Source organism: Zerene cesonia, chromosome Z (assembly GCF_012273895.1).
Source record: "Zerene cesonia ecotype Mississippi chromosome Z, Zerene_cesonia_1.1, whole genome shotgun sequence".
NCBI lineage: Eukaryota > Metazoa > Arthropoda > Insecta > Lepidoptera > Pieridae > Zerene > Zerene cesonia.
Genome location: NC_052122.1, coordinates 7,097,622 through 7,169,710, shown reverse-complemented (window position 1 = coordinate 7,169,710; position 72,089 = coordinate 7,097,622). Strand labels below are relative to the sequence as shown.

Below are 72,089 nucleotides of genomic sequence, written 5' to 3'. Positions count from 1 at the left end.
AAAAAGTATAAAAAATAGTATACATTTTTCATGAAACCTTCGCTAATAATATAATGCTACATAGCAAGACTGTTTTGATATATTTTGCCGTTTGATAATTGATATCTCTTCCGATCCTTTGCCAAGTGTTTTAGCAATGAGTGAATGATAATAAAACAGCTCGTAAATTACAATTAAGTCATAGTAAGAAACCTTTGTATATTTTGGAATTTCGTTTTAAGTGTTATGTATGTAATATTAGAACCCTCACGTGAAGCCGTATTTAATCGGAAATAACATTTGATACATATTGTATAATTACGAAGGGTTGATGTTCTCACTTATCGAGTCTTGTGCGGTTATTTTCGCAAAAGTTGCTTTAAATATTTTAGTTAGTCGAGAGAATTTATAGTACCTAATTTAATATAATATTTGGGTATAAATTTCCACAATGATCCACAATGAGGCGACAATCACCTAACCATCTATAAAGTTGTAGACTGTATAACAATTCTTTTAAATCGATAATTTACATATAACAGACTCATTCATTTATACTTTAGTGTTAATACAATCGATGGTTTCGTGAGCTAACTTGTTGAAATACGATTTATCATATTTAAAAATAAACTAATCATTTTGACGGATAATACGCGAAAACCAATATATTTTCGAGAATCCGAATTGTGGTTCAGACGATCAGTAATTGTAATGTGACAGATTGGCTGCGATCCAGTTGTTATATAGTTTTATAAACGACACATAAATTACACAATCTCGTACTGTATTTCACGTAGATTGGCTATCATACACGCAAAAGTAAACAGCTGAAAGTTATTGAATAGGTGACACCTAATTATATCGGAAATATGTATGAGTCCATAAATGACTGAAGAAGTAAAAAAGTAAAAATTATTCATTGTAAAGATCTATATATAATTGTAAAGTTAGCCTACTGAAATAATTTTACAGTCAAAGAGAATTGCAGAATTGTGTCTAGAAATATGGGGCCACAGAGCTGTGTGTTATATTCTAACCTTTTGATTATATGACACGAAGAATGTTCTGTATGAACGTACGAATTTTAACAAAATTAACGTGATATGTATGTATTCGTCGTATCTTAACTCCTGGACAGATTACGTACGTCTTTAAAACATCATACACTAAATAATTAGTTTGCAAATAGTAATTTGCGCATTAGATTATTGTATAAATGTTGCTCGTAAATACATTAAAAGATAAATTGATGGTTCTGAATAGTTTCAAGACTTTCGACGCGTAGGTTCCTTCAAATGACGTCAAATGTATTTATATCGACCTTTCTGTTCGAGTTTTGATCACCAACCCTTGACCGGCTTTAAACTGTAATCTTAAAAGAATGTCTTTCAATTATTTATTCATTAAATTGAACACGCAATTTAACCGACGTTCCCAAAAACGACGGCAGGGTCTTTATTGATATTATATTTAAAATATTTTGAATGTCGTTCGATTATTTCATAATATCTTGCGCACATGTTGCACAAACGTTAGTACACCTCAAATTGGAATTTAAATGTACATTTATTACTTATTTACTAGCTGATAGCTGTGGCTTCGCCCATGTTGGAACGGTATATAAAAATTTAGCGTATGATACACAGCATCATTATCATGATTTTATCCTTTTGAACCACAATGTCGTTTTATAGTGGTAAAATAATAATTATTTTTAAATTCAGTTCGGTAGATGTTATATGTATATTTTTGTGTATTTAAATCAAAGCAAACCTTATGATTTGCGTTTATATTAATATACCGCACTAGTTGTGCAACTCATTGCGAAACAATTTCTGATGGTTTAGAAAGTATCACACGAAATTCCAGCTTACTTCACTAGAGCGCTCCAAAATCAGTATTTGGGTCAGCGGACTTCTGAAATGAACACGCGTAAACTTGAAAATAGATTTTATTTATAGCGAGAAACAAAAGACAAAATTCAAGCCTGCATAAATTAGCGAACCCGTTGTAATTAAGCAATAAAATAATCATAGCATTAATATGATGTCTTCAATAATTATTTTAGAGATTATATTTATTGAGCGTAAAAGTAATCAATATCACTGAACGAAGCGTATACGGTAGATATTATATCTACAGTATGTTTGACTGACGTTTTATTTATGTTCGGTATAATTTACGACAATCGGTTTAAGAGGCGATGAAATTATTTTTAGCGCGTGTGTACCTGTACAAGCGGGGCGGGCAGCGCATTAATGACGGGGCGATAAGGCCTTCGAAATAGTTTCTAATTTTAGGTAAACATCACCAAATGACGAGATGCAGTCGATATGAATATTGTTATGACCAGTAAATCGGTTTTTTCGTCCTTGAGGGCTTTCTGGTCGCGCTCGCCACACGCGACCACGAAACGGTTTTGTTATATTTACAGGTGATGATTTCCTCGCGTGTTCGTTTAGATGTTGCCGTCTCATCGGATCGCTTCAGTACGTCACGCGTCTCGCTCGCTCGTACCTATCTGTGAACCACTGTTTGGTGTGTCTGTCGACAATATTTTCTCTCTGTCATTATTAGTCTTGGGAAGCAGTCAGTATGTTTTCACAACGCGTAGAGCTCGCCCGCCACATTGCTAATATTTGAACGCGCCTTAGAGTGACACATGCATAAAAATGAGTCGAAAACAGGATAGATATTCCTCGCGACCTCGGAGTCTCACCTCTCACTATGGTTCTTCTCCGAGTATGTTAGGATCCATGATTGGCGGACAATACAATTCATATTCAAATAGTTATTCGAATTCATATAGTCCAAGCACATACAGAAACTACAATCCTTACACTGTGGGCTTAGGCCGGCCGTCAAATTTGGGGATATACGGTGGAACGAGTTCCGGTTACGGTGGTGTATATTTAAGTAGTGCTACGTTGGGATCATTAAATTTAATGACACCGATATTGAAAAAGTTAGATAAAAAAATATTAGCGAGTCAAAAGAACTTCAAACCGAAGCCAGTGCCCCCGATGAAAGTGCCCGAAGTGGCCGCGGAGCCTCCCGTCCAGGCGGAGGCGCCCGTGAGGCCGGAGAGGAAGTCGCGCTCGACCAGCAGAAGTAGCGGGCTCGATAAGGAGCGATCGAGATCGCTGACATCCCTCGACACTGTTAACGCGCTTAACGCACGCTCCCTCAGTCTCAACTCTCTGGCTTCCGATGGGTATTGTGTACGTTTTCCAATCGATTCATAAAATATCTATTTGCTATACAACCAGAATCGTCGCTGTATATCTCGGTAAAAAATCAGTAATAAATCAGTAATAAAATAATCTGATCACTTTTTGAAAAATGTAATGCGTTATGTACAAGCGTGTGTTGTGTATTCACAATTCCTATTGGAAGTAATAATAATGTATCAAAACAAATACATGATGCTGCAATTTGTATGCATCGGAATTATCTATATATTTACCACTAGGGCTAAAAATGTTAAGAAGATTAAAAAATAATGTTTTCTGTAATAGAACATGTTTGTAGTATGTTATTAAGATAATTTTTATATTATAACAACTTTAAGTCGATTTTGATACAAATCTCTATAAGTAATTAAAATGAATATTTTTGTGGTAGTTATAGGCCAATGAACTTGTCCAAGATTTTTTCTATCTATACATAAAAATTAACAACTTTCGTTCACATGATATCGTAACAAACAAACCGAGTTACTTTAGAAAGTATATAATATGTGTCTGGATAACATTTTTCTTTCATCTAACATTTTTTTATGACGCTTTATTTATTTTTATGCATGAGTGATATTTCACACTAAGTTAATATTGGAATTTTCATCACTTTTTCTCTTGATTCGTTTCCTAGCGCTCATAATTGTAAACTATATTTATGAACTTTCAAATTTTACGTGCGATGTTAATATTCATTTACGTCATAGACCTTGATGTTGGCTATAAACTTTCAGTCAATGTCGTTCTTTAGTTACAATCTTTCTGCGGTTTTTATACGATGCAGAATACGATTTCCATGGGCAGACATCCTGTTTCTATTTAAATATTAACATGACATCATAGTTAACTTAGCGTCGGTCAAGATTATGAACAATCGTTTCTGTATATTGTCAAACAATAGAATAATGTGCTTCGATGAGACATCACTATGCATTTTGATATTGTTACATGTATTAACATAAAGATTGCGGTGCAAATATGTGATTTATAAGCTTTCATTGGTGCAATGCTGGTTACCGGTTGACAATGCAATATGTAAAGTATCCGTGTAAACTGTTATATTGTGCATCGTATAGCTATTTTATATTACATGCTCGATTACAAATCATTTACGATGTTGCGAACACAAGAATAGATATTACAATAGACTATAAACCATGGATATGTTTCCAACTAGCACTTGGCTTCAATTGCAATCAATTAAATTAACTGATTAATGATTCTGTTTTGTTACAAATCTTATTATCTTATAGTTGAACATAATGTTACGACATATAACGATTAAATCTTATATTAATTAAGTTTAGCACAAATAACAACGTTAGCAGAAAAGCAGTTTGTGATTCCCCGTCGCCAGATTGAAAATATTTACGGATATACGATTTATTATTTAAGCTAATATGGCATATTAAAATGTCGTATAATATTTCAGTCCGGCACGGAGAGGACGGACGAGGGAGAGGAGAAGGACTACAAGGCGCTGTACGAAGCATCACAAAACGAGGTCCGCAAGCTGCGCGCGTTGCTCTCGACCTCCGAGCAGCAGTTGCACGAGGCTCGCACCACTATCACTAGACTCACACAAGTGGTATGACACTCGGCGTCATTGTGTAGACACCAAATTGCCCCTATATGTCCCGGTTTTTTATGCCATTGGCACGGTTTAGCGTGATGTCGGAGTAGGTGTCTCAAAGTCTATATCTGTCTAGAGTTTAACGAACTCATTATGACGGTTTTGCGTAAATGTTTCAGCGTACCGTTTTCTGTTAGAAAACCAATAACCATTTCTAGAAACTTGCTTTGAACTGATTTAAATAATGAATACACCCACTTAGACAACCAAGCTAATCGGACATTATCACTAGCATCATTCTTGATCATGAAATTCTCATCCATTGTGAAAGATGCAAAGCGATTTCTGTACATATTTCTCATACATTTCAAATTCACCAGAAGCATGCAAAGCGAAATTAGTTTCTCATTTTTATCATGTAGCTCATACAATGGTGTATTTTTACTTGTTCACCACCCGGATAGTTCAAGAAACTATAATCCCGTAGAGCACATTAAACTACAATTTACTTGTAGTAACCGACTTGCCCGTGACATTATGCGTCATTAGAAATTTGCGTGCCCCCATTTAAAATGTTTGACTAATCCCCGCCCACCGGTTAACACTAATTATGTCCACAGATGCTCGCTGACAGATTGGCTCGTGTTTTGGCTATCTGTACTCGTTCATCACAGAATGTTCACTAGTCATACGTGTTTTGAAGCTAATGGTCGCTGAAGGACACTCGTGCACACACGTTTCACTGTTGTGATGCGTTATACTTATTAATTGCTAGCGATTTAATGTTACGAGCGAGCGACTGTATACGTGCGAGCTTTGTGTACACCCTGCGCTGTTAAGCTACATAGAATGCATTTGTTTTACAGAATCAAAATTCACTATCTGAGATAGAGAAGCGCGAGAAGCGAGCCATGGAAAGAAAACTGTCCGAAATGGAAGAGGAGCTGAAGGTAATTAGTCTTTTAAAACGACCAACGACCTCGCACAACACACACACATACAAATTTATATTTACAAAGAACAATTGCATCTCAAATAACCGTACGATGAGCTTTTACTTTGTTACGCCATGGCGGACATCAAGATGGCGCCAATGTTGCCGCCAAAATGAGAACGACTTGTAATGTTCGTGTTCGTTTTGTAGCAATTGCAAAAGTTAAAAGCCGAGAACGAAAGGCTGAGGGCTGAGAACCGTGCGCTAACGCGGGTCGTCAGCAAATTGACCAACTCTGCCGCCAAATAGGTAACTGTGTTGGAATGGGCGTTTGCTCAGTGGCGACATCGTGCGGCGTTGTCGGCTAATACGTAACATTTGTTTCTCTCGCTCACTCTCTCTCTCTCTCCCACTCTCTCACTCGGTGAGCTCGCGGCACCAGCGCGGAGTTAGAGTGTGAGAGATGGAAACAGTGCGTTGTGACTGCGCCACTTTTCGTGTACCTGCCGCGTTCCTCACCAACCATTTAAAGTCTCGTATGTACTAGGAGAATTCTGTTATGGGAGGATAATTATGATATATGTGATATGTTAAGTAGTTTCATACTTAATCTTAATTATCTTGTCTTAAATTAGTTTTTTCAATGTTATTAATGTTCACATGAATTTTGGCTGTGCATATAGAAAGCGATAGTTATTGTGTTTTTTATGCGATAGTTCCCTTTTACAAATCTCTTCGTTGGCAATACAAATCATTTTTATATGATTAATATAGCATATGACTTTTATAATGTTTAATGACTATTTTATTATATTTTCCAACAAAGACTTTATTAAACCGTAATTATATATAATTGATTAAACACACCACCTGAGTATATTTATTTGTTAAATTCGGCCGAATTACATCCCATACGGTTCTACCCTAGGATTTACGAGTCTTTATTAATTAACTGTGTGCTATGCAAGCATGCTTGTATGTTCCTAACATTCGACGATCCAAAAAACTGTCACGGTTAGAAAATATTTCAAATTTAGCATCATTTATATGAAAAAAGCGGAATTAAACCTTTGTAAGAGACGTTCGTAGAGTTTTATATAAATACACGTATCTAGAGTTTCTTCAAAAAAAAAATGCATGGATCTTGTATAGCTTCTTCTATTTTTATCAATAACAAAACATTCAAAGAAAGCTTTTGTATTTTAAGATAGTCCTTAAACGAATGATGTGTTATAATTATGTTTATATAACAAACACTTATACAGATATTTTCTACACATATACAAAAGAGCAATAAACAAAAAATATGCTTTCACGTGTATCCAATTGGATGGTGTTCCCGAAATAACTTTCTATATTTAACAATCACATCATTAAATATTTAAAATCATTACTTAGTACCATTTTGTAAATTCTGTGGAAATCATTCGACTTCATATAAAGTAGTCGAATAATTAAATCAGCCTATAATTACTAGATAAATACCTTACATTCTATTTCATTTATGGTATAGGTATGATTTTATAAGTTTATAATTATTCATTTATTTTATCCAATATCGATTCAGAATGACTGCATCTTAATTAAATTTTAATTTTATCTGCAATGCGCGGGATCATTCTGTACTAAGAGATTGATGCGATTGTAATTAAAATTATATTGAGTAGAATTTATCCAACAGAATACATGATTATCAGCAATAATAATTGATTAAACTATATAATGACCCAATTACTTTGAACGCGCACTTTAACACTTTCATAACTTGTAAATATACATCATGTAGCACCCCTCTGTTCGACCATGTTTTTATTTAGTTATTTTAATAGTTTTGGATATCCGTTATTGTTTTGATAAATTATTAACGTTATTTACTTTTATAATAATTTATTGTTCTATTAAAAAAATTTGGTCTAACACTGAATGTAACAGGTATCTCGGATTTCATAGAACCGTGTTTAAAAATCTGGTCGAATAGTTAGTTCCATTGCATCATTCAACATGTGTGTGATTTTGAGGGTACTTCTATATAGTTGGATATTGTCGATTTTGTAGCACACAAATATATCTGATCGTTTAAATGTATCGCGTTTTATTAATCAGTGCGTTATTAATTTCAGTATCATCAAGCGCTTCAAGCGGAGAATCAGCGGCTGAAAGACGAGAACGGAGCGCTTATCAGAGTTATCAGTAAATTATCCAAGTGAGATATAGGGGTTTCCTAAAATATGTTCCCTTTCGGCCTAACGAATCGAGGTCAGCGATGGGACTACATTGTTACTATAGAAGGACGTGTGTAATAATAAAATGCCTTTTTAAAAAATTTGATGTGTGCTTTGTGAAGTGGATTATTAGCCAAATATTTAATTTTTTTTTTTACAAACGAAATATACAAACTTTTATACACTAACCAACGAAGCAAGATAATAAATGATTCTTTGCGATGTTGTCCATGTATGAAACTTATATTCCTCTCATTGCCTGGCTGAGGTTCTAGTCAAATTAACAATAGTGTAGTAATATACTTATAGAATGCCTAAACCGCACCGGAATTAACTTTGTGGAGAAGTTGATCACGTTCGTCAAAATCTAATAAGCACTATATGGTCAATTGATGTATAAATATAGACGACAGAAGTAAACTGTTTTGTTGGTGTTGTTTCTTTTAGTTTTTCCTTTCGTTATAGTATAATCTTGTTTCGTTGGTGAACATCGGTTATCGGTCCGGGTATTGAACAGCATGATTAGGTTAATTTTTTATTATTATATTTTGGTTTGATTGTTTTATTTGAAAATGAAATATTGTCTATTTTAAACACGGATGAATTGCATGATACACATATTATTTTTTACTTCGAAATCTTCGTCCAAATAATTTGTTTTTACAATTGAACGAAAATGTTATTTATTTATGAAACATTATATATCTGCGGCAAACTTGTTAATTTTTTCGTAAAAGTTGGTTTTTAATTTCTTTTTAAAATTTCAATTTGTTTTTTTTTCTGGCAAACAAACATATATTTATATACAAATACCTTTTATCGCATTGAATTAATATGGATGACAATATTTTTTAAAACTTTAGAAAACATCACTATTATAGTATATTAGATAATTTTTTTAAAGAATTTATGTAGTTCCCGAGATGTCCTTTGTGTTGATATTTTAATATATTCCTGATGTTATAAATGTAATGTAGATTAGTATTTAATGAAATGTTTTCGGAGTTCACGCTTTCGCGGAACCGAGAACGTGTTCTGTGTAATGTTAGGTATTAGTTAATAATCGTCATATTACTAATGCGTTTATAAACTGTATGTAATATAGATTTTATTAAACAATAGTCACGAAATGATTGGAAATGTGATATATCGATTTATTAAAGTTTTGATCATGTGGATTTAGGTCTTACTAGGTGTTGTACTTTGTAGTGTTTTACATATAGAGTAAATCACTTTGTCGTGCCCATTAATTGATTCCCCTACGGGGCATTTGATTTGTCAACGTTGTTATTGTGTTCATCATCACAAACCTGCTATCCGCTAGCTATACGCACATACACGAACACTTCTATGTCCTAATGAATCAGTATTCCAACAGCCAACCCTTCTATGGAAGATTTGTTTGTGTGCATTTAGCTTATGCGGATAGCGAATATTTAAAACACACATACACACGCTTGTTCGGACACACGAACGTGGTTTACTCGATATCGGAACGGCAATTTATACTTAACGTATATATTTTAATGTGTCACGTAGAGACATTACATCGTAATCATTATCGGATGTTTGCGCTATAGGACCTTTTGTTAAATGTGATGTGAAAGTATTGTTATATATATGTGATGCTGGCACTAACGCTTCGTGAATTTTATTTTGTAGATAAATTAATATTTCGAAATGTGACGGCAGACATCTTAGTAGAGTAACTTTTATTTAATGTGGAAAATGGGATGAAGATTTTTTAATGTATTTTATATGCCATAGCCCTTCAAAAGGGTACTAACGTTTAAATTTTAATTATCATTAATTGTTATGTGCGGAGGCAAGCGTTTATTGCTGATATGAACCATACGCATATTATTAATTCATTCATTTTTCGGACATTTTGAGTATAAAAGACTAGTCATTTTAAGCGAATTACTCTAATTTATACATAAAAAAAATCGTAAAAAATGTATTATGGGGCGGTTATTGTTAGTACATCTGAATCCGAATAATTGGGATTGTGTGACGTCATACATTCAATTTTGTATAAAAAAAGTGCTGCAACCTAAAATATCAGCAATAAATATTGCCTTTGTACCCAAAACGTATTTATAGAAACGAAACTAAAGCATATTCCCGATGGCCTATCGCGGAAATGTTAACGCACATTGGCTATCGGTTTGGGAACATGTTGATAGGTTTTATTTCTATTACCATTTACTGTAGATATATATATAAATATATGTAATTAGATACTGATTTAATTTATTTAAAAATTTTACATTATACATTTTCAAATGTTGGTCAGTGTTTTAACGATTATTATTTGAAATGATAAATTCTGCTTCGATATGTCAATTCAAAAGGGAACGTTTCTTATTATTGTTTCCGCATAACGAAAGTTTTGTTAATGAATTTTTGCGTTTTTTTTTTGCTTTGTCATTCTCGTATATTACAGTAATAAAATTAATGAATTTTGTCGTAGATGTATGTCCTTAACGCATCCCTTGATTGGGATATGTTAAACTCATATAACATTTTCTATTTTATCATTTAAATAACTACAACGTTTTTATTGTTATGCATACTCTTGTTAAGATTATGGATCCCGCACCAAACTACCTACACATATTAACAATCTCAATAGAGAATTATAATAAGGAAAGCGTGAAATGTGAAAGTGGGGTCTAGCCTTCATTGATCTTTATATTGTATCCCTATTTAATGTAAGCGGTAATTTTTGTTCATTAAAGTTTTATTTATTTCGAGAGTAAGAGTTAAACAAAATAAATTTATTAATTAATTTTTTGTTTATTTATTTTCCTTTCGTTTTGTTGTTGGTTATTCCGTTACATATTTATTTTAGGTGAAGTTTGGATATGTGCATTTTTTGTGTTTTGTGTGTTTAATAAACTATAGTGGACGTGTGATGTGAAACAATTTTAATTTCCTGATGATTGCGAATTGATGGAAAATAGCGAAAGTAATTTCATTCTAAATAAGCGTCGTAGACAATATCGGTTTTTTGCTTTATAGTAATAAATATGGATCACTTTGATCGGGCATCGTCGTGCCTTAAATTTGTATTGGTTATGCAAATTCAGTAGATAATTATATAAGTTTATAACGTACCAGATTGTCGAGTGAACTTATAATATACCCCACACTAAAGTTGTAACTACAATTCTAAAGGTGGGTTCCTCCAGTAGGCTATAACACTTGCGTGAAGAGAGATAATCTGACTTGAGTATAATCGTAATTTATGTAGATTGCCTTATGTGAAACTGAATACTGCCATTTTATACAACTTCTTGAACCAAGACGTACTTATCTAGTTGTACAGCTAGCCCACTTGTTTTCTGCTGTCGTACCGTGAGAATTTACTATGTAAGTGAATCGACCTAAATATTTGTACTATGCATATATTTGTAGGAAAAAATTGTTTCTATGAGCATTACAATTATAAATGTTTAATGTTCCATTTTATATCTCTAGCAATTTTGTGTATTTTTATTAAGACGAGAGATAGAGACGGAGGTTCGAAAGATTAGCAATAATATTTCAACCGATAGGCGAGATTATTTTTTTGTTTCATAGGAAATTTTTGTCATTAGGTTTTTACCCATTATACAATCTGGGTTCCACCGCCCAGTGTCGTCGGTGACTTTTTTTGTAGTAAAGATTTATTTCTTTATATAAAGTAACTATCGAGATACAAGACCGTTTGTAAATTATGATGATAAATCATGATTAAAAATTCCTATTATTCAATAGAGGTGGTTATTTCAGATAATTCTAAGCATGATTGGTGAATGTTGAGGTGCCTTTTTACATAATACACATTTGAAACAAGTGGGAAAGCTAATAATTATAATACATATTCTACTTCATTGGGTAGACAAAACTTTAAGTGGATGTAGTTTGTTACAATATGATTGAAATTTATATAAGTATTTTGTATTTATGTAGTATATAATAGTAACATTTTATATTAACATTCATATTAATATAGTAATAGCATTGTGTATATCTTTCAATAACAATAATATTAGTAAACAACATTAATCATATCATCTTGTTTTCGGGACATCAATAAATATTGCAATTTATTGTAAAGAAAAATGAATTTGCATCGATGTATTATAAGGCTATGTAGAAAGTTTTAGAATTTCATTTTATTGCATATTATCTCATTGATCGTTTATATAATAAATTAAGCTATAATTATATACTAAAACTAGAATGTATATTATAGTTACTATAATTCATGTATAATTCTAAAGAACCAATAAAATATATATAACAATAGAATACTACTCCAAACTCTTCCAAATCTTATATTAGGCATACGACATACTTCCTTAAATTAACGAATTATTATATTATTTAATCTACTCACACCGCCTTTTATTTAATCACTATTATATATAAATAAGCCCCACATAATATATCCGTCATAAAATAAAATATTTCAAAAGGACTTAATAAAATTAAGATTTTATTATTAATTATTAATACCTTTGCTTTTCACAAAATGATATAAGTCCAGATATGCATTGCAGTGGCATACAGACGAACACTATTTACAGGTACAGCCTACCAGTTTTTAAAAGCACGAAAAACGTACATGTGAAAATGTATTTCGCACTGGATGTGTTAGTCAAGTTAAGAAGGGAGACAAGACACGAGAAATGTTAATGAATATTCGGAATAAAAAATTGCAATTAATAAAGCCGTTATTGATATTAATATTTATATGTTACGTAAGGCCAGTGCTTATAGTTTAATTTTGAACATTCGTTTATTTATCTGGTGCAATAATGGAATGATAACATGAGGATTAGCTATACTCTGCACTATCGAATAATATCCATAATCTAAAAGCATGGTACATACTCGTTATGGTAGTTAAAAATCTTAATGTTCATTCTAAGTTCACTTAGTAAGTAGCTACTTAATATTTTCAGTACTTTATTTGAAATTATGAACGACTGGGGAAATGGGACATTTAACGTGAGAGTTTACCTATCTAAATATATAGGGGAATTCCTAACTTAGATAAATTATAATATTTATTTAGAGTCTTAAGCGTTTTATAGTATTTAGTATGGTTTTCTATAAAGACTACTTTGGATAACAAAATACATTGCTGATAGTTGGACGCAGCGTAGTTTCACTCTATTTTAGAAGTAAAAAAATAAATAAATTTTAAAAATTTATTTTCAACTCAACCGATACCGTGTTTGAAGTGCGTGTGAAATCACAATGTAATTATATGTTATCTACACATATAAAATTTAAAGGACTGACTGACAATGATTTATCAACGCACACCTCAAACCACTGGACGGATCGGGCTGAAATTTGGCATGCAGATGGCGTAGGCATCCGCTAAGAAAGGATTTTTGATAATTTCTATCCCCAAGGGCATACAATAGGGGATGAAAGTTTGTAACATGTAAATTTATTAGAACCGCGCGGGCGAAGCTGCGGGCGAAGTTAGTTGTTTCTCTCTCTTATTTTTTTAATTTAACAGCTAGTTATTTCATGTACATAACGTTATGAGTTTTATTCAGTTGAATTATAAGTATAAACTATATAAGTTTATTTTTACATTCCAATAACAATCTTTGTTTCAGTTTAGAGATAACGTTATTTTTAGTATTGCCTTCTTATTCACATCGTCGTATTTCAGAAGAGTTAGCAATTCGAGGTTGTTTAAATGAATTCATTATTCGTTTATTTTATATTGGCTTTTAATGCAAAAATAACAACACGTACACCAAAAATTTAGCCTATAATTACAAATTATTATAAAAATCACATTACCACATCATACAGTTTTCAAATTTATTATAAGATTAACGAAAATATACTTTTAAAGAACAAGGCTTGCCCAGCTGGTATCAATTTGCGTTAATTACTTAGGTGAAATGTATAATATTCCGGTAAATGCTGGTCAGAATTTATATTTTATAATAACTTTTTTACAAATAACTAAGGAACAAAAAATAGCCCACATTTCTTTTTACAAACTGTTATTAAAGGAATAAGCAGTGGAAAATTATTTTGGCATCAAATTAATATATCTAAGTACGTCATCTACGATTATTCACAAATAAATATACATATAAAACTTATTTTACTTATAATAAAACTAATCAATAAAATTAATGTACTATACTAATAATATATCTAGCATGAAAATGGTTTTGTAAATAAGACACGATAATAAACGTATGAGGGCAGTGAAATAATGACTACATAAAATATATAAACTGCAATGTAGCAAGTAAGAATGATGAATTCTACAATCCTAAGAGACAGTTAATACGGCCAATACACAAAGAATACTAAGATACATTCTACAGACAAATGCGTTTTGTCATGAGAATATTGCCATTTAATTTAAAAAGCTCATATAGCTAACATAAGCTCGTCATACATTTGTAAATATCTTAATTTCTTAATTGATAAATTATAAACACGTATTTCATACAATTTCCAACTCTTTTTTTACATCTTTGGTTATTTACCTAGTAAAGGTTGGTGATTAGAATACAATAGTAACAATTCATATTTCCGATATAACAAGCTGGCAATAGAATTAACAATTTAATAATGGTGTATTTCTTCTTCTGTTAAAGAATGGTTTCATGAAGACAAAACTTTTACACATATGGTAACCATTTAGATCTTCTCAAGAGCAAATATTGTAAATTTCCAGTTATCCACAAACACGATCGATGTGTTAGACATTAACAAGTGACTAAGAACATGACACAAGTCACTGTTAACAAAAAAGCGACTTGAATATTCTTTCTAAACACTCGGTTACCGTAAATAGTACAATCATTTATAGCACTGTTCGTTTAAAACACTACACTACATAAGGTTTAGCGGACCGCGACTCCATTGATTGTGACTACGGCATTTGGGCCTGTCGGTTCAGGTTCGTACGCGCTGTCTGTGTCGCTCCTTCGACCATATGCAGAATTTTCGGCCAAGCTTTCACTGTAGGGTGAGTCGTAGAGATTATCAGTCACGTGGTCATATATATGTCTTCCGTTAGTATCATGTAAAGTGGCATAACTCATAACAGCAGCGTTTTGGTCTTCCTTTCTTTCAGCGCCTTCTATATTTTCTGTGTTTTTGACTGGGGTAGCTTTCCGCCTGTATGAAAGTGATAAATCGGTATATAGGCCATGTTTTATAGAAACAAAAGAAAAAAACACTTGTTGCAAGACAAATCTTAAATTAATTAGAATAATTAAGTATAATACTACTTACGCATGTGTGTTACAATGAATACTTACAGTCGTAAATAGACAACTCCTAATAGCATAAGCAGGAACAGAACAACTCCGCAACCGACGCCTACACTCAGTGGCAGCGTGCCGCTCTCGGCCGCCTCGTTCTTTGCCAATTCGCATCGCGGCTCATCTCCTGACCACTTCCCGTCATCTAAACATTTGCGCAGAAATGGTCCAACTCTGTGATATTGTGGAAGGCAATGGTACTCTATTGAACTTCCAAACAATGTAGAGCTGTTGGATATTATTATGCGACCATTCTCCATATTCCCAGGTGATTTACAATCGATAGCTGCAACGAATAATCTTATATGAATATATATTGATCATTAAATAATGATATATTGCGGCATACATTTCACGAATGAGGTAACATTCTATGATGTAAATTTTCTATGCATTAGCTGTTTTCAAGGAATATTTTTAACGCTGTTTTCAATACCTCATTCATTATCTTTCTATCAATATCGATGATTTTATTTCACTTCTACTAATTGAGAATTTGAAAAAGGTACCGTTCAATACAGAATACTCACGTATGCAAACAGGTGGAGCTCCACCCCACTGTCCCTTTGGCAGACAAGTTCTCGTCTGATTTCCTCTCAAGCTGTAACCTCTTTCGCAGCGGTAATGCGCCTCCCCACCGACACTCAGAGTGGAAGTTACCACAAGCAATCCCGTGCTTCCCTTTATTTGGATTGATGGATCGGTGCATGTGATCTCTAAAATTATTAAATGAACTTCAATTAATAACGGAACTGGTTGGTATTTTTTAAATTGAATTAAGTACCTATGTCAACTATCAGGCGGATGAATTATTATAGAAATTCTAAAATTGTGAATTATTTCATATCTTTAATGCTCAATTTACGTTTAGGATCCTTCATTAAATTTGTAACCAGCACATTATTTTTTACCTTTACAAATAGGAGTTTCAGAACTCCATGTGCCGTTATCCTGGCACAGTCTTCTTGAGACTCCATCCAGCTGCCAGTGTTCCTCGCATTCGTAAAGGGCCGCGGCGCCGTAGTATGTAGCGTTTGTGGCGAGAGTGACTTTGCCGTTCTGAAGCCGCCCAGGATTGCCGCAATCCACATCTGTACAAAAATAACAATATTTATAACAAACTTTCTCAGTAACGATTATCTTGCTTTTTGAAAACAAGCTAAACCAGTTCAGTGAATATTTCTATACATAGATAAAAACAAACAAAACTTTCTTACGAAAACTACACGTTTATAAAGAGAAAAAGGTCTGAATGCAGATACGTTTTAAATATCTTACAAAAAAAAACATTAAAATAATAATAAAATTACAGACACTACCGCAAACTTCAGTATGCTAGTTTAAACTAATAAACTGTTTGATTAAATACGTTGAAAGGATAAATAATATTTCAAATAAATATAACATGATATTTACATTGGCACCGTGGCGTGACGCCGCTCCACTGGCCGTTATCTTCACACGTAGAAAGGCTTTCGCCCACCACCTTGTATCCCCTTTCGCATCGGTACTTCACTAAAGCTCCAATGCGATACGTCTGCCCATTATTCGTGCTGACTGATGTGCGAATCAACGTACGTCCATGCATTCGGTCGTTACCCGTCACCGAGACTATACTGTTTTCTGTTACAATTGGTTCTGGGCATCGGATTTCTGTCAAAGGAGAATAATCTTGATTAATTATTTGGTCCATCATCGCGCTTTAGATGATTTATGACTACCTTGATGATAATGCTAATACGTTTGAGTTGATATGCAATTATATTCAACAAATGTTATCTATGTTTTCACGATCTATGCTACTTGTCTGTTTTGTACTTAGATTTTTTTATGTCATAGCGGGAAACTGAGCTGTTGATTAGCCTGATGCCGGCGCTATCACCACCGACCATGAACATTCACAGAGGTAAGTAGTGCCTCTGTGATTTCACTTAGACGTTTTTTTTTCTATTTGATTACGAACTTCAGCTTATTCTTTAAATCGAGCAAAGACGTATCGTCTTGTATAAGTGTAAATCTCTTACGTACGTACGTACTTCGTATATACATAATATAGTTAGTTATACATACTTATATAATATGAATAGAGGTAAAAATTACATAAGCTGTATTCTATGTTCTTATTGTTAATTCAAACTTATTGTTATTAAATTTAACAACGATCTCACTTTGACCCCGGTAATGCTAATATATATGTGATAATATATGATATTTTTATCATGTTCTTTGACACAGGCATTTTCTACCAAAGCATTTTCTTTACTACTTGCCTTCACACCGCGGCGACGAATCACTCCACTGGTAAGTGTCCGTGCAGACCCGTCTCACCGGCCCCACCAATCTATAATTAGTGGTGCAAGAGTATTGAATGATGCTTCCCAAGTGCGTGGTGCCGTTGAGAAGTTCTGCGGACCCATATGGGAGGGGTGGTAGCTTGCCACAGTCCACGTCTGGAAGTATAATATAAAGATTTTAATACATTTTTGATATGCTGTTAGTCACTTAGTTAGCTTAGTTGTTAAAAAATTTTAGGCATTCATATAGTTACTGTATATATTAATATTTGGTTACGCCCCAGTATACTTAAATTCTCATCATGAGTTCACGGTTATCGTTTATATGAGGACTAGCTGCGCGCCGCGGTTACATCCGCGTAAGTTCGTATCCTGTAGGAATATCGGGATAAAAAGCCTATGTGTTATTCCAGTTGTCCAGCTGTCTATGTACCAAAAATCATTGCAATCGGTTCAGTACTTTTTGCGCGAAAGAGTAACAAACACACACACATTCTTACAAACAAGGATTTCCTGAAAATGGAAATTTTGATACGATATTTTTATTGATATAAGATAGATTTTCTATGACTCATTATCATTCTATTGACAAGTAGGTAACTTGAAACGCGGTTCAACGTTTGTTTGAACGGAGTTGTTATTAGAAAGCATACACGACTACCTATATTGTATGTGTCATCGCAATAAGTGGAGGGAACACTGAAATGCGTTAAGCTCACAGAATATTAATCATATCAATACTCCAATACAAAAAACATCAAATACCTTTTACCCAAGATGAACTATTCATACTTACATTCGCACTTGGGTGATTCACCGGACCATTCACCGTCCTGTTGACAAATCAAACTCTGCTCCCCGACCAGCTTGTGACCTTTCTCACAGTGGAAATCGATAGTAGAATGCACATTGTAATCGTAAGCTTCCATATATCCTCCCGCAGGTACTTCTGGGTCGGCACAGGTAATAACTGTAAAAATATTATCGTCGATTTAATAATAAAGTTAATACTTTATTCAAATAAATAAATAGCAGGACTACGTGATTACGATATTTCATCAAATTAACATAAGTTTTGTCGAAAGAGCATGAATCGAGATATATTTATATCGGAAACGTTATATCGTTTCCAATAGGAATATTAGGCACGATATCTATTGAAATGTCACAATCAAACCGTTAGACAAAAGATTTTGAAATTTCAGCATAAATTGATCAGTACGTACGTTCACAAGAAGGTATATCATGCGACCATTTTCCATCCCGATTGCATGTCAATATTTCAGCTCCAGCCAACCAATAATCAGACTCGCAGTTGAATTGTGCCAAAGATCCATACGTGGTTGTCCCATTTAGTAGCCTAAAGGATCCTTTATAAATCTGGGCTGGTGTTCCGCAATCCACGTATTTACATGACGGTGCGGTTCCCGTCCAAACACCTCCCAGGTTACAGGTTACGCTCTAAAAGAATTAAAATATTTTAGTAGAGGACGCCTATATTTGATATTTATTGCGGTATTTATATGTGTAATTATACCCCATCCCCTTTAGTGAGAGTATATAATATGCTAATGAAGAATAAGAAGTGGGGCCAAGGTCAATATACAACATATTCGATTTCTATCCTGTATGGACCGGGTCAAATATACCTAATGTCATTTCACACTCCTCCGTCCACGTAATTTTCGTAAAAAGATATGAAAACTTTTTCACATAAACGTCTATGAGTACTATATGAATATGCACCATATCTACGTAACAACCTGAATAAATTCTACATTACATTATTTTTGTATAAAAAACGATTACTTAGTCTTGACTCTGGACCAATTTAGACAGATTTTGTACCGAAAACGTTCATTAAAAAGCGGCTCAACGTCTAGTGAAGCAATATATTCCCCTTAATCTTATGCACGTAGTGGGCTGGAAATTTTTAAGTATTCATAATATTTTATTTAAGGATGCATGATATTTAGGTATTTACCTATTTATTACGTAGGTAGGATATCATTGCCTGATATCGTGAAAAAAAGTTGTAACAAATGATTATATTTATATCAAATACAACATACCGGTTGTCCGAACAGAATGAATCCATTCTGGCAAGAATAGGTCGCTAGGGACCCAGCTTTATGACCATCAACGGTGACCATAGCTCCAGCCACTGGCGGAGGTTCGGGACACCAATCGAAGAGACACTTCGGAGCTTCACCATCCCATATGCCTTCATCTCCACACTGTCTCTCAGGCTCGCCAACAAGGGTGTAGTTTTCTCGGCAAGAGTACAAGGCTTTGGCGCCGTGCGTCGTCCTACCATCGACCAATGTGACGTCACCATCTTGAATCGGGGTCAAGCCGCCGCAATTCACATCTGAATGTAAAGAGTTAAAAATTGATGTTGTTCTGTTTGAAATACGGTTGAGAATGTTTATATTTGCTCATGTTATTTCCTGTTTATATAGAGTAAAGCGACAAAATTCACTCAACGGCACATCAAATCAGTGTGCAGTCGGCGGTTATAAGTAAGTTTGTGTTAGCAAACTAGCAGTGGTTGGAAATAGTAACAGCCTCCGGCTGCGTGTTATGATTCAATTGCCGTAGGTGATTTAAAAGCTGCATTTTTGCTCCGAGGTGTTTTAAAGGTCACCCTAAAAAACTAAAAGTTCATAGATGATCAATGAGATTATTCGTCATTTTTTATTGGATATACGAGTAGCAGGGTTATACGCTACTACCAAAATACCTAATTGCTACAATAACCTTACAACTAAATTAACATATAACTTATGTTTTAATTTTTTTTGGAATACAACACGTTTTGTTGTACGTTTTGTGGAATGCCACACAGTTAACTAAACAATAAAGTAGTAAACTTACATTTACAACTAGGCGCTGTGCCTGACCAGAATCCATCCTTTTTACATTCACGTGTTTTGTCCCCGAGCAACATATGACCTTCGGGGCACTTGTAGCCTATTACTGCCCCAACTTTATAACTGTTCCCTTCGATGGTGGTGTTCAATAGTTTATCCGGGCTTCCACACGAGGGCGGTACTGTTTTCAAACAAAATGTCATTCTAAATAATTTATGAGTAAGCAAAGGCGCTCCAATTAGCTTTTCGCATATGCATGTTGCTTAAAAAAACATTTACAAGATGTAGTGCATCTGCTGGCACCTTTTTTTACAACAATAAACAATACCAATTATACCTTATTGTTACAAACGAAACAGTACACGCGTATAATAATTTTTATACAATATTTCTTCATGCAACGAAGGAATGAGAAGTTGTATTTTACTTTCGCTTTGCTTGCTGTGCGAACAATATGATATTCTCACAATCTCGAGTTTTTCCTTCCGAGATTGGTATATGAGATTTCTAGTGGATACGTATACCATGGTTTCACTTTTTCTCTCATTTTTATAGTGCTTTTTAACATTGGTATTTATGTCTTTAGAAATTACAATTCACAAGATAAAGCATTGTATGATAAAAATAAAGAATCGCATATTATTTGTACAATGTTCACACAGTGTGACAATACTTTGGCTGGACAGAATTTCGCACTTGCTTATTTGAATGAAATTATAGATATGTACCTATCAAGGTGACACTCACGGTACTGGCATATCCAGTGAAGGTAGTCCAGGTTGCAGCCCACGTCATTCCACAGCCACGCTCGCCCGCCGTCCAGTACAGCACAATTTTGTTCCCCGTTGTAATTGTTGGGCTGGTCTTTACCCCACGTTGGCTTCAACACTATTTCGCCTGAACAAAGAAAATTTAGAATAAAAAATAGTAGAAAGCAGAAAAATCTCTTTGAATACAACGCATAATTAATTAACGCATAAAACTCGAAGCGAAACAAGTTCGAAAATTTTATAAAATTATTTTAGTCATGCTTTTGAAGATTCTACTAGATACTACTAGTACGAAAAACATTTTTTACAGTAAAATACTTAATAATAATATTATCATTGACATAAATCAAAAACGAGTCCTTATAAGGTCAATTTATACCTACATGTTGTAGGCGTTACTAGTCACGTTGCGGTTTTTCCAATAATTATTGGAAATATATTTATAGTCCTTAATGACTTTTTATTCCTGTGTATTAAATATAAAATTCATAAAACAATTACAAAATATATTTCGTAAAATGATTTAATTGAAACGCATGGGAACTACACAGTTGAACCGAGGTGTTCAGCATTGGCATCGCAAATTAAAAGCAGTTACGATTTTAAAAATTCAGAAGAATTGGCGCGATTGTTACACGAAGTTTTGCAGTTACAAAACACTTAATAACTTACCAAACAACGTTTCAATTTCAATAGATATTAATAGAAAATCGATTTAATGCTCCGTTATTGTTCTGGTCTTTCGGATGATTTTCATTTGTTATTATGAATCTTCTAGCGGTTTCTAAAAGTATTTGTTTTTAATTTATGATTAACTTACCATCGACCCATCTCCAAGTCCGTGACGTCAAACCGGGTTCTTTTTGTGCTCCTATCCATACGAGCTGCGTTTTCAGCTGTGATTTGCGCCGCTCTAATTCTTGAATGAGATAACTTGATGTGGCTCCCTATATCAAAAAACATTTATCCAGTTTTAAGAACATTGTCTTATTTAATAATCTAACTCATAATATCATATCTTGTACGTTTGTCCTGATTAAAAAGTATTACCCGAAAAACGTGTATATTTACATTAAATAAATAAAACATTTCAGTTGGTCAATTAATAATTAATTAACAAACGAAATAATTACACAAACGACATAAGTGAACCCAGTGACATTCCGCTAATTATATTGCAATTACAATTCAAAATTAAATGTAGCTATATCATTCAAATCCCGTGAAAATATTTAAAAACGTTATTGCATTAAAGAAAATAATTATTCTGAACAATGAATTTATAATCTTCTCTCACACATGAGAGCAAAATAAGTGCTCTCCATAACTGACCTGAAAGCCGTTAATTAAATCACCTCCATGCGACTGGCACTGTTTCCTCGCGTCATCGAACGAAGCTCCTTTGGCGACATTAAATTCATAGCAATTTCTGGAAAAAGCTGCTAATTCGATATCCGCCGAAGCTCCGGCGGGTGCGCAACGGTCGTTGGAAAACTCTGTTTAAATATAACCATAATTTTTATGATGAAATATTTGTTTCACAAAATATACATTTATCTTTTAATTTATGTTAATTTACAGTGAATTAAATAAACATATAATTATTGTAATATTTGAATAGCGAACGTTGTTACTAAGAATGTTCTAACCTTCTGTAGTGAAGACCTCGACTTCGCATAATGATAGGGATCCTTCGACTCCAACAAGCTGCAGGAACACATGCTGGCCTATCAGAGGTCGAGCGCATGTGAAAGTCTTTGTTATGCCTTCATCTGTGAAACAAAATGTAAAACAATAAGAAATATTGAATTACTTAACTGTAGAAAATTGAATATTCTAGATATGCAAAAAAGGAGTGGACGGTATAGGTTCTAATTTACCTAATTCTATAGTAAGTATCGTCCTTTTTTAATAATCCCAAGGGAGAATTGAACTTTTAATCTTTCTTGCTTACATTTGACTTTAAACTTTGTGTGTTTAAAGTGTTAATTAATCCCTACTAATATTATAAATGCGAAACTAACTCCGTCTGTCTGTTACGCTTTTACGCCTAAACTTCTGAACCGATTTTGATGAAATTTGGTAGGAAGATAGTACTGAACTTAGGAAAGGACATAGAATATTTTTTATCGCGAAAAAAAGGGTAGAAGGGGTTGAAATAGGGGATGAAAGTTTTTATGGAAGTTCCTAATTGCCAAACATAAATTCATGTAAGATTCTTTCACACTTAAACCACTTAACCAATTTTGACAATAAGTTTAGACTTTGGTTAAGACTACAGGCTACTCCTTATCATGTCGCGCGATATAACCGAAGTCCCGGGCGAATCCGCGGGCGGAAAGCTATATAATTCATATATTTTAATTGTATGACCTTATAGTAACATTTATTTCGGAAATAAAAAACTCTCCTGTGTGTTTTCATTAATCGCAGTTAGCTGCATTGCAACAGCTATACAGGTAAAAGGCGATTAGAATATCATGTTTTTGTTTGATTTGATATACTGTTATATGAGAATTTGCTAGTGGGAGATCAAAGTGGAACTTTGTCCTACAAATTGATATTCCGTATCCGATTACAAAAAACAAAAAACATTGAAATAGTTGTTGACGCTGAAACAGTTTATTACTAACGACAAGATAAGTAAGATATAAACCAGCGGCGCGTTTAGGACATTCACTCGTCCAGCTAAGCCAAGGTCAATTTACAATAGGCATGCCACTTCCTTACAGACAATTAATGATGATGGTTATTGCAGATTATGGCTTCGCATAGTTTTTGATGTTACCCGCAGAGATAGTCAACTTGCTAACAAATGATATTCATTTTATATGTACTTTAAGTTTTGCTTGTGATTACAATTCAATAGCCAACCTTGATACTACGTGTCACAAATATATTATATTATATAATCCGATAGGTTTTCTATCCCAACTGACTACTACTCTCGTTTATTATGTACAATCCAATGTTTACCTTTTTTATTGGTTATGGCATTTAAACCTACATGATATACAGCGTTTTAGGTATCTATTCCATATTTGCTATTATTTAGTATTGTCCAAATATTTTACTGAATAAACATTTTCAAGTCACACATAATAAACAAACTGATCAGAATCGAAATTGACCCCTACAATTCGCGTCCCATGGCGCATTTCGCATGCCGATAATATAACAAGCAATCATATCGATGCTGAAACTTACATTACACATTGGTGGCAACATTGTTCAAGCCGCCATTACAAATGAGTGTTTTATTAATTATTGTGAGAATCGTTTGAAACATCAACCGTAATCAGCGGGGTCGAAGCGCTATCGTCTAGAAAGTGCAAGTTTATTTTTACTTTCACGATTTTATACACCTACTTTTTATGCCTGGGTTCCGCCTGATGGCAAGCGATCACCAATGTACTACTTGCAGAGGTACTTGCAAAAGGATAATGGAACCCTTAGGGATTGACGATGAATAAAGAAATGAAGTGGTAGGGTCGAGGAAAAGAATGCGGGCCCACTTTATGAGGTTTTAATTTTTTGTTATCATTTCTTTTTGATTATCTTTCTATTTACTATATACATATATATATTTTTATATATATATATATATATATATATATATATATATATATATATATATATATATATATATATATATATATATATATATATATATATATATATATATATATATATATATATATGTAATGTATTTATATTAAATTTTAATATAAATAGTCGGTTTACATGACTTAATGAATTTAAATTAAAATTTAAGTGTCGTTTATTTCGACAGACCGTTGCGGTTTATCGCATCTCATTTGCAAATTATGGCAATAAAATATTAGGTATAGAGGATGTTGCATTTTTTTATTATCGTTGATAATCTTCATGTTTAATTGTCTATTTTGACTTCAGGCATTCCCAAGAGTTCTTGGACTAATTAGCCAGTCTGTGTAACGAGTTAGATATTCGGTTACGCAAAGTTATTTTGTTTATAATTATATAATTGACGTGTGAGCGGTCGGCTGCGCGGAGTTTTATTCATGGTGTTAGTTTGTCGTTGTAATGGTGGTATAAATATGTATTCTTTAGGGCTAGACGCAATGCGTTAATGTACTAAAAGTTTCTGTTATGCAAAATCAATGAAAGACTAATTTAAATTTTGTTATAACATGACTCTCGATGTTAGCCTGAAGGGCTTCTAGGCGGACGTGGTTTATATGGGAGTCGAGCAGCCGGAGGCCCGTTTCGTTTTCCTCAATATTGCTGATCCATACTTACTGTCTAGTCGTCAAACCCTTCCTTATTCCTTTCCACTTAAAAGCGTTCAGCGAAATCGCAAAGGCATTCGAATGTTGTTTGTGTTGGTGGTGGTAATCGCTTACCATCAGTCGAACAACAGCTCTGTTGCCCGATATATATAGTTATATATAATTAAAACATAAAAGAAATAATACAATGTGAAGTCTCTATTCCTATAAAGGTCCATTAATGCAACTAGAATAATTAATATATGATTAATATTCTCGATTACGGATTAGTTCTAAAAGCTATCTATCTTGCTATATAAGCTATCTTGTGTGCCTATTACAATATACATTACTAATAGTGATCAACTATAATTATCACTTTAATGGGTAAATGAAGTAAATTTGAACTTAATAAATGACTCTACCTGTTTGACACGGTTTTGCATGCTTGGTCAATAAAAGGGAACAAGATGGTCTATTATAGCCCTGATGCAGTCTATTTTATAGCCTCCTATCTCCTTAATGACGTGAAATAAAGACAAAAAATACAACAAAACAGAATATATATACTTATGCTTATATAATATTAGTAAGGACTTTTTTATCAAGCCTTAACACTCCCTAATGCAAATATGGGCCTATTTCTACATGCAAATTTGACAATGGTATTTAATTAACCCTGATTAACTAAGATTATCTTGTGTTAATATAAGGTGTGACAATATCAAAATGCACTACGCAAATCATTAACCCGCTTCCACACCGGTTTCCAAAGCGTTTGAGAGAGCCTGTGAATATAACGACACGATTTCAACTTTCTTCTCATTGATGGAAGCTACAAATGTCTTCATTCAAGGGAACTAGAAGTACCTACTACTATGTTTTAATTGTTGTTTGTCTTGATAACATCTTTAAGAAAGGTTAAATAATAGAATATGGAGTTATAACGACAAATGTATCTACATAATTTTTATCCTTTGGAGGATTGCCAAGTAACCTACATCACAAACACAATGCGTAAGTATAATTCTGTGTTTTATACGCCTTAGACATTCAACTTTTACAATGCAGCAAAGCAATAAACAAAAGGTACAAATTCTCTAAGTTTGGAATTTAAAATGTGTTAATCTTAATATAAATGAGATTACGCTACGAATTGAGAACCTCTGTAGTTCATTAGTTCTTTTTTTATTAAATACCAATAAAAGTTTGTCCAGTAAATTTTACGTTATTAACTATATAATATGTATTCTGTAATAGAACGTTCCAGACTGTCAATTTCTTAAGAATATATTTATGTGAATAATATCTAAAATATTCCATTAGATATAACACATTGTGATTACATAGCGAGGGAAACAACTATACATAATTATTCATAAAGGAATAATTATTCTATGCTATTATTGTTATATTACTTTTTATGGTAAAAATGTGGATAAAATCGCAACTCATAATATAGAGTGTGGGTAAATATCGAGTTCATACCAACTTTATTTCATCAGTGCTCCGGTTCCAGAACGAATTTAGTAACAATTGAGCCATACAAACAAGCATGGCGATTGTTTACGGCACATCATCAATGTCTTGAAACCTTTCACATTGTAGCATCGATGTTTTAATTTTTGAGCTATTAGCGTATATTAGGTCAAAACAAATACATGTATTGTTTGATATAAATAAGTCTTCTGACCGCATTCTTTACGTGGATGATTTATCGTCTTCGAAGCGGTCGTATTAGTAAAAACTATTGTAGTTTCTTCTTTGTATTTTCATGTATATTACATATCATCAACTTCGTATTTTATTTACTTCGTATTTCAGACCACCAGAGACATTGATGATTACATTAAATTAAAATAGAAATTATATCTTCTATTTGAAATACTTTTTTTTGAATATAGTGTTGAATACCGGACAAATTTTTGCCTTTTTGTTTTTGGTCTCTCTGCCATAGATTAAGCACAGATAATGACGCACTATCCACTAGACCATGGAGGCGGTATTTTAACAATTGAATATGTTCTTATTTCTAAACACCTATATGCTCTTGGGAGTAAAACCAGTTAGCAGGCAACTGAGTTTTGATTTTGTATTTTTTGTATTTTGACAAATTTCCTACACATATATGAAATATTAATAGGTTAACCACATTTCAATATAAAATTAAGATCAATAGAGTAGGTAAATTAAATGATGTTAAACATGCACCTACCTATAGTTCCGGGGAACCACGCACACAATGGATTCCTCTGAAGGTCTGTGCTGCTGTTTCCAACGCGGATTTCAAGGTCCTGCAGCGGTTGGTGACCTGCAAATATTTAATTATTTTAGAAGTTGTATTCTTCATCATCATCATCAACTTGTATGCCCATATTTGAGATTCTGAACCCTGTGCGAAGTGGGATACTCTTCGCTAAGGGGACCACAGTCCATGACGCTGGCGAGGACTAGTTGACAGTCGCATGCCTTCGCATTTTCTGGGAAGTTGGAGCCCTTATTTGTAGGAACTCTACTTGCGTTTTAAAATTAGACGAAATTCATGAAACGAAATTAATTTCAAATGATTTCGCTAACATGTATTTAAATATATTAGGTAGATCACTTGAACAGTATGCAGCGGCCGCGCATGTCATATCGTGTCGCATGGTCACTCACTGCGTTCAGTGTTGCGACACTATTCTGTGGACTGTAACGAATTACGAATACACTCTAGACACGAGAAACCACGTGTAATTATGTGCCAAAGAAATGCCGTAACATGTAAATTGCTCATTTAAGTTGTTTCAACCAATTACACGTACATTCGACAAAACAATCTATGAATATTACTAGAGTTAAAATTGTTTCAATTAACTTGAAAATTCAACTGCATGGGGCTTTTGCGTTCTATAACTTCTTAATAGCTCTAAAGATAAGTATGCTGCAGTTAGTATACAACAAGATTAGAAAGTCTATTTCGATTGCGGAAAGCACTTTGTTAACAGCTGACCTTATCAGTTGTCACAATTCTTTATTTAATGCCAATTTTCAAGTACCATGCTAATAAAAATAGTTTCATTTCATCTTAAAAAACATTGTGACTTTGTGTTTTGCTGATCCCGGAGGTTTAAGATTAGTAGTTTTTGCATTCGTTCGGTACGAAATTTGCAATCCTTTTACAAGATTTATTTTAAAACCTTTAAATCTTTATTTAAGATATAAAGTTTCTATTATTGAGCTTTGTTGCAGCATTTTAAATTAATTTCATGGTACGTAGGTTTAAACGTAGACCAAACTTAAAATGGGCCGAAAAAAGGATTTAAATAAAAGATACTCAATCTAAATCTCAATTCGACGATACCTTACAAGTAGAGGTACAACATATGGCGCTCGAGCTCACAACAGATTGCATGAATCGTGACCAATTCTTTCTATGTTTGAAAAAATAGCAGACGAAAATTGGGTCGTGAAATAACACGAGTTATACGTTTTAAAAGCAGAGAAAAATGTTTTTATCGAAAGAGCGATTTACTCGATTCGTTATACAATTGATAGCAACAAGTGTACATAAACATTCGCAATTCTTCTAATTGTCGACGGCTCGCTCTTAAGAGCAATCGAAGAAAGGGATTGTATTACATGTAAGGCTGCTAATGATGCTTTTAACGTCAACAAACCTTCTTTGTATTGCATGTACCAACCTAGAGGATGGTATCGTTATATTTTATTCGTCTTTATTCCATTGTTAAATCTTATTTTAATTGGCAATGGAGTTGTATAGAATATTTAAAAGAAGACTGCTCAAAAATACTTTTTTTACTCTGCAAAACATTTCACGAATAAACAGGTTTCGAATTAATTAATGTTGTTTATTTTAATGACGTTGTTGATAGATTTGATCAAACGACTAAGATAATGCCTTTTTTTATATAAGCATCTAAGCTGTTTTTTTATATAATTTACACTATAACTGTAATTGATTTATCAGTATCGTGACTGCTTACCACAGCATCCTCTGGTGGTCACTCTGACGACCTTGACAGCGTAGTGGCGCAGCAGGTCCACTTGCCACCAAGGGGATGCTTCGCGCTGGGTTTCCGTGCAACGCTTGCCGTCATGTTCCGTGGTCTTTTCACCATCATTCCCGTTGCTAGCGTGGCCACCTCGAACGGTTGTCGATTGATTAGCAGGCTTTCTGAATGCAACGTTTGTCCCTGCAAAAAGTTACTTATCAAAAAAAAAAAAAACAATAGACTCTTAAAATGCATACTGTGTATAATGTTGTTTTTAACTATCATTTTAATTATTGTCCTGCCAAATTGTAATTTACCCAATATATAGATATAATTAATTCAAAATATTTTTCAGATTTCATTCAAGCACTTATGCATAAACATAAGGATATTGGAAACATGATTGCAATATCATAAGATAATTTAAAGAAAATATGAGTATGTTACTTTATAACATGATTGTAGGATCCTGGGGGATGCTATTTCATTTATTTATTTCTTCTGTGTCTAGATGCAATTTCCATCATGTAAAGAAGTTATTATGATTTGCAATTTAGAACTTAATATCAGAAGGAATTCACTTGAGACTAGTATGGAAATCTTACAAATGGAATCTAGAGTATTCCACACGAGTGCCGATGATTTGTTTATTTGGAAGCAGGAAAAAATAATTTTTCACTTTTTATGACGGTTTCTTATTGGATGAGGCTTGTATCATTTTCCTTAACCTTCCCAGTCCATTCTTTTATACCTATCGCCAATACTTACCCCTCAAAAGCGGCCATTTCCCGAGGCACTATCTTTTTAAATCATCATGGGTGGTGGAGATCGCTTACCATCAAGCAAAACACCAGCGTGGTTGCCAGCTTTAGTATAAAAAAATTGCTCTACAGACTGCAGGTGACTGGAAATGATTAATGCTCCAAAGTAAGATGTATAATTTTATAGATTACATACCACAGAATGGTGATTCCGCGGTCCAGTCCCCTCGTGAGGAGCATTCCCTCTGGCGTGACCCGAAAAGTTCATAGCCATCATCGCATTCGTATGTAGCTATAGTTCCGGGTACTATTTCCCCATCGTTGGACAGAGATACCCTCGCGTTTGGTGGTACAGCCGGGTGGCCGCAACGTCTCTCGCCTGCAGAACAAATACAGTGTAAGATACATATTTATGAATACATAATTCCGCTTTTAATATAATAAAAACTATGATTCGTTTATACCATATATTCTGGATCGTGGGTAAATTGTTAATTTTCAATATTTCAGTTCAAACGCTCAATTGAAGAGGCATTCCGTTCTATTGAACAGTCTGTAATATGCGAGCTATTATAAAGAATACCTAATACGTAGTTCTTTTTCTCCTTCATGTATGTCTATAATGCCCCGTTTACACTATTTTAGTCCAGCGATCAATAAAATGCAATGCATAAATAAAATGCATTTCAGTCATGTAATTGGATTAGTGGTCTACTTTTGAAAGCAGTGCAATAATCTCATGCAACTGGTATTAAATGTAGATAATACAGATCCAATCCAGCACTGGACAAGATACTCGCTGCGTCAATGGACTAAAATAATATAAACTGAGCATAATTATTTCATAAATAACGATTGTGGCACATACAACATATTATCAGTAACATATTTTTTGGTTTGAATTTACAAAAAATCACAAAAAATATTTTTTTTTGTCGTATTTCTGGAAATTGCAATATGCCTTTAAGATATTTTCCTTCTCAGTTTCGAGCAGTGATGTGTATAGTGTGTAAATAAATTAAATAACTATTTACAACAAAAAACCTATATCACCTTCAAATTGTCAGAACTTGATCAATTTTAAATATGACCTCACGACGGGAACCAACTTACAAATAGATAAAGATTCATTAGAATCAGTTCACTCAGTTAAAGGCCAAACCAAGAAAACAAATAAAAAACTAAAAAAATATCAATTGATTATCTTATATTTTTTTGAAGTCTGTTGAAAAATGTACTTATAAGGAATAAAGGACGCTGGTGTGGTCGAATTCCTTCTAGATTGATTAATTTTATTTTTTAATTTACAAATTGATGATAGGGCTTTATTAAAGTTTAAATATACTATTGTACGATGTGTTCACTTTACACGTGCAATGGCTACGTGTGATGGAATCGTTCGCATAAACAATAAACAATCACTATTTAACCAGAGCATAGTACAGGAGTAAATACAAATTTAATCGAACTTTTTTATTTGCACAACACGTTGGATAAACCAGATTCCACGTATTTTAATAAACATTTAAAGCGATTCGAAAAGGTATCATATTTTTTACAATTAAATATTTTCATTTCTACTTTAAACTATGAAACATGAAACCTGGGAGGTAATATTTATTTTCTGCGAAACGCAGCAAACATTTCATTTGATTATTTCTTTAGAAGTAGTAAGTGGATTTTATTTATTTCTATTTCCGTTTCGACATTCAGAGACTTATTAACAGGACTGTGTACCATTTAAAATTGGCGTTCATAAGCAATTTGTAAATCGAAAAAAAAAAATACTAAAATGTGAGTAAGTGTTAGGTAACACTTTGATTTTCATTTTATTTCCTCATCGTATGCGGTCTCAATTTTAATGAACACTAAACAGAGACAATAGTTATGTATCCATGTGTCTTGCGGAACAATTGCGTAATTATTGCATATATAATCTGTAACAACGACGTGAACTGCCTATGCTAGTGCAATGTTGCCAAATACTTGATGATGTATGCAAAAACATTTATATAAAGTGTCATGTGCCTACATGTAAAATTACAGAACTGTATTCATACCCTATCCTTAAAATGATTTATTTTTCCTCAGTGTTTCTAGAAATTATGCTTTTATGAAATGTGCAATAGATATATCCATTTATTGTTGGACAAAGAAATAGCACAATAGAAGTCCATTCGGAGCTTTTAAGTAACGAATAACGCTAGATGATAAACGAAGCTATGACTGCGCCTCTTACGATATATTGTATTATCATTGCAGTATTGTATCATGTACTTTTATACGATAGTTATAATTATAGCGCAAAGATTGTTGTTGTTGTTCACCTGTCGCTACGAAATGAGCTTTGGACACTCGCCGTAAAAGCAAATGGACGTGCGTCAAACCTTCCCTTGATCTTGTTTACAATGCTTTAAAAGGCTTATTCAACCACGTAGTGTTTCGCAGAATTGAGCTGTATATCACGAAATTGTCTCTATTGTTTTTAGTTGTTGACATATTCTTTAAGCGATAGCATATGTAGTATATTATAAAAATATGGTAGATAGCAATATGAATAGAGGGCATTCTAGATTATTAAATATTTTATATTTTTGTATATTACATATTCCATATGTTTAGATTTTGTTAAAATTTGCTGAACTTTTATTTCTTCAATTCATTAAGAATACGCGTGGCAATGTACATTTTGAACGGAGCTCATAATATTGTAATACGGGTGCTTGGAAATTCCAAGTGACACATATTTGAAGAAATTAATGTATGACTTTGTGCTGGCAGTTCCATATTGATTTTTGTTAAAAGCATTTGCTTTAAATAATTGAAGAAATAAATAATATTTGTTCGCTGTGTCTCGTAGTTTGAACCAACCTTCTTCAAACAGGGTCAATCGGCTCACGTCTCTGTTTCGGATTCACAGAACTATCTGTTACGAATCTGAAATCAACCGCAATTCATACCAAAAGAACATAGAGACAGTCACCTGTAGGGTTAAAAGTGTACTATATCAATTTAAGAATATTATATTGTAAGAAGTGTCGTCGTTAATAAAAATCTATTGAGTAATACTTATGGTAGGAGAAGAATTACAGCTAAATATTCGAATTATGTAATTTATTTAATATTGTACGTAGTAAATTATACTGTTAATTGACATTAAAACATATTATTAATCACAGACAAATATAGTTTAACTCATTGAGGAATAATCCACTTTTATGCCAGTGAAATAATTTTTAATGTTATTTCGGTAAACATTGAAATTCCCTCACGAAAACAATCGTTCGAAGATAAACATTGAGGTGTGTTAAATAAAGGTGAACAATGTGTTACAGACACGTAACTGTTTTTGTGTAAGCAAATCTCAGTCCTCCCTCGACCAACAGTAGTGGATTAAGTAATCCACGGTGGTATGATTGCTATCATGCATTTTAATCTCTCACAGATTAGTGTGTACTGCAAAAGCTCGCAAAATAAAATGAAATACGTTGGGTGTTTCAACTCAGCCGCGTATCGTATATGCTGTTAATCAGTATCCTACAGCAATCTGTATCTGGCATTGACAATGGTACAACATTAATTAAATGAACGTATGTTTTAATAAAAAGTTTTTTGTCCAGGTTTCTTAAGCTTCGTATTTATTCGTGTATATTTAGGGGTGGCATGAGATACTTCCCCTAACAGCCAAGTGGGCGTGAAAGTATTTCGGGGCGTTTATCTTGTGAGGTATTGGATGAAATTTCAATGTACAGTTTTTACATCACCGTGCGAAGTGGATGTTGCATAATATTTTGTACATACATAATTCGTGGACGTGAAAAATGCGTTAAAATAAGATTTAGATAATAACTGAAAAAAATAAATAGTGTCAAAATTTAATAGCGTTTTTAAATAAATGTTGTTTCGTAATAGAATGTAACAAATACTTAACGATTACTAAAAATTCTAAAAAAATATTTTAACATACACGCTTATTTTTGATAATATAAAATATACATAGAAATAAATTAGGAGTTCAATTGCACCAATACCAAGTGAATGTTACGATCAAGGTGATTACAATCAACAAACATTACTATTTGGGTAAATTTTATACGCCGCTTTCATAATATCCTTAAGGCAAAACGTGCTCGGCTTAATATTCGATGAGAACCAGTTTTAGTTCAATTACTTTAAATTATATAATACACGCATTTCGATTAACATTTTTAAATTTATTAGTGAAGTTTGCTTATTCCTTATATCAGCGTAGAAAATCTAAATCTTTATACGCCATCGGATGAGGTACCTACCTACCATTATAAGAAAACACAAAAGAGTATTTTTTTATTGTATAGGTTTAAGTACACACAATAAAACAAATGACTTCACACTTTTCGAAAGATACAACATTATACCGAAAAGCTGATAAAATGTTATTATTATTACGGAATAAGTTATGATCATCGCTTTTACCTAGAATTTGTCCATATCGCTCGATGAAGTTACTTATAAACACATAAACGAAGTTTAAATGAAAAGCTTAACTGTTTGCTGTACATTTTTACAGTGCTGTGGAAAGTTAATATGAAGGAGGGTAAGTACGGAGTATCTCCCTGATCGGTACAATCAAGATAGTAATTCTAAACAGAAAGTGGGTTGTCCATGATTCCAAGTGGGCATTAGGTTACGAGAGTGTGGTATTCAGCGCAGTTGACGAGGTCGAGCGATTCCTCGTGCGTTCGAGATGCCGACAGCTAGCGGTCAGCGATTGTTCTAAAGACAAAAACCCATAGTACGTGAGCGCCCTACATACGTATGCATCACTGTGGTTGATACGTGCGTGTAATTGTGTGAGGGAAATATGGCTTATATCAATTTAGGACACCTAATTACCTAGCTACCTTCATGAGAAACATGTTCTTAAGTTAATATTAGAACAATTAATTCTCAAGATAATGCATCGCAAATTATAAACACACCCAATATTTCCAATGTTATGTTAGTAATCTATTTTAGTTCGTTAAAGTGTTCCGATAGTAACATTAAAAGCGGTCACGGGTAACAGATCAAAATTACAAAACAAAACGATTGTTGTACACAACTTTAGCGTATTTATAAAATCTTAGTAATAGATCACGTATTGAGGTCACTTATTGTGAAATGGAATAGAACGTCTGTTAGCAGGCGATCAAAAGTAACTGAATTCTCGTCGTAAAGAGCGATTCTTAACCTTTACAAATTACGATATTATGCGCTTAGACTCTTAAGTTCAAACATTTTCAACGAATGAGTAATAAAAATCAATATAATTTTTGAAACATTATTCAATTTCTAATTTAAAAAACGTTGGACCTAAATTTTTTGGATTTAGTCATTTTTCATATTAAATTTTTCACATTATTTGCTCCTAACCTAGTCATCACTTATCCTAAATCTATCTAACTATATCTATGTATATACTACAGTAGCGATCTGCCACGTCTTTGTCCGTAGTACCTAAATAGCCTTAAGCACTAAGCGATCACATACCTACCTATTTCCCACACCATAATGTTTGAAATCGTTCTAATGATTCCTGATATAGCATTAATAACTAAATTGTTAATGGCAAATAAGTGCTACTACTAAATAATTCTATAATTTCATTTTATAGTGTGTGGCGACAAAATCATGTCCATGAAATAACATTAGTTCGGTTAACTTTATTGTATCAACATAATGTAGTGAGTTTATTTATTGGAGTTTATAAAAATAACGCTTGGATCACCGTCGCATCAAAGTATTTCTATATTGAGAAGACAATGATGTTATAACTTGCGATACAAATAAGAGCTCATAAAACTTGTTTATACTTTATTGAAATAATTCTCATTAACGTTGTTCCTTATCTTAACTATGTAGGTATATCTAGATTTTAAGCTTTGATAAGATCGTCAAATGTATTACCATCATTATATTTCATTTAGCGTATAACAATGAAAATGCGATCTGAGTATGTTATTTGTGTCTAATCGGTACGAGAATTAATTGTGGGAATATAATCACAATGAACGAACTTACGCAATTGTCGGCCAGCCTTGATACCTCGAACTAAACTTAGAGAATTAAAGTTTTTGTAGCATTATTATACAAAGCTAGTTTCAACCCGCTGATTAGTAAATATATTGGGGCTGTGTTAGGCTACTCTGGTATGATTGAATTATAACATCCACTTATCAGAAGTAGAGTATTTATATACTAAATATTAATATATCGCTTAAACAGTTTTTAAAATCGGCCCAGTAGTTCCTTTGCTTTGTACAAAACAAACAAGAAAACCTACTCTTCTAACCTTTATATTATTAGAAAAGATTATTTTTTTAACAAGGAATTATTTAAATATTACTGGGATATTTGCGAAAAACAATTATACGCTTTAAGAGACTTTATATTGAATTTAATGATGTGTGAAATTGATTTCTATTACTACACAAAATTTTCAAGTAATATTGCTATATAATATTGGGTATATGCGTAAGTAATAAAATATGCGAAGCAGTTTAATATGCGATGGCACATTGATATGAATTTAAACTTTCTGAGAAGACTTACAGGACACGTCGCGAGCGAGCTATTAAAACTAAATTCAGGAAACTTTTTAAAGCGGATTTTTCTTTATTATTTACACACGTGTATGTTTTCATTGTTGAACTTATAACTAGAAGAATCTTCTATACGGTATTTACAAGATATTTTCTTGTTTATTGGGAACGTTTTTAATAAAATTTACACATGAAATGATATTAATGAAATGATAAATGTTGTTAGAAATTATGAATATATTGGCAAAAGTTGCTTTAGGAAGGAGGGTTCGCGAATTATTGTACCGAAATTATAAAACTTCCTGTTTGTTTTTAATATGGAACAATGATTGATTACACCAAAATGTATAGATTATGGGATAATGTAGGTTCATAAATACATAGTCAAACCTAAGGCAATTAGAGGAGATGAAAAAAATCATACATGATGATATGATGATGATTTTATCGCAACAGTAATACAATATAATGTAGCCACTTCTTATTAACATCTCAAATCATCTTAGAACAATCATAACAGTTTTTTGTGTGCGTGTGTTTCAGCTTTACATGCTATGAATAACACAGTAATCTATCGGGATGCTAAAACAATTATCATTGACGATGTAGTCCTGAACCCTGATGTCATAGCCATATAAAGGCAGTTAAATTTATCCCGCTTCATTATAAATAGTAAGAAACACGACCTAAATTTATTTGTTACTCTAAATATACCCAAGGACTTTATCTATACTGTAGATTCATTTATATGTATTCCGAATTCTTAATATGTACTTTTGTTTAACTGTTTAAACCTGTTGTGGTCTTATTTCTCAATCAGTTTAACTTGGTGTATTTATTAATGACCTTTAATGAGTAGTTTATAGCTTACTAAATAATGTTTGCATGTTTTACAGTTCAATCGTTTCATCATCATCAACAATCTCCAATTTAGTATGATAGAGATTTGGTTTCTATGCGATTTCTTCAGGCTAATAACTTGTGGAAGCAGCGGAGGCACAACTAAATTGCCTAAAAATGAACCCTATAAAATCACACTTCGTACACAGGGCTTTTTCGTTAAGTCAGCCATTTAGCCGGTGGGCAGTGAGAAAGCACAATAATCAATTACTTATTTACAATCTCTTACTGTCGAAGGTTAGAACTCATTTTAGGTCACTGCGCCACTCTAGTAATAGTAGTTGTTTAATATTGTGTTAATGAGTTCATTATAATAAAAATAGTTAGCTACGTTAATAGACTGAATTTCTCATTATCTATTAATACTGTTATGTAACATATTTAATATAGCAACTATTAATAATGTTTCGTGGAAGTTGTAAATTGCTTTAAATGCTACCTTGTTAAATGTACAAAATTTAATATCATGAAAATTCAGCTCCCAAATTGCAATTAAAATTCGAAGAACATATTATATGACATTAGTGTTTACTGTCCTCACAAAGTGAATGTATATCTGGCTGAAATATCAATACTTCAATATTTGTTGAAGCCGTTCTGACGTGACATTTTGATGTTTTCAGCGTAAGCAGATTATATGCGCTCGGTGGTTGGCCTACCCTCGCCAACCACCATCTCGAATACCTGGAATTGAAACGAATTTACACTGCGAAATCCAACCTTTCACACATATTCGTGAAAAGAAATACGGAGAATTATAATAAAAATAAAACTTTTCGGTTTTAAAAATTTTGTTATAACCGAACGGTAAAAGCTTCCGACTGTAAGGATTCTAGCGCAAAGTACCAGTCTACGCTCGTTGTTAACATTCTAATACTTCAGCGAGCTAATACGGATCGAGGTTTTAGCGTGTTAATTAAGATATTCCAATGTACGATTAATTTTAAAACAAAATGGAACGAAATGAATGGTTTGATTAGAAATGTTTTTTGATACTTTTATGTTTGTCTTTTTTATTTTGTAAATCACTAATCAGATTATTGAGAAAACGTTCGTACGAAAAATAGATACAAGAACAGATTCTATCGATTAGGCCATCGTATGGATATGACAAAAAAGCTCAAACAATATTTAAAACTTTTGGACTAGTTGCATAGCATTTGCATATGAAGATTACCGTTACAGTCCGTTACAAATTACATTAAGGCGTCTATTATATATGGCAAATATTAACACTAATTCACCTCATTTCTGACCATCACCGATACCGTTTTGGAAAGGCCATCTGGCCATCCACTTAAATTTAAATATGCCCTTGATGCACTTAAATTGAGAAGTCGTAGACGCGACTAAATCACAAATCATATTATTTTCCATATTATATCTATATATATATTGTACTCTTTTTTATGTCTTAGCGCGCAATTGAGTTGATGGTGCGCCTGGTGGTAAGCAATCACATCGTGAACATTCGCAGTGGTAGTGGCGTAAGATATCCGGAAGGGATTATGACTGGAAAGAAGGAATGCACTGGGAAGGGTGAGGAAAAGGAAACAGGCAGCCGGCTCCCAAAACGCAGTAGCATTCTTCTATTTCACGCCGGTCTTCTGTGGGGTTGTAGCATTTCACCCGTGAGAGCTGACCCAATTCGTGCCGAAGCGTACTCGATTCTCATAATTGAATAAAAAATAAACGAAGTATTTGCAACATTTAAATTACTATACATAGGGCGCAAAAAAAGAGCGATTCAAACCGCATGTACCTACAGATAATAATTTAATTTAATATATGACTTATATCATATTTTCTTTCAGTAGCAAGTGACATCTCATAACATTTGCGCAAGCTGTAGGTATAACAACATAACTCGGAGCGAAAAATATCCAATATTTCAATTCCAATATTCCTTCAAAAGATCGTGAATGTGATAAATTTTGTAAACGTGTATCGGTCACTCTTCACATGATCTGGAACGTTTAAGAGATAACCTCCAGATGTTGACAAAGTAACCATGGCGACGCTACTTTGATTTATTGCTCACTTGTAGCATGTGGATGAAAGATTTAGTTGATTTTTTATTACAGGAAGGATTCGGGGCTACAAAAAGTCTGTGTGGTCAATTTTACAACTTTAGTGAAAGGTTGGTAAAGACAAAATGAATGACATTTAAACTAATTTATACAATGCGTTACGTTTCAATTGAATATTCGTTTCATATCAACGATCAATGAGAACCAATGTAAAATTAATCGTATTATGATCCGATTCGGAGAATTTGAACAGTACTGCAATTATGGGGTTAATTGTATTTAAGCCAATGCTATATCAAACAGGAATTTATCAGTAATAGCTTGTGTATGATTGAATATACCCAATAATAATATTATGCGGTTTGATGATATTGATGAAAATTATAATCAGTATAGTAGTAAATATGTCATAATACACCTATATCGAAACAAAAGATGCTAATTGATCTATTACCTAATAACATTTAAAAGTTTTTGAGAAATTTACTAATTTCTACATCGTTTCTTAAAAAAATTTCAAGTGGTACTTCGAGAATCGTCTAGAATAAACCTTATAGCTTATAGCGTAAATGGGTCTCCGGATCTCAATACTACACTAAAGCTACAGTCAATATTTTGCAGAAAATTGCACCTTCAAGGTCAGTTTCACGATGCTTAGTACTTCGTTGACATCTAGAAATTTCCAAGAATTATTTACTAATTCTATATAAGCAACAGTCAGCTTTAAAAGGTTTTTTTTTTCCCGTGAAAAGGACATAAGAATTATGTCTCCATCGTGTGTTCGATCACAATTGCGATGTTCTGCCTCTGAAGTAAAAATCATGTTAGCAGCCTAGACATATCATTTACATAAAAGATGTTTCACTCAACACCGCAGTACCACAGAAAGCTTAATTAATTTACTGATTTAGTTATGACTATCAGAAGAATGTAATTAGGATATAAGCTCGATATTCCTGCAGTCTAGATGCAGTGACAGCTGACATAAACGCAATTAACAATTTACCTCACAACTTGCGTATTTACTGGCACAAAAGGCAACGTTGTTTGCCCCCGAGCGAATTTCTAAGCGTTTTTATGAAAATTTTCCACAGCGTTATACCAATCATGCTATCTATTACATCTATTTGGTCCATCTTTTAAATTAAATTCTGTAGTAAATGTGAAGAGTATGCACAATTTTCTAATAAAATGTAGAATTTGTATGCAACGATTCTATAATTAATAACTATTTAAGTTATTATGAGTGAATGTTGAATGAAAAAAATGTTTAAATAGAAAACGGTACGTAGTCAAGAAGATTGATTGAAACTAATACCTATTTATTGCTTGAATAAAGTCGAGATTTGAAATGAGGTGAAAATAATGAATACCACCCTCAATTTCTACAGATATAGTAAACTTTAAAGGATCGCATATTATTAAATGATATTTAACTTTTAATACTCGATATGCAGCCTTTGTAGTCAACGTCAACCCGAAAATAAATTTAACCGTCAATTAATCGCTTTAAATTTCCTGTCCATAATATTTAAAACATTTGTTAGTATTTTCAGAAATGTCGGCAAATTTAATAAACACAAACTGCTATCGCAAATATTTAGCTTTGAAATTTTTTTAGCAAACCCAAGCGGTGTTATGGAATTTTATGGACGAATACTTCATTCCAACGCAATAAAAATATATTGCAATAACTTTTTATTGGCATGTAAACTCTATTATATGCATATGCGGTTACTAGATAATCGTATTGAATAGAACACTATAGAACTCTATTAACATTGGAAGTTAATTACAGGAACTGCTAGGAGTTGTTTGATGTCAGCCTGACTTTGTTTGGCGTGAAGTTGATATTTGCAGTTTGAGCTCTTAATCGGAACTTACTCATTACAGACTCGGTCTTCTGGTATCTAGATTGAGATTGAGACACAATACGATTGATCAGTATACATTTTTTAACTGAAATGGTGATAGAGACAGGTCTTTTTCCTTTCTCTTCGTAGTCCTCTCCATTCTGCCCCACATCAATCCCTTACTTTGTCTTTTATCTTAAAAGTAGGTGATCTACTTATGATGAGAGAGATGAGATTGGCATTAGGTAAATGTTCATGGGCTGTGATAGCGCTCACCATCAGGCGCCCCACCATCTAATTTGTCGACTTGATGTGTTGTGCGGAAAAGATATGGAAACATTGATAGGGTTTATAAAAATAAAATTTGTTTATTACATTTTTCAATACGTTATACGATTAAATATTGTGTACAAGGGTAACTGTGAAGGTGACCTTACCAATATGATTCGTGCCGAAGCACGGCCAACCACCGCAATCGTTGTTTGTTTATGGGATACACGAGTTGAAATTATATTGATGTAAATAATTACAAATTATTAAACCAGTTGTCCACGATGTCATAATTCTATCTTTCGTATTTAAATATCCTTCTATTTCTGCTATATTTACTCAGATATCAAAAGACTCAGGTAGCAAGTTATATTTTGAGCGTCGCGAGATGCAAACTGAAAGATAATGTTGTCAAAAGGATAGTTCCGATTTTATATTATGAAAATAGTTTACATTAACAAAATCCATTAAGCTTGCCTTTAAATTGCTTTCCATTTAGTGACCTTTTCACGTTGGGTTACGAAATTAACATTCACGTTAATGTCCTCCTATTATTGGATCAAATAATGTTAACACTAGTTATTTGCTAAATAAAATCAAATTGATTAAAGTATACTATTACAGACATCATTTCGTTTTTATAATATGAGTATAATAACTGAGTATATTGTCTGGAGTAATCTTGTGGGATAGTCTCGGTCACGCCCAAAAATATTATAATTATAACAGTAAATTCCTTCGAGGTCTCAATGCAATGATGACAAACGGCGATCTAATTTAATTAGCATCTGATTTATAGTTTTACTTTCCAATAACCGGTCTGTGCCCACGTTCATTTACTGATAGGCATTCAATATCGAAGATTGAAATCGACGCTCCACTATATTCTTCCAAGAATTATTTGTAAATTCAAATGTAGCAGCGGAAGATGTTTCAAACATTATTTTGTATTAAATTTTAAAAAGTAGGTGTCAAATTTTCGTGATCTTCTCAAGTATGGGGAACTTGCTAATATGTATAAATGTGGGCGTCATCGAACGTTGCCCTCTCACAATGTTCAACAAAACATCGTCATTAATCCTTGACTTTTGTCTAAGATATGTTGAGTATTTTTGCCTTATGATTTGTTAATCTGCATATTATAAGGCAAATCAAGGTTATCAATCTTGTGAGGAGTTTCGGATGTGATTGTAAGTAAAGCGTCAAAGTTTAAGAATTATCGCCATTCTCTAGGAGCATCGAATGTCCATTTTAAATAACCCCTGTACCAAAAATCAAGTCCAGAAAGCACCACCCAAATCTGTAAGTACGCCTTGGAATTTATAATACATGTGCAATGTTCTATCCAGCCCTTAGAAATTGGTGCCACAATATTTATTAGATGCAAAATCATGTTTTGTTATTCGTATTAATTATATTCATGTTATGTGCCACACAGATTATTACGTTTCACTAAATAATTATGGAATAACAATTTCGTTGAATAAATTCAAGGTTTTGCCTGTGTGTTTATTTTAAATTCATGATATTATATGTGACAGTAGATTATAAATTAATTTAAAAGACCGGAATTGAATTAACAATTAAACATTGGATCGCACAGATGAGTCTGAGAAATATTGTGTAATAAAGAAATGCTTTACAGGAACGTCAATATAACTCAGGGAATACCTTGTGTCCAAGTGATTTCTAGGAACATCGGGTCTTATTTTACGTGTTTATAGAACGTGGATGCGAGAGTGAGAGTGGGCACGTTGACCCAGTGCCCTTAACCGCGCCAGTCTTAATTCACCTAACCTTTACCTATTTTCTATATGTGGCTTTTTTTTATTTGCAGATGTTATTATCGTGTTTTTACAGTTTTTATTGAAGGATGCTTTATTGATGAAGGATGAAAAAAGGCTTATGAATTTAAGAAAAAATTTAATTGATTTTTATAATTAGATTTTAATATCTGGCTCATTGCATTTATATATTTTTTAAATAACGTCTAATGTAAATTCGATTATTAGGTCAATTGTGTTTAATATTTAGTGTAGAATTTCCATTTAAAACTTCTGAGCAGAAAATTATTGAAATACGAAATACGATACTCCAAACTATTTTGTCGTCTGAACGTATTGCGATAGACATCGTTGAAGCGTAATAACTTTATAAATGCTGTCCTCTCAGATGTCTACGTAGGGTTTCCACGTAAGAACCAATCATCTAACAACCTTGATTCCGAAACTTTCCGCTATCGCATCTAAATTATCTGCAAAATATTATTAATTTTTTGATTCAAATAAATAAGCCTTCTATTTTAAATTGCATCGAAGTTATAGGGAATCAAAATCGTCCGAATTGCTTCGAGAAAAGGATTCCGGGCCACTTTTTTCGACTTATCACGACCGCAGATAATAGAAGAACATTGGATATTTTACTCTGTCATTTGGTCTACAGCGAGTACAAACAAATTAGGGTATATGTGTAGTTAACTATTTATCTGCATTATAATGGCAATAGTCCTATTCTTGTAGAGTATACGAAGGTTTTACAAAAAAAAGGTTTTATGGTTTACACAATAAATAAAATTGTATACCTATGTGTAAATTGCGTAACGCATCAATAACGAATACACATACCTACGACGGTGAGATCCACGTCAATGCTGTCAGTATTCTGAAAGAGTTTACTGACGGTACTGTCGTTCAACTATGTTTAGTTTTAAGTTTTAATCTTTGTTAGTCGTAGATAATGAATAACAATACTTACTAACTAAATAGAAATTAAGTAAATTATAGATTATGAAAAGCCTTACCGTAGAGCGTTTATACCAATTATATAATTTAAGTTTCAAACATGTGTACTTAATACGTAAACTGAAGCAAACTTACTTATGGACGCTGGTAAATGACAGATTTCCTGAAGCATACACTACTTATCGATAACAGCGCACTTTCGTGTCTGTTTGTTTAGAGTAATATTTAACAAGAACTCCACCTGTGGATTGTTGAAAAACGATATCCAGTAAACGCCATGGAGGAAATAGTTCTTGGAACTAAACTAGCAAATGTGACAAATTCTAAGAGCAGTGTTACTTCGCCTTACCGGGGTTTGGGATAGTGTAACGTCAGTGTTAACGGCGTAAAAAAACTTCGACAAATATTTGGAAAAAGCTGAACTCCCACTGCTAAAAGAGTTATTTTTTTTAATAATAAGCTACAAGGATGGGAATTTATTGCTAATATTATTATAATATACTAGCAATCTGTATTTTTAGACGTTTTTCATTTATCCTTTTAAGTTTATAAATTGGAATGTTTAACGACCTAACGTACCTTTACATCTCATATATGTGGTGTACAAAAAAGCACTTATTCATTTATTTAGTTAGGTTGCCATAGCTAAAGCCACTAACAAATGTTGATTTAACTCAAAATCAAAGTTATGCAAATTTCCCGATAATACAATATTTGATTGCCTTTGTACGTTTGTACTCATCAAACTGAGTACTCATATTAAGTTAACAGGGAGCGTGCTTTGACAAGTTATCATACAATTTCGAGCTTCGATATTCGTTAATAGTAATAGCTGAGGTAATAGTGACGATTCATTGAATTGATACCGCTTCATCCAAAGACTGAATGTGTTCGCTACACTGATATAATTTGCTTCAGCCGATGCACTAAGCTACGACTTGCTTTGCTGTATTTGATATGATATGTATAGAACTACATGTATATTAATTTAGTTGTATAATATATTGACATAATATTATTGACTTTGGGAATTAAGCTTTGCTTTAATGCGAGAATGGTTTGTTTAGTAATAAAACGTTATTTTATATATATGTAATTGTTTTAACTATCACGTATTAATCATTATTTTGTTTTTATTAACTCAAAGAAGATCTAGGTATTTGGTAGGTACAATGGAATTGTCAAGTTCAAGATGAAGGACGAGTTTCACTAACGTTGAACCTCACTTCCTTGCTATAAGGTTCATTTTTACTTACCCATTCGCATCCACTTAGATATAATCTAATGTGTAGGTCGCATTATACTGTTTGATGCTACATAATTAATCATTAAAACATTCCCGCTGGTTACACAGTAATGTGTAGATATAAGCTTTAATTTAAAATATGCTTTCTGTATTATTTTGTTAGTTTTATTTTTTATAAAACCATCAGTTCTTTAGAATCAGGTGGATATAGTTAATTGATCTGTTTTTAAACAAACTGTACATGTAAATTTTGTAACCAAGCATACATAATATAACACAGCAAATATGATAAAATGTCAAGAAGGCTTAATATAAGAAGTAATTATTGACTAACTGTATTAATAAATTGCAACAAATATCGCATTACTTGGAACTTCACAAGATTCTAAGAAATTCTGAAAGCTCTTTATATCTTGTTTTTCATTGTAATTAAGATGTTGTTATTTACTGCAGTAAATTTCAAAAGAATTCAGTAATTAATTCTTCAAGATCAGAAGATTAATCTAGATAATTAGAAACTTCCAAGGAACATTTATTTTACAATGTTTACAAAATCACAGATAACATTTTGTTTACAACAACGGTAACGCAATGCTATTGAAAGTACAATAATAAGTAGTCAAATATAGGCTAAAATTAAGACCTAATTAAAATTAATGCACTATAGTTTCGTGTTTATCTAGTAGCGCTTTAGTAAGACGACGAGTAATCCGAAATACATTTGTACCTCCGTGAATTAATCTGTTAGCCTAAATGGGCAGTAACCAATCACGTGGCAAGCCAAAAGCGATGTGCTGAACCACGCCGTACTGAACGCAATCGCAATGTACTAGCTTTGGAAACAACATTATAAGATTAAGGGATGTCCGAAGTAGGAATCTGTATAATAGATGCTATATGCGTTATACGGAGCAAGTGCAAACCCAAAGCATACGGCTAAAAGGCTTCGCTTTGTTTGCGTTTACAAAGGGACGGAAAAATTGCATATCCTAAATAAAAGCTTGGATCGTGACTGCGATCCTAGTACGCACAATAAAACACAAACATTCTTTTAATACTTCAACGAAAGCTCTTGTTATTGTGAAGGATAGGAGGAACGAGAACAATGGAATATTAGAAATAATAAATATAATATATTTCAACTGCTATAATAAATGTTATACTATTTTCTATAGAGCTGTTGTAGTCCTAATGTATGTCGACTAGAGTCAAAAGTTTTGATGTGGAGGCTTTATTCGATAATGCCTATTAGATAGGCAACTATAATTATTCATGCATAAGTGTATTCTAAAAATATATTGCTTTATACTTGTCAACAAGATTGTTCACAAAGTTAAGATCATTTATGAATAGCTTAGAACAATATTATGAGCTACAGAACATATCCACTTAAAGTTAGACAGGAATTCTTTCTGAAGCCTTTTTATTACTTTTATACGATACTACCTATATCGTAAAGTCACAACTCACTAGTCTATTGAATCGAGTATATCGAAAAGCTAGCATTTAGAGGCGTCAATATGTCGAGATCTTTGCCGTTTTATATTAAATTAGTTTATATTCATGTACTTAATAAGTTACAGGATATAAAACCTGACAAACATGAATATGGGATATTGTTGCCTTGAATTTTTTGTTCAGCTGATAGTTTTTGAGCTAGTTTCACATGCTTGCGTTTTATACGTTATTATTAAAATGTATTAAAAATATGTTATTGTTACTCAATTACAGTGTTTTATAAAGCATAACGTAATAAAAACTATTGTCAGTTTCAACACGACCATTGCATTGTGTAAGCGTCACTGCGAATGATCGTGAGCTAAATGAACATAATTGGTAACGGAATATTACGGACTAATCTGATAATAGGTTGCTTGTTAAAATTATTTATATTATCTAATCTTTTTACATTAAAAAGAAAACAAGTATCTTCTAACTGAGAGAATAGAAATGTATAGGTACTATATACATACTGTACATACACACATATTTTTTATTTGGTTTTTTGAGTTATGTATGAAAAATTAAATGAAAGTAATGGCATTGGAATTACTTGTTAACTCTTTATCGTCTAATAAGCGATATGCTTAGTTCCTGTTTATGTAAAAAAGGTAGAAATTGTATCTCTTCCTTATTGGAGCGAAAGGCCGCTTTTACTGACAATAAACAGAATGAATATTGAGTAATAATTATTCATAAACCTTTATTTCCTAATAATAATTTCGTATAGATCATGATGGGCAGAATTTTTTTCAACGTGCCCTATTGTCTTCCTGTACTCAGCTGCAAACCCAATTCACAGCGGTGCAAAAGCTTATTTGTTGGGGTCGCACTTGTCCAACATATGTTGCGGAAAGCGGCAACTAGTCGGCCTTCGCTCACTCGCCACGGTCGACAGGACGGGGCGTAATTTTTATAAGCCATGCACTTAAATATGTTTCGTATCATATCTCGTATTTGATTTAAAAGTGTAATATTATATACCATTATATAGTATCCATACCGGTTGGATCGACGTACTGATAAAGTATCTTATGTATAAGGTTACATTTAACAAAAGTACTAATAAAATTTGATGATATACCTAATCTCAGCATCTCAGTTCTTTTTAATAGACAGGACATGAGATACAGACAGAGACTAAAGACTATCACTAGGTTTGAAGTCACGAAAAGACTTTTAAATCTATTGATCGCTAAGGTGGCGTTAAGATAATGTAAACTCATTAATTTGTTTAATGCTGATGTATAATATAAAAAGAACTATTCCATGTAGGTGTCTCGTCGCGAGTGGTATTCAGCAAATACAATTCTATATTAAATTTTTCAAGTCTATTAGATTCAATGTAAGAAAGTAGAATTTCAAGAAATAAAAGGTCTTTCTCGGCCTTATCTTGCGTCAATCTTAGTAAATTTACTCGGAACTCTACTGAGAGCTAAGAACGCCAACAACGCCCTTATAAAATATAATTTGTATCGTCGATGTGTATTTTCTTACTATGCGCTTATTATCTTTTCAAGTGCCATTTCTCATATAATGTTGAACATTTCAATTCCGCGAATGTGCTGCAAATTATTATCAAGCTTCGTTCTTACGTCTTATTCTGATAGTTATTAATTATATAATATGTGATATCAGGTAATTTCAATAAATCTAGGAAATAACACGAACATGATTTTGTATGTTATTTTCATTTGTGAGAGATTTAGGCTCAGGCTCTTGTTAACACTAACAAACCACAAAATAAACAAATATCAAGATTTTACAATAAACTTGTCTATTGGCGTGTAGATAGCATAAATATATCACCGTTTAGGACCTATAATTTCAAGGAGAACACCAATGTACGAGACATCATCATCATCATCATCAACCCATATTTGTTCCATAAAGATTCAGTAAGCAACCACGCCAGAGCAAGACGACAACAAGCCATTGCGAGTTGGCAGATGTCATATTGTCGAACTTTCAATTGCACGTGGTTTCCCCAAGATTCCTTTACCATATTGAGCAGTGGTGAAGTGAATAAGGTGCAGATTAATTGAAAATAATCAATATATCTCATCTTGTACAATCGCCTGGTTTAGAACCCCAGACTCCACTGAATTACTGCTCTAAAAGTAATTAAGCTAATGCGTTTAATTTGAAATTCTAGTATTTCTTTATGTGAACTACTTTTACGTAAAATTTGATTTTAAAGGTTACCAATTATTTGACCTATACTTTGTCAAAAGGAGTGACAAAATTCTAGGAACAATTAACGAAAAATAAATTAAACCATGCGGGTAATACAGACAGTACGCTGTCAATACGAAAAATAATATTTCAACAGAATAAACATTTTTCAGATCACAGAACTTACTAATTAATAAAGCATATCGTAGAAAGGCAAATCAAAATAATAATGCATGATTGCATTTCTCGCATTAATTTAATTATCCCTTTCAATAAATACTTCCAAGTTTCCAACGTTCCAGTTTCATTTGCGTATATCTTTCATATGTCTATTTGTATCTGAATGTATATATGTATATAACATTATCCATAGTATTTGAATCGGTTTTCGAAAAATATATATAATAAATTGAATGTGAAATGTGATTTTATTCGTTTACCGCCCAAAAACTATCTCAGATTCAATCGTTTCTCTAGGAAATTACTATATTATAAACAGTCTGTCTGTACACACGAACATGATGGACCTTGCACATGCTCCAGTAGACTGTCGCATGCTTAGAGAGCGGGAGTCCGTGGCAGCCAGCTTTTAACGATGTTGGCAGCATCGGATTAAACTATCCACCGCAATAATCGAATGCAGCCACACCAAGAGAGGTGCCAACAAAAATGTCGATGCCGGGGCGAAACCTGGGTTGATGTCTCTACAAGTGGCTCACCTTCCACTAAGGAATAATGTCCCCTGTAAATCACGCGTGCAGTCCTCAACAACCTTCTCTAACGAAGATGTGTTCATGATGTGGACAGTCATTATAAAAGCAGAAAACAATGTATTTTTAAAAAAAACAATGTATTTTTTTTATTTTGATTAATAAATACTGTTTACTGTAATAAAGACGAACTTAGAATTTAAGTACTCATTAGTGAGATTGTTACTCATGGTTTTATCTCGTCAATGCAGCGTCGGTACATCTCGTAGACAGTAACAAAATATATCATAATATGCATAATATTATATTGGAATGATACTAATTTTATTCTGAATTTAATTTGTTATTATAATGGCAAAAAGTTAACGTTGAATTTGAATATTATTAAGCAACACGCGATAACAATTACTTAAAATGTAATACATGGCCATCATACCGTAACTGTTTAGTATTCTCGCCATAACGGTGCGGCTCTATTTTGCGATGTTAACACCTGTACGCTCCAATAGAGGCAAAGAGAAAATGCTAACCTTGATTGTAAGAGCCACGAAAAGCCGGACATCGAGGTCATTCACAACTCTTGTACACGCTGTAACCTAGTTTTTAATTGTTGTCGTTTTTATTAAACCGCTACAAGTGTTGATTAAGATGGTTACGAGATGTAGTCCATTATATCATTTATAATAGACTTTAATGTGGGTTGAGCCACAAATATATTTATACAAAGTAGCTGACCGTGTGAATTTTACACGTCTATTATAAAAGGAAGTTAGATAACAGCAGGTTTAAGCATGCAAGCAAAAATTGGGCAATTGTTGAATACAATACGAAAATATGATGAAAAATATTTTCGTGTTATATTTTAATTGTTTATTAGATTTAAATTATTGAATAACACGAATCACAGAACTAATTATTCGACATTAGCTAATCGCATAATGTTTAGCTACAACCGTGCAATTAACGCAAAATGTTAGTTATTTATTAAACCTGTGGTTTACTACACCTTGGCGATGTATTACGGATAAATTGAATATCCTATATTGACGAATTTCATTTTGTTTGTACTTTGTAGTGCATACACTGGCCTGGGAGACTTAATGTGGTTGTGATACATCCGGAGTTTACTTCCCATTTGCACCTGTTCACGCCTTCAGACAAATTTATTGTACATATCCCAGAGTTGACGCAAAATCCATTTGTTATACACGCACTGACCTTCTACACGGACAGATAAACACGAATGAAGAATTTGACAAAAGTTTAAGTTTATCTGTAATATAAATAGTAATGAAAGTTATCGCCGCAGCAACAACCTTTGGTTTGATCTATGCGATTGTTAATAAAAGGAAATGTCAGACAGAGTTCAAGCTCTATTGAATTTGGCGCAGCTTTAGGTACTAACAGTAGTTTCGTAGAGAGAACAATTAGGCTATATTTAGATTGATATTATATTACAATTATTAGATATTAATTACTTTCAGCTGTCATGTTGTGTAATTGTCATTTACCTAATGGACAAATATGGCGGGTAATTGATATAGCGGAAGTTTTAATGTATTATAATATCTAAAGTTCTTAAATTACACTTAGATTCGCTAATGAGATTATTGATGTTTTAAATACTAATATTGCATTAACTTAGTTTTTCTTAGTTTTATATGTGGAGAATCCCGTGAAGTTATTGGGGCCAACTGGAATAAACTCATGAGGTACAAACAACCTCAGCTAGCTGAGATGATAATCGAGTTATGTCCTAATAAGGATATAATATACTTCCTTCAATATTCCTGTAAATAAAGCGTGACTGTTCTAAAAATCATACAGATTTTTGCGGCTAATGTTGGTGGAGTACTGTAGTAATAAGAGCAAAATATTGATAAGTATGAACTAGAATTTTTAAATCATCATATAATGTTAATAGCTCGTATTATTGTGTGCTTATTATTATTAATTTCATGACGTAAAATAACTCACAATCTTAAGGCCGTTACCTGACATTTAGTTATTTAAATCTCTGTATATATTGGTATTTTAATCAAACTGTTCCAGCTTATATTACAGAGAATAAACAGACGGTAGATTGAATATTATTGAAATATAATACTTGTTCTGAATCGTTTCTTATTCATTACTTAATAAAGTGTTTTACCACTTCTTTACAAACATACTTGATTGGTTACGATCTATTTGGAAACTTCACATGACGTGTGTATAAATTAATTAAAAAAATGTAAGGACAATTATAACGCGCCGAATTAAAACTATGAAAGTATACGTTTAAGTGATGACGAATTAGCATTTAACGCATTATGTAACTAACATAATGTGAGTAGCCAACGAATACACGAGTACTTAACAAATGGACATATTTGTGGGTTTTGTCGTTTGTATGTCAAATTGCAGCGTTGGTCTTGGAAAACTGGTTCAGGTGGGTAATGACGTCACGATGTGGGTTGGCACACTCTGACCGCTACCGGACCACGACGCATTACTGTCAGTGCATTAGCAAAGCTATAAATACCTATCAATAGAGCTTTCATGGTGTTTGTTTTTTAAACTTTTATGCAACAATAACCCGTATTACAATAAACCTTCTCTCCCTTTTAGTCTACGATCGTTTGGTATCGGATTGCGGTTTTTTTTAACCCATTTAAATGGATCAAAGAGCTCCAATAACGGCTATTTAGGCCTAGAAAGGGATTCATAAATGGATGTACGAAACTACCAATACCCACTTTTCCACCGCTGCAAACCAGAGGCATATGACCGATCTCACCTTAAAAATTAAGATAACATGTTCACTAGTAAAGGGTATTAGCATTGTTAATTGTAACCACAATTATTACTTGAAATGTAATTTACTAAATAAATACAGTTATCCGTAGTGAAACTCGTACTGCGTATATTCAGTTGAGCTGCGGATTTATTTCATGTGTTCATGTTTCACGTAACTATATATTAATTTAGGGAAAGAACTAAGAAGTATTAACAGCTAATTGCAATTACGAATAGCCCCTATTTTGCTATACATACATAATATCTAGAAGTTTTAACATACGTTTGAATAAAATGTAAATACGACTTGCTTTATTTTAAAGGGATTATGTTACAAATTTTATAATTATTGTATGAATGGTTATGTTAATACTTTTATTTTCGCTTCGTTTCAGAATGTAACAATTTAGTGTAAAGGAAATATAAGTACAGGAAAACAATTTTTTATAATACTATTACCGTAGATATCATGGTAATAAGCGGTCATCGCATTTACTTTCTCCTGCCCCTTGAAATGACGGCAACATAAATGTGACTCATTACAAGACACATCCGTGACTATATTTGAAAACAGGTTTTATGAACATAACATTTTTTTATTCAGCCTTTTTGTGATGTTTCTACAAAGTCTTGAAGTAATTAAGAAAATAATAAGGCAATCATGTGTCGTGTTAAAAAATTAGAAGCGAAAGCTCCGCGTTGATAAAACTGGTTAATCGATCTAGAATGTCGAGTCTAGATAATGAGATATTTTGGTAAATTGTGACCTAGGATCAATATGCGTTAAGATATAATGTGAGAAGCAGTTGTGATATCTGTTGTAATAAAACTTTCTAACATTACTAATCGTTAACGATTGCACGCTATACGCGAGTATTTACGATAAATAAATTATTTTAACTTAGTAATTGACTCCGAATGTATAAAATAACAGTTCTCAAAGACTGTATTGAGTTTTATGAATACCAAATTTGGCTACGGTGATTATTTTCTCGTATTCCAACGGTGGTTAATTGGACACATAACTACATATTCAATTGAGGTTTCTAAAAATTGCTTGATACTATGAAGTAATTTGCGAATATCGTGTACGGCGTGCTGACATAGAAGCCGATGCAACATGACTATGGACAATTATTCATGCTAGACTGCCGAAACACGGCTACAGGATTCAAATATAACGGAGCAATTTGCAACTATAATTTACGAATAGAGAAATTTCGAGCTAACTACCAGATAATACGGAGATTGTGTATCGCTTTAGATTTCACAAAATTAAGCTCAATTATGTTAATGTCGTTTATCGAGGATAACGTTCTTCTCTTAATGGCTATTCTATTAATCGGCTCAGCAGTAATCTGTTCAGCGTGCCCATTCCAAGACGATGTCGTTCAGTAGCACACACGAACCGGTTCGAGCTGAGCGCGGATGGCAAACTACTAAGATATGAATAGATATATCGATGAGTGAAAGCGACGCCGCCGGCACAAACAATACGCATACTTCATATTGATACCGATAAATCTGTAATGAAAGTGAATTTACTAACGTATGCATTTGTCGATATCATTATTGAGGTAACGAGTGGACGGTGGTAGAAACTCCGTTGACACGTTGCTTTGACATAAAAAAGCAGTGTCAATGCGTCGGACTTGTTGTGTGGATTTTAAAGGGAATATATTTTTCATATTATTTTGAAGCGAGCTTCAAAAGAAATGGTTTTTACTGGATATTTCGCATAAATAAAATAGAATGTAAACTCATCGGCTAAACTTACTTTCTTTAACAAATCTTCACATGGTGTACACACCTGTATTCTACAGAATATAATATATAAAATATATAATAATTATGCAATAAAAATAAATCATTCCTTATATTTATTAGATATGTATTGCTCTCGCATCATCTAGTTATAAAGACTGCAGCGGAGCTAGGAAATACAGTTTGTAATTATTTAGTACGTATATTTATATCTAATTAAGAGAATTTGTCCGAAACACAATACCTATACATATATATAGCTTTCATAGTGTTTTCAGGGTTTCGAAGATAATTAATATAACCAAATACGCGAAATATTACTTTCTATATAAATCTCAGAAACACTTTTACATGGACCTGGCCTGCTAAATAATTGTGAATTACTTCACACCATAGGGGCGGGTGTTTAAATGAAATAAAACACCTTGAACCACCCATTAACAGAAATAGCTCCATTTATCGCCTTGAAATGTGTTTCATAAAATATGGATTGAAAGAACTCACGCTTGGAACTTTTAAGGCTTTTGGTATCGATCCCTATGCTTTTAACTTCGTTTGTGCCAGCAGCATCAAAGAGATTTTTGATCGCCTGGTGTTGAAACAATAGAGAGAGGTAGCATGGGCTTCCACTCGCTCCGAACATATTTTTTTAACATGAAAAATCTGTGTTTCGAACCTTTTTCAGCGTTATTGTTAACTAAATCTTTTATGAACGTGGACTTTATTTGACATTGTAGGTGTAAAGTTTATGCTCATGACAGACAAGACATATAAAATCAACGATTTCCAATTTACACCGGTGTTCGATTATACGCCTCTGAGGTCCTAAATCCAAAGCCATCTGTGGGTACATTATAAATAGCAAATTTAGTTACGAAAACAGGTATCGCAAAAGGTTATAGAGTGAAACAGGTTTTATTTATTTTACTCTTTCAATTTACTAAAATATTAAGTGGTCATGATATACCTACTATGCATTGCCTAGTGAACTTTAAATTAGATAAGGATTGATATGGGATTTATAGTAATATAACTAGTTAGTTAGTTTTTAGCGCATAACTTCCTTTGTTTGCCGTGAGAACTTGTAAAATATAAGTTATCTCTTCAACTGTAACGCTTTCACTGGAAATCTATCTACTACTACGACTATTTCAAAGGTTCTTTATTGCGGCTGATTTCTTTACGGATATTATCGTTCACATTTTATAATTTGCCTGAAGACAGTCTCGCAAAAGACGTTCGTTATGAAGTGACTATTGGCCTTACAGATTGCGTGTTGCGTTTCGGATTTGTTCTCTATTTGTTGTCTTTATTATTCGCATTCATATCGCTAATGTTATGATTTACCACGCAACGGAATATTCGAGTTCATTTCAATCTTGCATTCACTCTTATAAAGTACCTATCTGTTTATTCGCATCGTCCGCTTGTACGCGATGCAGCGAATTTAAGATATTACATATTGTACATATTGTTTATATTGAAACATGTTATACATGATCACGATAATATGATATTACTTTTGAAGTTTTTCCGCTTGAACATCCGCATCATTATCCAGGATACAGCTTCTTTTATATAAAAATATTACATAATAATGCCGTACTTATAAAGCTCTACATGAATGATAAGGTAACTTTTCACATTAATTTTGAGTAGCGGAGTAATATTAAATAGTGGAGTAAAAATATAAAGCAGGTAATATAATATATTACCTGCTTTATATTTTTAATATAATGTTAAAAAAAAAATAAATTTCATTTCATTAAAAGGCACTAAATTAAAATTTCCATCAACGCACTTAAAAAGCATCTTTTTAATAAATATATTCAACGATCGATAGCTACTCAATATAACGATGATTTTATTTAAATCCAAGCTGATAAATATAATGTTTATTTAACAATCATTATAATAATCGTGTTTTTCTTATTTAAAAGTTATATAAAATGCTATGATAATGTAACATTTCAATTGAGTATTTGATTGTTAAAGTATATCGTATGCTAGGATATTTGTGAAGCTCGAGTGAATACGAGCTGGGTGTACGGTGTGCGGCGATCGTGGTTTTCGCACAATAGAGGAAGGAGTTGGACCATCATTGTTCAACTCACCTTGGGCTTGAGTCGGCACGAAGGCAGCGCTCCAAATAACAAGGCATAAACACAGATACATATTCAAATAATTGTCACCTTCGAACATAATAAAATACTTTTTAATAACTGTCACTATAGCATCGTACAAACTACAAACACAGGCACGTACACACACATCCAAATGTCCTGCGAAGTTTTTAGAGTTTCGTGCGAAAGTAAAAGTTTCCCATTAGTCGTTTCGAAGTGAAGGCTGCGCGCGAATTCTGGCTCCTTCGGCGACGTCGTGTCAGGCATGCGCGCGCGGCGGACTGCCATGCGCGCCGCGCCTGGCTCGCCCCCACCAAGCGGACACCTTTCACCGTTATAATTCGTAACCCGAAAGACTGTTGAGCAAGGCTATATGACGATTGACATTCAACAAAAAAGGCACGCTTACCATACGGAAATAGCCTGTTTACACGACCATTGCTATTATAATATCTAATGACAGAATGGTCGTGCATCGCTTTCAAACTAAAGAAAATAAAAAACTAATTGCAACCTTTAATAGACATGCATCTAAAAATCTAGTCTAGAAATAGAGTATTAATATCGCTGAATTGCAATAAAATCTATCCATTCAATGGCTTCGACCGAGTCAAGCCATGGCCAAGAGCTATGAAAGGAAAAATTCAGTAACTTGTTAAAATAGCGATGTAAAATAAATAAAATGTTATCTTTATACTCAATATGTATCTTCTGTTCAAGAGATCAGCGAGCTGTAATGAAAAGGTTTCAGCGTCGCTTAATATCATTCGAATTTTACATTCAACTATTCCGGATAGAAACAACTTTTTCAACCGACTTCAAAAAAGGAGGATGTCTGTATTTTTTTTTGTTTTATATCTCCACTTTTTACTGGGTGAACCAGTTTTTATGATTCTTTTTTTATATTTATGTTGGTGCCTTTCATGTAGTACCATTTAAATTTCGTCAAGTTGTGATAATTTGAAGGCAGTTTAGTTTTTATTCAAAAAAAGTTTTTTTACAATTGCTGTCTCCTAAGGTCGGAAGCTACCACCGAAATAGATTCGATTGTTGACATGAGTGTCGTTTTCAATTCGATTTTGATTCGATTTATCTCTTACTTTATAACCACATCAAATGGTAGTTTAAAAATGGTAGTTTTAAGATTGAAATTTTCGATCGAGATGATTTAATTTTGAGTCTTAGTTTCAATAGTACCAACTCTGTGTTCAATCGAATCGAACTCGATTGAATTTGTTCTCGATACTGTCAGGAATTAGCTTATAGCTTTACTAAAATACTTTTCCCTATGCTATATTGGAATAGAAGTGATTATTTAGTTACTAGTTAAAATATTGGGTACTATATCGAAGTTATTCATAATTGCACGTACTATAAAATAGTGATGCTTGATACTTTTCTTTGTCAAGTATAAAAGTTTATTGTAATTTCCTTTGTAGGTAATAAAATATCTAGGAATCTCGAATGACAAATGTAAAATTATTGTACACACGTATTCGCGAGAAATCTTTCTACTCAAAGACCTTTGTTTCTATAATCAGACTCTTTGAGATATTTAATATGAATAATGATGAAATGATCGTTTAGAAAAGAGTTCTTTATTTTTAAAATACTGCTTTTATATTTTTTTTACCATTAAAGTTTCGTCGTTACATATTTTTCCTGTACACAAATTGATTTTCAAACAAAAGTCGCTGCTTTATATTATAAACTCATGCATGCACAATATAATAATAACAAATATGCGATAATTTAATTTCCATAACAGGATTTATCAAATTAACTATATAGCTACTCCATTCATGATTAATAGTCTTTTTAATTATTCACTTTAAAGTAAATGCTACAAAAACTGGCGAAGAACCTGATGAAAATACTGATCGAATGAGTTATATACTTTTTATGCTCTCGGCCACCTGTAACATGCGTGGCGTTGGCTACTTGTTGGCTCGCAACGAATCTGCAAAACGCCATTAGGCAGTATTTTAACTTAAATGTAAGAGATACGTTTCAATAAATATTTTGTGATCTGGTGTATTTACTGCCTACCCTGTAAAAATGAGAGTCCGACATAACCCTAAATCTTTTCCATAGTATGCATGTCCATTCACCACCATTAGACAAAATTGTATGAGAAAAGTAAAGAGTTCTTTTAGCAATTTCCCTTGTAGTCTTTACCTATTATCTACGTTCAATGAGAATATCCCTTGTACCTGAACAAAATATGAAAGAAACCGATCTCGAGCATTGCGCTTATTAAAACCTTTTTTACGTTCATTTTTATTATTATTTTACCTTGTTTTCAAAGCTTTCATACTTAGACAAAAAGGCAAGAGTAAAAAGCGCCTTTAGGTTCGTCTGTAATATCTAACCTAGCCTCAAGCAATGCTATTTTAAATATTCCCGATACGCCCGGAGGCAGTTGCAACGTAACTTCTTTTATCAATCCTTCTAACCAATTTAAATCTATCCTAGCGTCCACAATTGTTACAAATCTATTGACGTGTAGCTTATTGATTATAATATATTAATTGTTCGGACACGACCGCTCGTTCACTTGTGAGTCAATTTGAAAGAAGTTCATAAATGGATGACTGAGCGACAGTTTTGGTGAATTTTTCAAAATTGTTTTTTTATGCTACAGAAGAGCATATAGGTCTGACGGTTCATATGACACGTGACCTACTGTAGAATTTTCGAAAAAAAATAAAATAAAAAGTCACTATCAATTGACGCTTACAATCAACAAATAAGCCTGGTATTTAAGAATTCTATAGCTTTTCAGTACATGGATATGATTAATCTAACCTCAAAGAAGATCGTCGCTTTATGAATCGTTACGCTGGCTTTCAATATAGAGCTCTGATCCGTAATCTGGATTAAAGATGATGGCTTCGAATACATGGTAACTTTTGATCACTTTCTTGTTCTTATACACTTAAAAAGAGAAGCGATCTACTTCGGGCTATCAAACCTAATCTGTAGATTCTGGATTGAGATCGAGTATGGAAACCATAACGTAAAATCACCTAATTATGACGTGTTTAACCTGCGTATATAGTATCAGTCCTAAAATATTGTATTCCAGAAGTATATACTAGGATGCGAAGTTTGATGTAAAATAAAAACAAGTATATGGACACCAAAAATATTTATTTATTTGAGTATTTGAATAAGATACAATTAGTTACATCATAACAATACAACATTAAATGCAATATTATTTCAGGTATAGGGCTATATTACGGTATTGATTTAACATGTTAATTAAAAATATATTTATTACAATGCTGCGAATATTATACGCTCAATAACAGAAGCATTTAGGAAATTTAATATGCTCGGACACCGTAGAAAATTTTTATACATAAATAATTCAATACAGTTTAACAATAGGGTAAAGCTTCGAAATACATTATACATCACTTGAAATAACAATGTTACATAGTATGAATGCAGTTTTAGCACAAAGTCATTATCCTGTAATAAATAAGACTTTGACGTAAATTTTATTAATAGTTGTAAAAATACGTATTTGACAGTATTAAATTTGTTAATTCGTTTGACTACTGAGGTTACCAACTATTTAGGTCGGCCGATCCAAAAGCAATGTACAAGTACCGGATAAATTCATTTATTCCAAAAGATTTGAACTTCTGGACTTAACAATAATTATTCTCAAAAATAGTCCTAACATTTATATTACATAAGTAATTTACATAGTAAGTAAATATACCTGTAAATATAAAAAAATGGGTAGCGAACAGGATAGTTATAAATTCGTTAAGTTTTAACAGGCGAGATGTTTCTCGTATATAATACCATCTTAATAATAAATATGAAAAACACATTTGTTTCCATAGCAGAAAATAGGATAGTACATGAGCCATTGGCTCCAGCTGTAAACACGTTAGTTATTGAAAAAAGCATTCAGAAGAGCTTTAATTTCAAATTCTACAATTTTGGCACCAATTCATTAGCAAAAGCTTTAAAAGGACCAATTCAAATTCTGTTCCAGCTTATAAGGAACCGGGACTTCGGGAAAGTAGATTGCAATATTTAATTTGAATTTTAAAAACAAAAACCTTGTTGTTTAGTAAGAGCTACTCAAAAATTATTTTGAAATTGCTAAGCTGAGATTACGTTATTAGTCACTGGAAAATGTTAGTAAATAAAAATAAGGTTAATACTTGTATAGAGTTAAAATTAATTAATAGTAATAGAAAGTTCCCGGCTAGCTGAACCGGATGGATTTTAAAAAGGTTTTTAGATAGTGTTTAAGAGCTTTCATACAATAAATGAAGGTCGATGACGGAGGGATTAGTAAAGCTTCATATAATATGATGGGGCAATTCTATAATGGTACATACACAGCTTTTATACAGTATTAGCTAACTCTCGAATATATTATATAACCAGATAGTTAATCATTATTAAGTACATGTACAATAAATTACTAAAATTAATATACCAATATAAATTTATAATTTGTATAAAGTATAGCTATTAGAGAAATAAATATTCACAAAGTTATTTTAGCATCGATTCTAACCACAGTGACAAATCCATTTGCTCCCTCATATTCTCTATTTATTGAAAGTTTAAGGCATTCTTTTCAAGACCACTTCACCGTATTATCATTAAAGGCAACTCAATAACGATTTTATATAATAACAATATCGTAGAATTTCTATAAGGGCAAGGTTTCCATGTTGTAGTTATGTGTCGAAATTTATCATAAGTCTATTATCGGTAAATGCAGAGACGTGGAGAGCTTATCACGTGTCATGTGAGAAATATAAATTTATACACGCAATTTAATATTCTTTGAAATATAAACTCTAAAGTAATAACGCTGTGGAATGAAATTATGTAGGCTTTTATCTACAAAAGCATTTTTTGGTAAATTCCTATGCAAAAGCGTGTAATTTCTGCTAAAAGGTATTGGAAAGCCCTTGCGTATCAGTGTAGTTATTCACACCTATATCGTCGTGTTCAAAGCTGCCACAGACAGTTCACAAAACAACAAAGTTCATATTGCACTTAACAAGCTTGATCCCGACTCTAGACAGGGTATCCACTTATATCTACCAATTATATCTAAGAAGCGCCGATATTAGGGAGACAAAAAGCTCCCATTCAATAAAAATGGTTGATCAGGGCGGCAACAAAATAGGCAACAGTCACAATTGATAATATGCGCAATAGCCAGTTCGCCTACCAATACGAAATAAGAGTAGAATTCATTATTAAGTATTTTTGACCTTTCAAAAAATATTCATAAGCAATTGTCAAAGCTTGAACGAAGCATTTTTTCGAGTTGGAGTTTGTTTATTGACGATAATATTGATTGCTTGTATAGAATCACTACCGTCCACAAATATTTCAGGTAAGGTATCTGTAAATGTAAGCTTTTAGAGATAGGGGAGGAATTGATGAAGGGAACAAAGGAATGCACTGGCAAGGGTGAGGAAAAGGATACAGGCCTCAGACGCATTGATATTACATCCTAGCCGACACTGAAATAATTTGTCAATTCTGAATCCATATGAAACGATAATCGATAAATCTAGTGACCAAAACTGCCGGAATTATAAATAGCCTTTGGTAGGTCGGAGGAGAGTCATATTGGTGAAATTGGATTTTGAAATCGCCGCCGGCACGAATTGGTATTACTTCTACTACATCTAATTAACACCGGGGATTTGCGTTTTATCGGATATGGACTTTTTGCATTAGTAATTGTAAAGGAAGGAACCTATATGAATACAGTTAAGTGAAGATTAGAAACGTGATAATTATAAACATTCAACGACATACAATAATATAACCGATTGGTTATATCATTTGTGATTACAAATGCCCCTTTCTACATCCAATATAAACAAAACGCATCTAGGTCACCAGTCCTTTGTTACCTAGGGACGAATCTTCTGTCTGCCTTTTGACGTACTAAGACGAAGAAGAAAATCAGAAGAAGAAGAAAATCAGAAGACTGAAAATGAAAACAGTCAAAACAATATACACATTAGACTGGCCCAAGTTCAATGCGTATCGATTAATAACGAGCTCACGTATGGATTACATTCCGCATTGTATTACAGCATTCAGTCCTGATTCCAACCAGGTATCTTGAATCGTCTATCGTAAGGCGATTAACCCAATTGGGCGCAAGAAGCTTGCCCATTAGTACCTACTACAATCCTAGAGTAACTTTAAAAAATATTCCTCTCTTTTATTACGTTGCAATAAAAATCATGTCTCTTATTTTTTTTTTACATAAACTAATAAAATATATATTACAAAATATTTCATTAACCACATATAACGACTGTTCCACAGTCCATTTATACAAAAATATTTAACTATATATACAAAAATACATTTCACCTTTGTCACTGTAGTTACAATCAACTTAGTATTTACTAGCAACGATTCTTAAATACATTTAACATTATTTTTTTTGCATAGCTAGTAAACTGTTATATTATTCTTTTTGTGAGTCATTTTTCCATTTTTACAAAAATATTTTTAAGCAGTAGCTGTAAAAATATGCGCGCTATTTCGGACCGGTGTTGATTTATATCATTTTTGTGTGAGGTCCTTGATTATAAAATAATAACAAATTCTTTAAATAGATTTTATAGAAATTTAGCAATATTTGAGCTAAATAATTCATTTTATTATGAGCATAACAGAAGATCAAAGCAGTAAAAAGTTAAATATATACATGTAAATATCGAAAATGCAATAGCTACAACTAAAAATATTATTTGCTTCATGTCCAATTAGGCGTGAAAATTATATACAACGTACACAAAAATATAGACATACCATTTATTACAATTAAATTATTAATTTGTTCTCTTTCCATTATTTGTTTAAAATATAATAGCCATATTTATACATTGCATATAAAAGGTATTTGGTTTATGAATTATGTTGTGTTATATTTTCCGCTTCATTTTGTTATATGTTTTAAAGCATGGGCTACAAAAATATAAGCAGATATCCTTCGCATACAAAAATAGTTTTATGTATTAGTTAAGTTATAAATACTCCGAAAATTTCTAATATAAAAGTAAATATTCTATTTTCAAAATTGCGAAACAAAGGATCTGGCATATAATAAAAATCTCATCATCCTTTTATGTAATACCTAACAGGACAGATGGCGAAAAAATAAGAATAAATGCATAACCCTCCATATTATCTTAATATGCTGGCCTTTTGTAAAGAAATTGCATATTTATATAAAATTGTATTTTGATTTACCAGATAGAAAATAACAAGATAACGTCGCAACAACTTATTTGAAAGTTTCACAGAATCTTAAGAATGGCGGACGGAAACAGTAGAAACATACTTGCATCGGGTTAAGCTGCACTTTCAAGTTTTCAAGCGAAATTAAGAAAGACTTCCTGATGATAACAGCAATAATTTAAAATTCACGAGCTAAACATCAATGGGCTGATATTTTTATTTAGATTTTTAACATCAAATCTGGAGATTTAAGGGTGAAGCATTAATAAGATTTTATTTTATGCACATATATTATTAGATATAGTCGTCAAGATATTATTTTACAACTCTTGAGTTTCGCGGATAGAAGAAGTGGCTCGCTGAGGGCTACTTGTACTAACCGCTTGGTGCATAATGTGCACCCTTACATCACTGGTCCCTTGTCTATATTCCCTGCGATGACGGCTCGCTAGCGGACCTGACAGGGTGCTCTTACAACAGCAATAGTTAAAAAGGTGAGCGAACGCGCGACGGAAATTTCGGTTCAGGATACCGTACATAAAGCTCGTAAACACCGAACGCCCGAGGCCAATCCAAATACTATAATAGTATTTAGTATCGGTGACGCCCGGTAAATCGATGGAGAAGATCAAATACGGTATCCAGGCCGAGAAAAAGAACAAATATGCAATAATATTTAACGTAGCGATCGAGCTGTCGCGTCCGTAAGCAAGGGAGCGCCTGTAACTTATTTGTTGGCTCGCGCGGCGACGTACTCCGTAGTAGGACGAAATGAGACAGAATATTGTGCAAGCGGATGGCAAAGCATGGAACAATGCTGTTGATATCACTCTGTAGTAGCTGTTGCCGATGTATGCGCGCTTACAGTAGTCATAATCAAGGCCCAAGTAAACGCCAACGCCACCGAGAGAGAAGCTCAATAGAAAGATAAACACAGAGATGAAGCCGACGTTACAGTTGATTAGCATATCATATGCGGCCTGGGAGCAGCACAGCCTTAGGTAGTTTTCAGCTGCCACGCACTGCAAAATTATAAACCACTGAGAATATCTCCCCTGTAAGAAGATACTATTCTACCCGCTCTGGACTATTTGCTCAGTATTTGCGAGTGTATTTGTGTAGACTTACCATAAAGAACAGGCTGTAGCAATAAGTCGCCGAAACTGCGAGGAACTGCTGCACATTGCAAACGAACTCGTTGTCCCACTCTCCAGATAGAAGCACCACAGACGATATCGGCATCACACCACCGGTTATTAACAAATCAGCCAGGCCGACGCAAGCGAGAAAGACGAAGCCTAGGACAAATTGAAATGTATGCTAAGAGCTTATTGTGATGGAATGATCGCGTTGCAATGTCCTAGCTGTACAAATATACAATTATATCGAAGGTCGCAGTTTTTAATTAACATTTTGATATCCAGCTGTAAAGCATTGTATTTATTATTTTAAGTATCTCAGGAAAATGAAATGTCGTTGTAATAATGTGTCATAAGTTTATATGAAAAAGGGAATAAGTATTATATCTACAAATTTTTCCAGTGACATTATATATAAACAATTTCCTGTTCATATATTATGTACATATCACAAAAAAGCAATACTATGGCATTGGCTACAAATAATACTCATAATTATTCGCCAAAATTTCAACGCGATTTGCTTGCAGCTTTAATCATAATTATTACAGTATAACATAAAAATATATTCAATAATAGTCATATTATAATAATAATACTAGTATACATATAAATATGACCAGCTTAAGGATATACATAAGGTCTTTTATAGATAAAATAATGAAAAATATTGCATTGTCAGTTTATAATTTCTCGCCACCAAATTCTTAAAACCATCGCAAGTAACGGAACAAAGAACATCAGATACTAAAGAGATAACAAAAGTAATTACATACCAACTCTTCTGAGACTGTATTCCACGAAGAAAGAAGCCACGAAGAAGCCATTGAGGATGGTCCCTATGGTTGATAGTGCGACCATAAATATCAGTCGGCCCACTTTCGGCCAGTCCCCGCTGAGGGTCACCGGTGAGTATAAGGTGACCGCTGAAATTGTTGTTCTATTGAGCATGCCAACCCCATACATGGGGCGAATCTTGCCTGTTAAAACATATAGATAGGTATATATGCTAAAGAAACACATTTTTAAGGCGTCAACCATCCCCCCCTCTCACTGACCCCCTTTTCCCCCCTCCCTTCACCCTTCAAAGCCATAACCCTTATGCCACTTTGTCAGTCACTACTTTTTTTAACACGTACATAATTGCAAAAATACTCTAACGCCGCGGAAGTAATTGAATGAACGAACATTATTTTACAATAATCTTATATGTACACGTATACATTCGAAATTTTTCGACAACTACGTAAAATGTATAAATAACAATAGAATATAATACATATAGGTAATAAATAATTATAACTCGGAGAAAAGCTTTTTTCGGAAAGTCCTTTAAAAATTAACACGTCATTAATTCGACTAAGAAATCACAATACGACAATAAAAAATGAAAAATTGATGATCACTTTACTTACATACTATATGCATGTTTTTTTTAACTACTTGCGAGCAGATTGTCGACCCCATGGCGCGTTTACGTGCGGTCCCAGTGATGCGTTTTTCGAAATGAGCGGAGTCTAGCCGGAGCCGTACGCAGGGGCTGCATCTCCCGTTTGCCGTATTGTGTATAAACATTGAAATTCAAGGTCACGCATCACTCCAGGAACCTATACTTCTGTCCTGTACCTATTATCTGGCGCAGCTCCGCCATTAGCAGACATAACTAGCTATTCTCTTCGTAAATCGTGAAAAGTGCAAGTTGACAAGCAAAAAACGTTGGACTTTGTGCCTCCATTGATAAGGTAAGCCTATTTAATATAGAATTATGATTTTTTGTTTATTATATACAACATGAGTAATGATTGGATTATCATAGCCATAGATATTTCAATTTAAAAAAATATAAAAGCAAACAACCTGTTTTGAAAGAAAATCATGAATTTATAGTGGAAAATCATGTTTAAAAAACCGGCGCTAGTCAAATTCACTGTTTAATTGAATATATGAATATCGACATGAAAGTATCTATTAAAAAAATTGGAACAACGTTGGCTGATATTTTTTCGTTCTATGATATCGACGTATGTGTAAAATATATCGTTTTTCCCTTATTTAACTAAACGAAAGCTTACAATTTTTAATAGTGCTAAGTTTAAATATACACCTGTGTTTAGAGAACCTGGTATATAACGTTTTCACGGAAATAGGAAATCCAAGAACGTCTCATAAAAATACAGGACAGTTATTTGGCACAATAAGGTTTTTATGAAAAATTTTATACAATTATGAATGAATTGAGTGTGTGAATTTTTTATTTTGTTTTCTTGCTGACTCTTCTTTGCAGAATCTTATGGGGCCTAGGTATATGACTAATTGAGGTCAAATATATTAAATTATTATTATCTTGCCTTTATATTCAGTCTGATACTTGTGTAATAATAAAAATTATTTTCAACAAAAAATAACCTTCAAATTGCCAGAACTAGAACAAATACAAATGAGACCGTACGGAAGGCCCCAGCTTTCAAATAAAAAAAGGTTCATCAAAATCGGTTGACCTTTACAAATTATGAAACTCTTCTGATTTTTTAAGTCGATTAAAAAGCATTTCGGCCGTCTTGATAATAATATAGGCCTACCCCCCGGGTCAACCTTCGTTCAAAGATTTATTTTTATGTATACTTAGTTCATTTTATACGAATATGCATATTAATAAATTAATTTAACAATTAATATGGGCATGAAAAACGCTTTGCAACGTCACGAATTAGGCCGCCTCACACTAAATAAAGTCCCCCCCCTTTGGCATGGTAGGTAGAAATGTTCCCATAGAAGATTGACGTGAAATAGTAGCATGCGAATGCTACTGTGTTTCGGGCGGTGAGTTAGGGAGCTGGATGCCTATATGCCTATATCCTTACCATTCCGGGATTACATTCTTCAATCCTGATCTCCCAGACCCTTAAAATCGGGCAATTCATACAGGCCTTACCATTGTGACAGCAGTTAACATCAGGTGAAGCACGTGTCCGCTATGATATAAGAAAATCAAAGCAAAACACATTTGCTCAAATTTTGATAATAATATAAAAAATAGAAGTGTTTAATTGGACCGTGTTATGACGAGTTTAAGAGCTAAAATCGAAAAAGTGAGTTTTGAATGCATATAGACTCTAGGCATGATAAAGTGGGGTATTTAGCAATTTTGGCGTATGTTTTTTACTCCCCATGCCTTTAGTGAAAAATTAGTTAGTAAAGCACACACTCTTCGTAATATATATAATTATGCGCCTATTTATTGATACAAAAATCACAAAAATGGTTTTCAAAATGCGACGAATTTTATAACGAATTTACGAATTATATCCACCATAAGTTGGAGATAATCCGTTTAACTTAATTTATTAAAATCGTAATATCGAGCTAACCACGTAAAATGGCATTCAATTTGTTAATGCGTATCAGCGATTGCGCGATCATTCACTTTAGTTTGTTACAAGATGATTATTTTGAATGAAATTTGTTTGAAATTGATGAATACGATATAAAAGTACTATTAGTTTATTTTTTGTAGATATAAAAATCCAATTGAATGTTGTTGTTTTATAAAAGATAGCGAGAGTTGCAATAATTTAGTTATTATTTAAGTGTCTATTTATCAATATTTATCTCATATATAATGTGTATCTCATACTCAGAAATAGTATTGCTTTAAACAACTGAAAACTATGTGTAAAATATTTGGAACAAAATTTTTACATATAGTAGATTATTGATTAATTTTATAAGTCTGAATAAAGCTGACATACATGAAAGACGTTATTTTTTTAATTATATTCAACGACGAAATATAGACTACACAAGCTAAAAATATCATAAACATAATATAAATAATGTGCACACACGACGCAGGGACAAAAGAAACTTTGAAGATAATTTTCCCAAATTCGATTGTGTCGCTTAACATTATCTTATTTGTTAACACGGTCCAATTTGTACTAAGTGACCTAACTGAATTTCAGAAAATAAACAGTGTTCAAGATAATTTTAAAAGTTTTATAGTTTTTTTTTTATATTTTCTCTCACAAACAATATTGAAAAATAAAACATGAGATTTATGTTAATCTAAATTCTAAACTGATAATAAAACTGAAGTTGGAGACAGAACAAATCCCGTGCTATGGATCTCCTTTGTAAACTATGCAACAGGTAGAAATTTAATGCGTAAAAAAATAAGCCTGTAAAAGCTGTAATTGAGAATTTGTTTGGAAATGATAGATAATTTGTTTTAGAATCTATCAACTGATTTACACGATAATATAAAAATTTTATCTGGAAAATTTCAAAAGGCGTACGTACAATTTAAGCAATTACAGCGAATTCTTATTTGAAGTAGTTTATTACGATACGTGGCGATATTAGTTTTAATTATTAACTAGGTGAGGGTTGAAAAACCAACTCTTATGATTTAATTTTATATTATTCATACATTAATATTTAAAATAATAAGTACTTTATTACAATAATAGATTAACAGGTCAAGCTGATTGATTTATATTTTTCATTAAGTTTCAATATCAGTATCTTTCGGTCCGATCATATTGAAACTCAAAAGCATTGAGAAGATAATGAAATTAGTATGAATACCTATAGTATTCTATGGATTAACCCGTTAAATTGAAGGTAAACGGTTTTTCAGTTTTGATATGAAATATATCAGATTCTGTGTAAACCGTATAAATTGAAACTAGAAATTTCCCTTTGAACGTATGTCTGGCGTACGTTCAACCGTATTGGCAAGAGACATGCAAAAGGCAACTCTTTGTGTCGGTTGTATATAGGTAATATCATTATTTCTGTAAGTCTGTTTATCATTTGTGTCGATTAATATAGTATATTATGTGTATATATTATGAAATTTGTATTGGAATGAGTAAATTCTTGGGTTAGGTATATTTGAATTTTGTGCCAAACAGAAATATTCATTTTCATCATCATCATCGTCAGACCACAGATGCTACCACTGCAGGGGCACCTATTTTTTATATTCAAGACATAATCTACCAGATTCTATGTGCAGATGTCCACACTATGTTTTCCTGAATTTTTTTTTAAACAGTGGCGAATAATACACAGAAAGATTTAAAAAATTATTTCTTCCTGATCGCCTGATCCCTAACTTTCAACTTCTACTATTATAAGGTTCAAACCACTGAGCCACCTCAGCCAAAATAAAATTCTTACTAACCACCCATATAAACAACCATATAAACAGTGTATTTATTATTGTTGCTTTCACACAAACTGAATTTAAAAGATACATTTTAAATTAAAACTGCAACATTTAGTTGTACATTTTACTATAATGAACATTACATCCGTTCGCTATGTTTTTCGTAGACCAATATCCGGCCAATATGCTCTAAATGGACGTAAGGGACAATATTTGCTTTTGAATTTCCCTGTATTTAATTGCACATCAACGTGATATTAAATTTAGAATGTGAAATTACAGTATGAATACCTGGAAATGTGTAAATACAGTTTATATTCTATAAATGAGAACTCGACTGAAATGGAAATTGTTAAATAAATTGTTTTACATAGTTTCGTTTACGGAAAATATTTTTTTTAATTGTTGCTATGAGGGTGAATAAATGATGATGATGATGATAAAATTTTTGCGAACAATGGTGACTGAATAGCTGAGGTTTTTGAGTAGTAAAACATTTTTGTTTGAAGTACATACAAGGTTTTATAGTACACTAGGGTGCAGAGTTCGTTTGCTCATTATCTCTACCACGCTGGTCCGGTGAAGAAAAGCATCGTGAGAAATATTGCCTGAATTAGTATTTAAAAACAAAACTTTCTGTTACAATCTAAATTTGCCTGGCGTGACGTATTAGAATCCGTACGTTTCCATAAGAGGTTATGTATGTTATATGATTACGACGAAAATCATTTTGATGATATTTCTTTCTCCCACTGACTGGTATCTCCGATCTCATGCCGGTGAAGTACCGTATATGTGAGAACATTCGTACAAATACGCTTACTTATATGCGTAGGACACTTGCCAATGTTTTCAATACATGAGCGCAAACATTCGTGCATAGTACGGATAGTGAATAGTGGCTCGCAGAGACATAAACTATTTAAACATACGGCAAAGCTATTAAAATCCTATATCCTTCTTAGATCAGTTAAATTGTGTAATATTTTAGTAGGGATCTTCAGTTTTCCGAGGGGGGTCGCGGACGCATTCCAACAAGCACCCGTGGCCCCTTCACTTATGTGGCTTGACGCAACACAGTGGGGTTTTAGTCGGTAGGAATCCGACATAACCCACGACCTCTTCCCCGGGGGCCGTGGGTATCTATGCAAGATTTCCCCACTATAAAAAAAAAAAATCTCTTCGGGATCTTCAGTTTTACAAAGAGTTTAAATGTCGTAAAACCAAAGTGCCAACTTACCGCTACCTTCTTGACCAAGCTTCACATATATTAAATTTAATTTCAAAACACTTACGTTATTTATTTTATTTTTTAGAGAATTTTTAACATTGAACTATCTCATATCGATCGCGGAGTCACAGAGGCCAGGGCTTAGGGGCTTTGACATTAATGGGGGTGGAAAAATAAATCCATAAAAATAATATATGGATGATAAAAGTAAGCTATTTCGAAAGTCATTTTATCAACCGGCTTCAAAAAAACGTTGGTTCCCAATTCATGTACCAGTCGCGAAACTGAGGTTGTACCTCAGTACGCGACTGGGTGAACCGATTTTTATGATGTTTTTTATTTGAAAGCTGGTGCCTTCCGTCTGATAATTTGAAGGCAGTTAAATATTATTGATAAAAACAATAATTTCTGAACCATTTGAAATATACAAATAAAT

At 32.9% G+C, this 72,089-nt stretch overlaps 3 protein-coding genes across 10 annotated transcripts in view; 1 reads left to right on the top strand and 2 right to left on the bottom strand.

Annotated features, from left to right (window-relative positions):
* LOC119835415 (protein phosphatase 1 regulatory subunit 12A) overlaps window positions 1-10,736 on the top strand; it is a 39,875-nt gene extending 29,139 nt beyond the window's left edge. For 7 of the 8 annotated variants that reach the window (XM_038360200.1, XM_038360198.1, XM_038360199.1 and 4 more), the window contains 4 exons: window positions 4,648-4,803; window positions 5,655-5,738; window positions 5,933-6,031; window positions 7,843-10,736. In XM_038360200.1, coding sequence (XP_038216128.1) covers window positions 4,648-4,803; window positions 5,655-5,738; window positions 5,933-6,031 — 339 coding nt within the window. In that variant the 3' untranslated portion in view covers window positions 7,843-10,736. The remainder of the gene's footprint in view (window positions 1-4,647; window positions 4,804-5,654; window positions 5,739-5,932; window positions 6,032-7,842) is intronic. The other variant, XM_038360194.1, reaches the window with a different exon arrangement.
* A 2,934-nt stretch (window positions 10,737-13,670) lies between these two features.
* Window positions 13,671-57,129, bottom strand: LOC119835456 (sushi, von Willebrand factor type A, EGF and pentraxin domain-containing protein 1). Its single transcript, XM_038360280.1, has 18 exons — window positions 56,839-57,129; window positions 30,391-30,573; window positions 29,425-29,634; window positions 27,654-27,749; window positions 22,838-22,960; window positions 22,521-22,684; window positions 22,009-22,135; window positions 21,166-21,315; window positions 20,423-20,599; window positions 19,618-19,916; window positions 18,772-19,006; window positions 18,342-18,515; window positions 17,522-17,701; window positions 16,668-16,904; window positions 16,163-16,342; window positions 15,782-15,967; window positions 15,249-15,537; window positions 13,671-15,105 (listed from the first exon to the last, which is right to left on the bottom strand). The coding sequence occupies exons 1-18, from the start codon at window positions 56,924-56,926 to the stop codon at window positions 14,829-14,831; spliced, it is 3,375 nt and encodes a 1,124-aa protein (XP_038216208.1). The 5' UTR covers window positions 56,927-57,129; the 3' UTR covers window positions 13,671-14,828.
* A 6,901-nt stretch (window positions 57,130-64,030) lies between these two features.
* On the bottom strand, window positions 64,031-66,204 carry LOC119835712 (melatonin receptor type 1B-B-like). Its single transcript, XM_038360689.1, has 3 exons — window positions 66,026-66,204; window positions 65,239-65,408; window positions 64,031-65,132 (listed from the first exon to the last, which is right to left on the bottom strand). Exons 1-3 carry the CDS (start codon window positions 66,198-66,200, stop codon window positions 64,431-64,433), a joined length of 1,047 nt encoding a protein of 348 aa, XP_038216617.1. The 5' UTR covers window positions 66,201-66,204; the 3' UTR covers window positions 64,031-64,430.
* Between the last annotated feature and the right edge of the window lie 5,885 nt (window positions 66,205-72,089).

What these genes read in the sequence shown, in the direction of transcription:
- LOC119835456 (XM_038360280.1), bottom strand. Translation starts at nt 56,926, where the DNA reads ATGTTCGAAGGTGACAATTATTTGAATATGTATCTGTGTTTATGCCTT. An exon ending in TGATATACCTTCTTGTGAAC is followed by an intron (nt 18,516 to 18,771) that starts GTACGTACTGAT and finishes ATATTTTTACAG; the next exon opens with TTATTACCTGTGCCGACCCA. An exon ending in GGAGTTGTCTATTTACGACT is followed by an intron (nt 15,106 to 15,248) that starts GTAAGTATTCAT and finishes ACTTTCATACAG; the next exon opens with GCGGAAAGCTACCCCAGTCA.
- LOC119835712 (XM_038360689.1), bottom strand. Translation starts at nt 66,200, where the DNA reads ATGCTCAATAGAACAACAATTTCAGCGGTCACCTTATACTCACCGGTG. An exon ending in ATACAGTCTCAGAAGAGTTG is followed by an intron (nt 65,409 to 66,025) that starts GTATGTAATTAC and finishes AATTTGTCCTAG; the next exon opens with GCTTCGTCTTTCTCGCTTGC. An exon ending in GCTACAGCCTGTTCTTTATG is followed by an intron (nt 65,133 to 65,238) that starts GTAAGTCTACAC and finishes ATAATTTTGCAG; the next exon opens with TGCGTGGCAGCTGAAAACTA.